The sequence below is a fragment of the Lathyrus oleraceus genome, chromosome 6, assembly GCF_024323335.1.
Source record: "Lathyrus oleraceus cultivar Zhongwan6 chromosome 6, CAAS_Psat_ZW6_1.0, whole genome shotgun sequence".
Lineage (NCBI taxonomy): Eukaryota > Viridiplantae > Streptophyta > Magnoliopsida > Fabales > Fabaceae > Lathyrus > Lathyrus oleraceus.
In genome coordinates this window covers 163,437,414-163,509,502 of record NC_066584.1, presented here as the reverse complement: position 1 = coordinate 163,509,502, position 72,089 = coordinate 163,437,414, and the positions used below count along the sequence as shown (strand labels likewise).

The 72,089-nt window shown below is 37.8% G+C and overlaps 1 protein-coding gene across 2 annotated transcripts; it reads right to left on the bottom strand.

Annotated features, from left to right (window-relative positions):
• Positions 1–47,843: 47,843 nt before the first annotated feature.
• LOC127093248 (uncharacterized) lies at positions 47,844–50,817 on the bottom strand. 2 transcript variants are annotated; one of them, XR_007792491.1, is made up of 4 exons: positions 50,633–50,817; positions 49,292–50,227; positions 48,055–48,436; positions 47,844–47,960 (listed from the first exon to the last, which is right to left on the bottom strand). XR_007792491.1 is itself a non-coding variant. In XM_051032158.1 (3 exons), the coding sequence occupies exons 1-3, from the start codon at positions 50,693–50,695 to the stop codon at positions 48,140–48,142; spliced, it is 1,296 nt and encodes a 431-aa protein (XP_050888115.1). In that variant the 5' UTR covers positions 50,696–50,817; the 3' UTR covers positions 47,990–48,139. The 2 variants fall into 2 exon arrangements, 1 of the variants encoding a protein (XP_050888115.1); XM_051032158.1 differs by lacking the exon at positions 47,844–47,960 and having other exon boundaries at positions 47,990–48,436.
• Between the last annotated feature and the right edge of the window lie 21,272 nt (positions 50,818–72,089).

Below are 72,089 nucleotides of genomic sequence, written 5' to 3'. Positions count from 1 at the left end.
TCCTATGCCTACGTATCTCGTTTGGAACGAGAATCAGAGATGCCGTAGTTCGGCTCACGCACGCCAAACAAGACACACACACCCAAAGGCAAACAGGGAACCCGACAACCACTCGATGGAATTACGTCAGCTTCCGAACCAAACAACACAATCAGGATACGTACAGCCAATCGCTGGGCTTACGTCCATATCCTGACACACAAACAGATAACAAGCAAACACACACAAAAAGAAAAAAAAGTGCCCGGAGAGACCTCGCACGGTCTCCTGCCTACATACCTCGTCTGGAACGAGGATCAGGGCGATGTAGTTCCCCCTAAAGGGAAAGGAAGAACATGCAAACTAGTAGGGAGTCGGGAACTCGAGCCTACAAGTCATCAAGCAAGCCAGAAGAGACGCTGAGACGTCAGAAGAAACTGCACACACAGACTAACAGGGAGTCGGGAACTCGAGCCTGATAGCTGCCAAACAGAACACACGCAAAAAAGAAAAGGGTGCCCGGAGAGACCTCGCACGGTCTCCTGCCTACATACCTCGTCTGGCACGAGGATCAGGGCGATGTAGTTCCCCCGAAAGGGAGAGAAAATCTAGCCAGAAACCAAGGGAAGACACACTACCAGGGAGCTGTACTCGAGCCTAGTGTTGTCATGCATCATTGCCCTACGTTGAGGTTTCTACCTACTTGCACAACTGCAAGCTAATCCTATCCAGGAAGAAAGCAAGCATACAAGCATACAAGCAAACAGAGCAAACAAATATTCACAAAGCACACACTATAACCAGTCAAGTGGGCTCAAACAATGGGTTTGACTGCCTCAGCAAGTCATCTGTACATGGGTATTGTTCGCTCTTAACCTTGCCATTGCGAGGCTAAGGTGAAGCAGATGAAAGGTGAGTGAAGATTAGACTTCACAGCTCTTATCCCTGACCAGGGAGAGCTTCAGACAAAGGAGCGTGGGTCCAGAATGGAGGGACCCTTCTACGTTCAAAGACTCTGACTCGATTGTGCAACAGCACAAGATCTTGGGTTTGTGTCCCAATGCATCAACACACAGCCGTGTGAGCAGAGGGACGACTCAACAGAATAGTGGGGGATAGATTGCATATCCCTTTGATCCACCAATTGCCTTAATCAAGGACTTTACCTGCTTGGGCACAATATTAAACAATCACAAACATCGCCTCTTAAGGAGGACTTCAGACAGTTGCCTGGCCAAGTAACAGGCCAGGTCTTCCAGACTACATGGAGAATAGAAGTCCTACCTCAAGTGGTTAAAAAACCAAGCAGCAGCAAGCAAGTTCTTAAAGAACTGTAAGCGACTAAATGTACCTGAAATCAATCAAGTATCATCAGTACTCAGACAGACAAACAATAAACAGCAAAAGTCAATCTATACAGACAACACAAGTTAATGCACACAAGTGCAAGCTATAAGCTCAAGCTCAAGCATCAATCCCTACAAAATAAAGTCAATTTAGTTTATAAACATCAACCAAACTCAATTCAAATTGCCTTGAAGCAATCTCCTTAAGCATTGTGCATTTCATCCTGAAAATCCACACCAAATGTGAGAAACAAGACCACTAGGCCAAGCCTAGGGTCCAAAGGGGATAAAAAGTTCTAAACAGCAAGTGCAAACCAACCAAAATCATATTCAAACAAATCAAAAGCAAATGCAATTGGTCCCATGCTCATACCATTCACCATTATCAATTCATGTACAATTTAACAATAATCATGCAATTTGCAACTTCAAATGACCAAACAGAACTATCTCACTCAAATCCATATCAAAACAATTCAATTAATTCCACAAAAATTCTCACCTAAACAGGACACATTCAATGTATAGCATGTCAATTTTCAGCTCAATTGGACAAAAGAAGTAGGTCAATGAAAATCAAGAAGTCCAGACACAATTTTACAAGCCAATTCAAGGCATCAACACAAGCATCAAATTCCATAAATCATAAAACAGTGACAACAATCAAGAAATGAATGGGACCAAAACCACAAGGTCCTACAATGTGTCTAGAATGCTCATGTCAAATTTCATCTTCATCCAGTACCATATGAGAATTTCACAAGCAAAATGCCAACATGTGTCACATAAATTCACAAAATGAGCATACAGAGAAGAAAATTATCAATCAATTAGAAAACTCCATCGAAAATTCCAACAAAAATCACATGTAATCTTGACATATCAATGATCATCCACACAAAAAATTGGAGCAATTCAACAATCCTAGGTCATGCAAATAAAATCAGAAAGTTGACCTAGCTTGGTGTGACACAAATTGTCACACCTTACTTCAAAAAATCATATCTCCATCACCAAGTATCCAAAAACCACAAACTCTACATGGAAATCACCATCAACAAGTCCAGAATAAGCACAAAAATTTTCATTCATTTCTTTACAAGCATGAGTATTTCATGTTGAATATGGTGAAGTGTACAAAAATGTGACACATCAAACAATCCCTAAGCATTTTATTTTTCTACACATGCAAAAAATCCACAAAAAATATCATTAAATTCTACACATTCTCATGAGAAAAATGCAAAAAATTGCACTCAAATTGGATAAAAAATGAATCCTATAGGAATTTTCTAAGATCATGTAATTAAATGAAAAAACAAATGAAAAAGAATGAAATAAATTAATTAATTAAAACATGCAATGGCATAATTGTAATTATCTCGCCCAGGATGCAAAACGCATCGTATCACTAATTGAGGTGTCAGCGTTCTATTGGATCAAACAAGCGGTAAACACATTTCAAATTGCCAGGCGAAGGAAACCGGATCAACGCGCTGTTTTTTCCAGAATTCATCATCATTCTTCATCCATTTTCCAGAAAATCTCAAGAACACATGAACATCAAACCTCCATGAAAATTTACAAACAGGTAACCATTGGAAAGGTCTAAGCAAGAGGATTCCAAATATGTAACCAATTTCACCTAACTCTAACTGTATAATCCGGATCGAGCGATCTAGGTTTTGCATTCAAATCTTAAAATCAACATATCTCGTTCTACAGTTCACTAAATCAAAAACTACCTACATCATGATCATCTACATGGAAGGCACTTCAAAACGCATATGGAATTTCAAGGAATTGTGAAGGTCGAATTTATGTACCTTGAATGGAACAGTTGATGTTCTTGGAGCTTTAGCGCGTATTTCCTCAAAACAGATGCAACATGATGATAGGGAAGTTGACTGGAGTGCTTAGGTTAGCTCGAAGTTGCTTCTATTGGAAGAAATTGCAAACTGCCATTGATGAACCAAAGATGAACAGTCACGAATCCAATATCCTCTTGCTCCAAATTACCAAAACAGTTGAAGATTATGATCTATGGAAGAGGAATCAAAAGGAATTTCGTGAAATGATGAAGAATTGATGAAGTTCTAATGAATTTGGTTGATGAAGGTTCTTGATGAATTTGGAAAATTGGAGGGAAAAACAGTTAGAGATTCTTGTGATTTGTGATTGTGATCCAAATTCTGTTACAATTAATGATATATACTTCAGCTTAATCACCTTCTAATCACTAATTAACCAAAAAATGAAATAATTAGCATCATGTGCAATCCCAAGTGCAAGGGCAAAATTGGTATTTCACATAAGGGCTCATGACAGCTGTATGACAGCTCATACATCTCCCAAATATCATTTGTGATGTGCTGGCTTTGATCCCATCTTGATTGGCTTTGTAATTCTCATTTTCCATATGTCATGCCAAATTTTGCATTTTTAAGTGATAGTCCACAAAGGACCTAGCCAAATATTGAACCTTGAACACTTATGACCATTCAAACCATTTCTAATTGGCATATGTGAGGTGTTGCAAAAACTCCCACTCCAAAATTCCAAGTATTTCTCCATTTGGACCATTTTGCCCTTGGATTTTTAATTGTACACTTGAAAATTGACCTTTTGCATTGACCATTTTTGATGAATTTTGGTTATGCACCATGAAAGTACATGTTAAATGGAGTTTGCTCATAAAAAGATCATCCATTTTGGACACTCCATGTGAAAGTTATGCCACTTTGATTATGGGTCTTTTTGAAATTGAATGGACCATAACTTGTCAACCATACATGGGAATTTTAAGTTCTTGGACTTTTTGGAAAGGTGAGAACAAGATCTACAACTTTCATGTTGAACAAATTTTCATTTGAAGCTTTCTTGGACATGTAATTTTGTGGTAAAAAACTTTCCATTTTTGGAAACTTCCATTACAAGTCACTTTCTATTTTTGGCAATTTTTGTTCTGACTTTATTTTCTCCATTCTTGAGCTTTGCCATGTCAAATAACACTTGTTCCAACATGAATGAAGTGTATCCAACTCTCTCCCACCTCCAAATCCAAAAAATCAAGCACAGTTGACCACAGTTGACTTTTTCAACTGATAGATGAATTTGGCAATGCATTGATCAATCTGAGCCCCAATTCTCTGATGAAATGGCTCAAGGATGAAACCCTAGCCTCCATAAGCTCAATAAAACCATGGAATGATCCTCATATCCATCATAGACCCCATCTCCTTGCCATGCCCTGATTGGCCCAATGCAACTGATTAGGGTTGACCAGTGGTCAAAACCCTAATCTCAAGGTATCTCGATCAATCTTCTGAATCTCTTGGATGATATCAAGACCATGATGATGATGATGTATCAATCCAAACAAGATGTAGTTCAATCTCCTTGAGAAACACAAAACCCTAATTTGGACCTCCACATCCTCAGATGATTAATGACCAGTCCAATGAAACCCTAGCTTGCGCATAACCTCTCCATCTTCTGATCAAGACTTGTGAGGATGATTTGCACAATGTGACCACATGATATGCAACATGCAATGCCTAATGTCCTAAAATGATATGCAAATATGTTAAGCCAGTCCCAAGAGAGGAGGGCAAATTTTGAGGTGTTACACTAGCTCCAAGCTATTAATTAGAACCTCTAAAGCTTCTTTCCTAGCCTTAGCCACCCTTATCCAAGTCTCCAATTCCTTACAGGTCTCTTTCAGTTCAGCAATCAGGCCACCTTGAGAGGTTGGCTTCTTCACAGCAGATGTCATGACAATGTCATTGACATGACTGCCTTCAAATAACTTGTAATGAACTACAATGGAGGTTTTCTTCTACTAGGGATATCACTTGTGCTCAAAATACCAGATTGCTAGCTTAGGATTATCCCACAAATTATTAAGGGAAAAGCTATGGGCAGCTTCATTGCATTTATGGAAGCATGTTTGACAATTTGTTCAAACATGAATCTTCCATAATCAAAATTAAGCTTGGTTCCAATAGAAAATATGATTCTTCCAAGAGCATTAGAGATTGTAGAGATGTGATTTGTTGGTACCCAGTTGGCTGACCCTATCTTATGCAAGATAGCATATTTCACAGTTAATTTTCCAGCAGAGAGATTGTAGGTGTTTAATTGGCTGCATTATATGGTAAAACACTAATGTCTTGACTGATGTCATAACATGTATGTGTGACTACATTGTAGTTACTACAGGACTAGCTAACACAGGATTTATTGAATGTCAAACTGGATGTTGTGACACTCATACCTGTTAACAGATACTAAGGAATAGAACAGCAGGAGTTCTGTTAGAACTTAGTATTTATTTGCAGTCTGGTTATCAAGGAAGAACCAGACCTGGCATAAGGCCTACTGACTGAATGTCAAACTGGATGTTATGACATTCATCATTGAAAGCAGCTGCTGAAGATTAGACAGAGTGGTGTTCTGTTATACTTCAGCATGTAACTTAGTTTGTTCTTCAAGAGAATAACAGAACTAACTTAAGGCCAAATGTGTAAATGTTAAGTTGGACACTTTGACATTTATTAATGTAAGTTGTTACTGTAGTATGATCATTTTGATCATGTACAGGTCAGCAAAATTGTACAGTCTGTTTTCTGGAAAAACAGACTCAGCATATGGACCTTGATGTCAAGCTGAATGTCGTGACATTCATTCCTGACAGCATATGCTAAATTGTAGGTTGTTCAGTTTTCTGTTTCAGCTTTTTCTCAGGCTATTCTTCAGGAAGTCAACAGCTTAGAGAAAATCCAGGAAATCAACAACCAAGCTACATTCAATGAACCTAACAAATAGCCTATTTGTTAGTAACCTAAATGTTGAATTTATGGGAACTTGAGTGACCTTAAATTCAGGAGAATACAGGTGCAAAAGCCCAGGTGCTGCAATATAAAAAGGAAGGCGTTCCTTCATTCAGTTTCGGGGATTTTGAGGCGTGAAGATTTAGTGTGTCCATCATACTTCACTGCTGTATTTTTGTGAGTCTAGTATTAGACGTATCTTGTAAGCCAAGCCATTATCAAGTAGATGATTGCTTTGGCATAGGGTGTTCATTGAGTTGTAAGTGTTGTGTCACTCAAAGCTTTTAAGCGTGAGTGCTGTGTATCTTGATTTAAGCTGTGAAGCATAATCAAGAGTTGTTTTTGAAGTGTGACTTCAAAGTGTCTTTAATATCACTGAGGTGATTGAGGGGGAGTGAGTAGGAACTCTGATCTTAGGTTAAGATTGAAATTGCATTGGGTAGGGATTAAGTGATAAGTTGTAAACGGGTGAGTTTAGCTTTGAATTGATACTACTAATAGTGGATTTCCTCCCTGGCTTGGTAGCCCCCAGATGTAGGTCATGTTGGACTGAACTGGGTGAACAATTACTTGTGTTATTTACTGCACTTACTGTTAAGTTCTGTATAATCCCTGTCTGTGCAGAATTGGATGTCATAACAACCAGTGTGACATCCAAAGTCTGATAACTAGAATTTCAATTGGCATCAGAGCAGGCACCCTGCCTGTGAATTTCTGGGTGAGATCTAGGGAAGTTACTTTCTACTACCATGGACAAGGATTTAGGACACTCAAACAGACCACCCATGTTGGATGGATCTAATTATGATGACTGGAAGCCTCGTATGATAGCTTTCTTAAGGTCTCTAGACAGCAAAGTCTGGAGAGCTGTCAACAAAGGATGGGAACATCCAATGAGGACAGGTGAAGATGGAGTCAGTGTGCAGATTCCTGAAGAAGAGTGGGACAAGGAGCAAGAGGCATTAGCTCTTGGAAATTCCAAGGCCTTGAATGCATTGTTCAATGGAATTAGCAAGAACATCTTCAGGCTGGTACACCACTGTGAACTAGCTAAGGAAGTTTGGGATACCCTCAAGGTAACTCATGAAGGTACTTCCAAGGTGAAGATGTCCAAACTTCAGATGCTGACCACCAAGTTTGAAAATCTGAGGATGAAAGAGGATGAGACTATTCATGACTTTCACATGAACATTCTTGAAATTGCAAACACCTCTGGTGGACTAGGTGAGAAAATGGCTGAAGAGAAACTTGTAAGAAAGATTCTCAGGTCCTTGCCTAAGAGATTTGCTATGAAGGTAACAGCCATAGAGGAGGCGCAGGACATCTGCAACATGAAGGTGGATGAGCTCATTGGTTCCCTCCAAACCTTTGAAATGGGCTTGGGTGAGTATGCTTTTGTATCTAATGCTGAAGAGGAGTCAGAAGTAGGATGTACTGGAGGTGATGAAAGTATATCAGAAGCCTTAGCCATGCTTGGGAGACAGTTCAACAAGCTCATAAAGAAATTTGATCAACAGGGTAGAACTAATGTCAAGAACGTCCCGTCTGACATAAAGAAAAGATCAACTTATGAAGAAAAGGCCAACCAAGGCAAGGGAATCCAGTGCCATGGATGTGAAGGATATGGTCATATTAAGGCTGACTGCCCTACCCTTCTCATGAGGCAAAGGAAAGGGCTATCTGTCACCTGGTCAGAAGAAGACACTGAGAGTGAATCTGAAGGAGAATCGGCCAAACATGTCACTGCTCTGACCAGTGTTTGTTCCTCAGAGGATAATTCAAGTGGAGATGAACTCACCTTGGATGAGCTTGCTGTCTCATATAAAGAATTATGTGTTAAAAGTGCAGAAGTTTGCATCCAAGGAGAAAAGCATAAGAAACTCATCAAAGAGCTAGAAGCTGAGAAACTCGAGCAGCTGAAAGTCATAGAGGGTCTGAAGGGTGAGATTTCTTTGCTGATCTCTAAGCTAGACCAAATGACCAAATCCATCAAAATGTTGAATAAGGGATCTGACACCTTGGAAGAAATCCTGAAGACAGGACAGAAGTCTGGAACCACATCTGGTTTAGGCTTTGGGAAAAGATCCTCAGCTGAACGTAAACGCCCAAAGGCTAAAGTTCAGAAATCCAAAGGGAAGTCACATCCAAAGTCACAACATCGAGGAACCAGAATGAACAATCATCAGAAGAAGAAATTCAAGAGATGGAAATGTCATTACTGTGGTAGATTCGGTCACATAAAACCATTCTGCTATAGGCTGCATGGTTACCCAAACCAGACCCCTCAAGGTAGGCCTAAGAAAAAGGTGTCCACGCATAATGTCCCCATTAAGAAACTAACATGGGCGGCTAAGCAGACACCTCAGGTCAATCCTAAGCAGCTGGCATCTAAGATTCACTTCTCGCCTGAGAATCAACAGTGTGTTGCTAACCTTGCTCACACTTCTCCAAGGGGACATATCAGACAAGATTGGTACCTTGATAGTGGTTGCTCAAGGCATATGACTGGGATGAACAACCTAGTGGTGAATCTACATCCCTCTAACACCAAGTCTGTGACATTAGGTGATGGAACTAAAAGAGAAGTCATGGGTGTTGGGAAGCTGGATTGTCCAGAAACTCCAAAATTGAGTGATGTATTGTTAGTAAAAGGACTAACTGTGAACCTCATAAGCATAAGCCAGCTGTGTGACCAAGGATACAAGGTGGAATTTACCAAGGGAGGATGTGTGGTGTTGAATGGGTGCAATCAAGAAGTGATGAGAGGAGATAGATCCAAAGATAATTGCTATCTATGGAAATCTAAAGACTCTATCAACCTTCCCAAGTGTCCTTTGGCCAAGGGAGATCAGGAAGGGAAGCTGGGACATGGAAGACTTGATCCCCTTCAGGTAAAAGGAGTGAAGAAGAGCATTTCCAAGGGAGCTATGAGAAGAGTCTCATATCTGTCTTTAGATAAAAAGACAGACTATGGAAAGTGTCTGCTCAAAAGTAATGAGCCCTTGGTTCCCATTGGTCATCATACAACTGAGATGACAGCAAGGGATAGATAGAGGTGTGTGTTATTGACGTCGGCAGAAACTCAGTACCTAGCTTGTGGTGGCAAGTGGTCATCTCTAGTTTGGAGGAACCTGATGCAGACAGAGTACAATGTCACCCGGAATGTCATGACATTGTACACTACTATGTGTGAAAATAGTAAGGGCAAAAAGGGAATGCGTGCGTCTGAAAAGTTATAGCAACTAATGAAGTTAGTTAGCTACTGTTTAATAAGTCAAATTATTAAACAAATAGTGAGCGCTGAGTGGTCAAAATCTAATAGACCTTACTCTTGCATAAAGCGTTTCACATTCAGTCGTTTCATTCTCCACTCGTGCAAACCCTCGTCCAAAGAAACGATTCATCTTCCCTCTCAGATTTTCAGCATGGCTCGTCAATCCGATACCTCCTCGTACACCACCATGTCTGATTCTCTCAGCACCGAGTCTTACCACCCTACCCGGGAGGATCCAGTTGTTGACGCAGCAACTTCGTCCCATGCAAGAAGACCTAAGGAAACGGTCACCGGGTTTTCATCAGAAATCGCTCTTGATGAACACACAAGGGAAGGGTCAAGGTATGTACATAACTCCATTGCAACTATCGTCACTCAGATACTATCTGGCAATAGAAATGTTCCTGGGGTTTCTGTTCCCTTGAACACAATCATTCCTGATATTGCTGCATGTCAAGATAAAGCTGTAGTGTTGAGAAAAAATGTCACTGACAATGTTGAGCAACCAGATGCTCATGAGGGATCAAAGATTGAAAAACCCTCAGGCAAAGTGAGAGGTGAGAAGGCCAATGTTACTCAAGGTGTTGAGGACAACCCTAGGGCTGAAACGATTAACGTGGAAGAGCTCTCGGACAATGAACTTCTGGCTACCGTTGTCCCTAGGATAGCCAAGAGAGTTAGGTCTAGAAGGGAGAAAAAGGTTGTGGAGCAGAAGTACCCCTCCAAGGAAGTTGGTGAAACAAATCCTCATAGACAACCAGGGACAGAGAGTACTCACAAAAGGAAAGGCTATGGACCTGCCAAATCTTGGAGCAAAGAGGTGCCCAAGAAGTTGAAGACCAAGGAAGTGGTGGTAGAGTCAGAATCTGATGTCCCATGTGATGTCACAACTTCCATGTCCAGGAAGAAGCCCTCTTCAAGCAAGTTGGCTGCTAGTGTCCCAGAAGTCCCGATTGACAATGTGTCCTTCCACTTTCCCTCCAGTGTTAACAGATGGAAGTATGTCTACCACAAGAGGCTGGCCCTGGAGAGAGAACTGGCACAAAATACACTGGACTGTAAGGAGATTGTGGATCTCATCAAAGAGGCAGGATTGATGAGAACTGTGTCTCAACTCCCTAAGTGCTATGAGACCTTAGTGAAAGAGTTCATTGTAAATCTGTCAGAGGAGTGTGCTGATGGTAAATCCACAGAGTTTAGAAAGGTCTATGTGCGTGGGAAGTGTGTGACCTTTTCCCCTTCTGTGATAAATCAGTATCTGGGAAGAGCGGATGAAGAGCAACCAGAGCTTGAAGTGACTGACAATACAGTCTGTCAAGTCATCACAGCCAAGCAAGTCCGAAAATGGCCTCTCAAAGGGAAGCTGGTGGCCAGCCAACTAAGTGTAAAGTATGCAATGCTACACAAAGTGGGAGCAGCAAACTGGGTACCCACTAATCACAAGTCAACTGTGTCTGTGGCGTTAGGGAAGTTCATCTATGCAGTGGGAACCAAGACAAAGGTGGACTATGGTTCTTACATATTTGATCAGACAATGAAACATGCAGGGAGCTTTAGTGTGAAGGGACCCATTGCCTTTCCATCTATCATATGTGGAATTGTGCTGAACCAATTTCCACACATCCTGACAGAACATGACTTCGTGAAAAGAAGAGAGAGTCCATTGGCTTTCAGCTACAAACTGTTCCTGGGCAAGCATGTCCCTGACATTGTCTTGACATCGGGAGAAACATCCAAAGCTGGCAACCAACCAGACAAGGCTGATGTTATTGCAGTTCTCAAAGAGACCTGCAAAGAGCTGGAGGCTAGAAAGCATGCACTGGAAAAGCTCATCTTGCAACTAGAGACTGCTGCTGAAGACACAGATGGACCTGACAGGCAAAGCTCTGAGGAGGAGGAGGAGGCCAACTCTGAAGAGGAGGCTGATGATGAGGCTGAGGATTAAATACTTCTTTTGTGTTTTCTGTCTTTTGTGTAATTCTTATTACTAATTGTGGATCTGTAACTTAAAGTGTTGCTTTGGCAACATTTTTGACAAAAAGGGGGAGTGACAAGTTGATACCCCAGGACAACAGAAGTTTACTTTGTTAAACTTTGTTAAAACAGGTTCTCATTCATGACAGATTGAAGTTTTCCTCTACTGCAGCTGATGTGTGATGAAGTGTGTATTTACCTTCTGTGTGTATGCTGTTGTGTGCCTCTGTATGCATGATGTCATATGTGTGAAGTTTTTATTTAACTTCCCTCCCCTGCAGCAGCTGTGTGTTGAAGTTTATATTTAACTTCTGTTTTTGTGCTGCTGTGTGAAGTTTTTATTTAACTTCCATGTGTGTGAGTGTGCTGCCACTCTGAGTGTATTAGCTAGTATTTTTTCCTGCTAGGTGTGTGATTCCGCTGCTATGAACTCTGTTATGGGGATCTAAGTGTTTTAGCAAAAAATTTGCCAAAGGGGGAGTTTGTAGGTGTTTAATTGGCTGCATTATATGGTAAAACACTAATGTCTTGACTGATGTCATAACATGTATGTGTGACTACATTGTAGTTACTACAGGACTAGCTAACACAGGATTTATTGAATGTCAAACTGGATGTTGTGACACTCATACCTGTTAACAGATACTAAGGAATAGAACAGCAGGAGTTCTGTTAGAACTTAGTATTTATTTGCAGTCTGGTTATCAAGGAAGAACCAGACCTGGCATAAGGCCTACTGACTGAATGTCAAACTGGATGTTATGACATTCATCATTGAAAGCAGCTGCTGAAGATTAGACAGAGTGGTGTTCTGTTATACTTCAGCATGTAACTTAGTTTGTTCTTCAAGAGAATAACAGAACTAACTTAAGGCCAAATGTGTAAATGTTAAGTTGGACACTTTGACATTTATTAATGTAAGCTGTTACTGTAGTATGATCATTTTGATCATGTACAGGTCAGCAAAATTGTACAGTCTGTTTTCTGGAAAAACAGACTCAGCATATGGACCTTGATGTCAAGCTGAATGTCGTGACATTCATTCCTGACAGCATATGCTAAATTGTAGGTTGTTCAGTTTTCTGTTTCAGCTTTTTCTCAGGCTATTCTTCAGGAAGTCAACAGCTTAGAGAAAATCCAGGAAATCAACAACCAAGCTACATTCAATGAACCTAACAAATAGCCTATTTGTTAGTAACCTAAATGTTGAATTTATGGGAACTTGAGTGACCTTAAATTCAGGAGAATACAGGTGCAAAAGCCCAGGTGCTGCAATATAAAAAGGAAGGCGTTCCTTCATTCAGTTTCGGGGATTTTGAGGCGTGAAGATTTAGTGTGTCCATCATACTTCACTGCTGTATTTTTGTGAGTCTAGTATTAGACGTATCTTGTAAGCCAAGCCATTATCAAGTAGATGATTGCTTTGGCATAGGGTGTTCATTGAGTTGTAAGTGTTGTGTCACTCAAAGCTTTTAAGCGTGAGTGCTGTGTATCTTGATTTAAGCTGTGAAGCATAATCAAGAGTTGTTTTTGAAGTGTGACTTCAAAGTGTCTTTAATATCACTGAGGTGATTGAGGGGGAGTGAGTAGGAACTCTGATCTTAGGTTAAGATTGAAATTGCATTGGGTAGGGATTAAGTGATAAGTTGTAAACGGGTGAGTTTAGCTTTGAATTGATACTACTAATAGTGGATTTCCTCCCTGGCTTGGTAGCCCCCAGATGTAGGTCATGTTGGACTGAACTGGGTGAACAATTACTTGTGTTATTTACTGCACTTACTGTTAAGTTCTGTATAATCCCTGTCTGTGCAGAATTGGATGTCATAACAACCAGTGTGACATCCAAAGTCTGATAACTAGAATTTCAGAAATGCTTTTTGCTTGGCCACTCCTTGACCTGCCCAGCAGTTATTTTCCTACAGACTTCATTGTCTGTGGCCTCTAGTTCAACAACACCTTTTGTTCCTCTTCCTAGGAACTTATTGATAACAGTTGGAGAAAACTTCACACACTTTCCTCTAACAAACACCTTACAAAACTCTTTGCAGTTCTTGTCAGCAATGTCCTCAGGGATGTTCACCACAAACTCTTTAACAAGACCTTCAAAACATTAAGGTAACCCACTAACTGTTTTCATTAAACCAACAGAGTTGATCAGGTCCATGACCTCCTTCACCTCTACAACATCCTTTCCCAGTTCTCTTTCCACAACCACTCTCCTTTGGATTACAAATTTCCACTTTACTGCACCATCTTCCAGATGGAAGGAAACTTTATCCAGGTGTACAGCAGCAACCTTAGCAGGGGATTTTCTAACATTTGACCTTTTGATAGGAGAGATGTCAGGGACATCGTCTTCAACATCTTCCTCTGAACCAAAACTTTCTCTTACCTTTCTCTTCTTTACCTCCACTTTACTCCAAGACTTTGAAGGGCTTACAACAGTAGCCTTCTTACCAGTTTTGGCTGTCATCATCTCAACCACAGACCTCCCCTTTCTGGTCTTCATTCTCTTTGCAACACTTGGCTTCAAGTGATGAAGCAAGATGTCATCTTCATCATCTGAGCTTTCTTCTTCCAAGTCAATCACCTTCTTACCAGAGTCATGCTTCTTAGACTGAGAAGCATCTATATATTTCTTACTTGGCAAGGTTTTCCCTAAAGAACACAGTCCTTATGCAGCAATATCTTTCTCAGACCTAGATGAATCATCATCTTTCTCATTGTGAGGTCCAACCTCAGGAGAAAGGTCTCTTCTAGATAGGGGAGTAAACACTCCCTTTACTGAGTGTCCTTCATTTAGGATCCTCGTGACAAGATTTCTAATGACACGATCAGTATGATGCATGTCATCTTTAGAGGTAAGGTTATCAGAACTGTTACCTTGAGTATGTCCTGCAGTGAAGGACGGACCAAGAGCGTCGCCTGGGATGACTGATAGGGGAATCACTTCCAAAATATCCTCATTAAGAAAATCCATGGAGGGTGTTCTAGCTTTATGCGCATGTTTGGTGTTTTTAGAACCAAAAGATGAAGGATGTTGTGACATCTTGTTGAGCTTGTGAAAGAATTTTTGTTGCCCTAGCAGAGAAGGTCGATGAAGTTTGAGGAAGATGGAAATGGTTGAGTTGAGGTTGCGTGTGAAAATGCTATAGATGGTAGTTCCAATACTAGGTAATGATTTACCATAAATGGGGCACTTTCTTTTAAGTGGGCAGACAATATTTTTATTACCTTTTCCACTCTAAATTAATTGCTATAAATTCTCGTGGATACATGTAGCGGGGTATTCGTTACCATTAGAGATATTGACTAAATCTAAGGTAAACCATACAAGTCGAGTCGCCACCTCACTTCTATTTATCCAAAGGAATGGTTAGAAAGCGAATAAAAACCTAAAAGTTTTATCGAATCAAAAACTAGTAAAAATGTCAGAGATCGGGGTAAGGGGGTTGGTTATGCAATGGGAAGGTTTTAAGCACCCAAAATATCCCAGGTACTCCTAGAGAGCCCTTTTCACATTTGTTGTAAGGTTGGTATTTTGTGAAAATTTGTTTGTGCAAACATGATGAAGAGATGAAAAGAGAATGTACAAGTTATTTACATTTTTGTGTTTGGATGGATAAACCCATTGCCTACGTACCATCTTAAAAAAGATTAGGATCAAAACCTCGTAGTTCGGGGTAAAAATCTCAAAATGAGTTGGTGAATTGATTGGTCCAAAAGCTCTAAGGTCTTTTGTTATCCAAGGGAGAAAACTCAACCTAAAACCACAAATCCACCATGTGAGGATAACTTTAACATGCTAGTGAGGGGTTAACCCTATAATAAGCATGGAAGACTCATTGTCCATCACTAAGGATATAGGTGAGTATTACATCTCCCTCAAGGATAACTCAAACCTAATAGCTAAAGGTTATAAAAAAGTTTGACTAAGAGAGTGGCCATTGAAACCACAAAAAGGTATTTGAATGAGTGGTATTTACCAATTAGAATTATTTACAAAATATGGTCAAAGTTGACTTAAAAGTTCAATTCAAAATAAGTGTTATGAAAAGATAGTTTGAAAATCAAAAGCATAAGGCTTAGGTTTCTAATGTTTGAAAACAAGTGTTAAATGTTTGCACAAAAGTTTTGGCTTGGGTTAGAGTGGAGGGAAGAAGAAGAATGGCTAAGTCCTAATCATACAAGAGATGAGGGATAAGAAATAAGACCACAAATGGAGTTCCTCTCTTGAGATCATATTAATGATCCAAGTAACTCCCATCCTTTGGAATATGCAAGCAAAATAATTGTAAGCTCAAGCAATCAACATAATCAATCAAGCTCTTAGAAGATCCCCAATGTCTCTTGTATCTTTCACTTTTGATGAACATGGAAATGGCTCTTCAATTTGAGCTCTCATAGGATCCCCTAACACAAAAGCACACACATCAAAGAGTTTTATGAAGCAAATCAAGAATGGACAAGAGTGAGTTTAGAGATTTGGTCCTTCTAATCCATTTTCAACATTAAGGTCCTTTTTACTCCATTTTTGCATAGGGAAAATCCTAGAAACTAAGTCAATTTGTCCATTTCTTTGCATTTGGTCCACAACAATCAAAACAAAACACAAGCACAATAATATATACACAATTATGTGCTCAAGTGAGAAAAAGGCAAATTGCATTAACATAAACATGTGCTCAAGTGAGCAAAGGATAAAAGCAAATGAATAATATGTACAAGAATGGTAAATTGCATAAAAGTAAAGTGCAAGAATTAAATGTTAATGGTTAATGGTTAGTGTCAATAGTTAGTGTGCCATAAGGAAAATTTAACGCTATGTTAAGCAATCGTAATTGGACTTATGTAGAAGTTACAACTATCTGAGGCCGGTCAATAATAATGTAGGCAATAACACAAGTTAGAGGTCTTGATTAGTGAATCAATCTCCAACAACTTGCCATGCCAAAAAGAAAATGAGAAATGATCTTGTATTGATTTAGGTCCTTTGCATGATTTAGGAAGCAATCTATCCTTAATGCAAAACCATTCACTTGATCCATGATCAAGATGAATTAGATTTGAATCAAGGAAGATTAAACCTCCCTAATCAATGCTAACCATCAATCTTTAACTCATTGATCAAAAAAGAAAAAGAAGAAGAAGAAGAATGAGATGAAGAATTAAAGTGCATTAAATGAAATAGTATGTATTAATCAACAAGCAATGACCAAAGATAGAGAAGATCAAGGTCAAATAATAGAAAACATAAGCAAAATGAGAATTAGAAGTCAAGAAACAAATAAAATATTTTTTGGCATTTTTAATATTAAAATAAAACTTGAATTAAAATGATAAAGAAAGGTCAAACTTCAAACTCACTTCAAATCAACTTTAAAAAGTCCAAGTGAATTATCCCAAGTTCAACAAGGTCAAACAAAGTTTGACAAAAAATTTCAGCATTTTTAAAAGTCAGAAACTATTTTAAATCAATTAAAAATGCATAAAAATAACCTAATTGAACTAAAATCTCAAATAAATCTCAAATCAATTAATAAATAGATGAGAATATTTTTCATAGATCTATCAACATTCAAAGAGGTTTGAAAAATATTTTTGTATTTTTTGAATATCAAAAACTATTTAAAATGAATTAAAAATAACCAGAAAAGAGAAAATTCATGAAAAATATCAAATGATAAGATAAAAAATATTAAAAATCATTTTTAGAAACTAGAAATTAAAAGAGAAATAATGCAATTGGTCTCACATTTTTTGGACCAATAATGAATGAGATATGAATTTTTGAAATGAAATGGAATAAAAGAAATAAAATGGAAATTAATATCAGAAATAAAAAAATCAGGAAAATCCACACGCGTTGGATCCAAGCTCATTAATTGAGCTGGTGCATCAGACGGTTGTGGCATGCGCGCTTATCATGGACCTAAGTCAACTGAGCAACATAAACATTTTAAAAAAGTCATAAGATCCAAGAGCCCTGATTCAATCTGGGAATCATCATCAACAGCCTGGATCAAAACTGGCAAACGGATGGTGGTGTACACCACCGTCTTCTCCGGCGAGACCAGAGATTCCGGCGAGAGTTGGAGGAAATAAACCTTCACCAAATGAGGCGATCTATACAATAATGGAAAGCTGGGGCGATGTACATCACCCCTGTACCATCTATTTTCACTCTAGATCTCCATGGTAAGAGAAATCAGAGGTTGAAAAATATGGTGTTCAACTGAAACTTGATGGATTTGTAAAATTCAAAGTACAATTAAGTTGCCTCTGATGAGAGGACTTCAGCCAACCCAATAAATGCAAGAAACAAGCTATGAATAAAGAGTTTCGAAGAAAATAAGTTCTGATATCCACCTTTGAAATGTGAATTTTGAGAGCACAATTCTCCTCAGCTAATGCTTGCAGTAGGATCTAGTGATGAAGATGAAGCCAGGTCAAGGAATTATAGGTCTGAAAATCAACCAATGTAGTTGAAATTCAGATCTGAATTTTTTGAGAAGAAAGTGGAAATTCCTTTAAGTATGGCTATGGAGGGATCTTTGCAGCATAACAGGCGCCTTCAGGTTGTCAAATTGTGAAGCCAAGCACTCCTATATATAGCAATTGGCAAGGTAGAAGCATGAACAAAGCATGTGCATGGATGAAGAGGGCCTCCATGCATGGGCCTGTACAGGCGCATGGAGGACCCAATTCTGATTGGAATTGCAAGCTGATACCAAATGGAATTAAAATGGACGTGCAGAAGTAATGTAATGAGCTCATGCAATGTGTTTTCAATAAGTTTCTAAAAATGCACTAAAAGTTCCCCTCTTCGAAAATGATACTTCCAAACATAAAACATAGCCTTATGGGTAATGGTTGGAAAGCTTATTGCATAAGGAACAAATGATATGTTGATCAAAACTCCATTTGGACCTTCGAAATTAGTGAAAATTGAACTTGAAATGTAGGGTGCAAAACATGCATATATGAAATTTTCAAAATTGGCCAATGTTCAAGCCCTTCTGTCTCAATGATGCAAGCTCCAAATGACAAAATCTTCAACATGAAAGTTGTATATATTTTCAAGGCAATAAATTTGGACTTAAATGTTGAATCTTTTGGATTTTTTATGAAGAAGTTATGGGCACTTGAAGTTGGACTTTTTCACATTTCGATGCATTTGGTCCAAAGTGACCTATAATGTTTTGCATTATCACATGGATTTATTTTGAGATTTTGCCATTTTGCTCAACATAACATTTGAAGTAGACATACTAAGATTTCCAATTAACTTGGTCTCACCTCAAAATCATGAAAAATGAAGGAGTTATGTCCTTGGGAAGTTGACCCAAAATTAGGGTTTCAGTCAAAATGACCTATGATGTTTTGGAATGGATGATGACCTCCCAAGCTTCAAATAAATTTTTTATGAACATGAAAGTTGTTCATATGGTCCTTAAGAACATTTTTCTCTTGGTGTCGTCTCCTTTTGACCAACACATAAAAAGTTAGGTCTCAGTGTATTTCAAAATAGTCAGATGAATTGACTGATCAACTTCTCAAGTCCATACCTCAAATCTTGATGAATTGATGATTGAGGACACTCAAATAAGTTCAAATATGCATGAAATGATAAATTAAAGAACTTCCCTTGATTGTATATTACCATGGGTTGAGGTTGCTTCATGAGCAAGGCACAATTGATGAACAGATGAATTAGGGTTTCCTTGGGAAACAAGTCTCAAGCCCCTTTGATTTGCTTTGGTCAAAATGATGAATTGAGATACTTGGGAGGCATATTTGATGGATGAGAGCTTTGAGAACCATAGCCATGCTTGCTTTCATCTTCAATTATCCCTATCAATGCACATAGGATCTCCTATAAGCTTTAGACCTTGTGACTGCTCAAGCTACAAACAAAAGATATTAGTGACATATTTTTGTGCTTTTGGTTAGTGAATAAAATGATAAAAGCAATGATATACAATTCAAGCATGCTTGGTGATCTCAGACCAAACACAAGAGGTCCCAACCCAAGGCAAAGGGAACCAAGATGCTTATGATCCTTGAGGCTATACAAATGCAATGTTATGATGCCATGAGGGATCTTAGGGTCAAAACTAGGGTCTTACAATATAAATCCCTAATTTCCCTCTTAAACGTTCAAATTGATTAGCATCCAAAGCCTTTGTAAATATGTCAGCTAATTGCATTTCAGTAGTAACATGCTACAGGGCTATGATTTTCTCTTCCACTAATTCTCTAATAAAATGATGACGAATATCAATGTGTTTTGTCCTGCTGTGCTGAATAGGATTCTTAGAAATATTTATAGCACTCAGGTTATCATAGTACAATGTTATGACATCTTGTGTGACATTGTATTCAGTCAACATTTGTTTCATCCAAACCAGTTGAGAACAACTACTCCCAGCTGCTATGTATTCAGCTTCAGCAGTGGACAGGGACACACAATTTTGTTTCTTACTAAACCATGATATTAAGTTGTTCCCTAATAAGAAATATCATCCTGATGTGCTTTTCCTATCATCAGCACTTCCAGCCCAGTCAACATCACAATATCCAGTAAGTATAGATCTAGATCCATGAGTGTACAACATCCCATAGTCATTGGTGCCATTGACATATTTCAGTATCCTTTTCACTTGGTTTATGTGACTGACTTTTGGTTCAGCTTGATATCTAGCACAAACACCTACAACAAAAGCAATGTCAAGTCTGCTTGCTGTGAGATATAACATACTTCCTATCATGCTTCTGTAGAGGCTTTGGTCTACACTAACACCATTTTCATCTTTGGAGACTTTCAAATGTGTAGGAGCAGGTGTCCTTTTATGACTTGCATTCTCCATGCCAAACTTCTTAACAATGTTTTTGGAATATTTGCTTTGAGATAGAAAGATAGAATCTTCCATCTTCTTGACTTGTAGCCCAAGAAAATAGGTCAGCTCTCCAACAAGGCTCATTTCAAATTCAGACTGCATTTGTCTAACAAAATGTTCGACCATCTGATCTGACATCCCACCAAACACAATATTCACATATATTTGAGCTACCATGAGTTTTCCTCCTTCATTCTTAACAAATAGGGTCTTGTCAATACCTCCCTTCCCGTATCCATTTTTAGTGAGGAACACTGTGAGTCTATCATACCAAGCCCTAGGAGCTTGTTTCAAACCATAGAGGGCTTTCCTCAACTTGTACACATGTTTTGGAAGATTTGGACCTGTGAATCCTTTAGGTTGTTCAACATATACTTCCTCCTTTAAGTAGCCATTCAAAAAGGCACTTTTTACATCCATTTGGAACAGTTTGAACTTCAGAATACATGCCACTCCAAGCAATAGTCTAATGGACTCAAGGCGATCTACAGGGGAAAATGTTTCATCAAAGTCAACTCCTTCAACTTGAGTGTATCCCTGTGCTACTAATCTTGCTATATTTTTAGTAACCACCCCTTGTTCATCAGATTTATTCTTGTACACCTACTTTGTTCCAATGACATTTATTCCTTCAGGTCTTGGAACCAGTTCCCATACTTCATTCCTCTTGAATTGGCCTAACTCTTCCTGCATGGCATTGATCCAAAACTCATCAGTCAAGGCTTCCTTGACATTCCTAGGCTCAATCTTGGACACAAAACATCCATGTGAGATCACTTCCCTTGATCTAGTTGTGACCCCTTTATTTGGGTCTCCTATAATGAGATCTTTAGGATGATCCTTCTGAATTCTGATAGAGGGTCCCTTATTAATTTTTTCAGCTTCAGGTTCATCTTGAGTGAGTTCACTCTCATTACTTTTGTATGGGGAATCATTTAGGGATGTCTCAACATCGTCTGTGACATCAGTCTGATGATCATCAACCACAACATTGATAGATTCCATCATTACTTTTGTTCTGGAATTGAAGACTCTAAATGCTCTATTGTTTGTTGAGTAGCCCAGAAATATTCCTTCATCACTCTTGGGATCCATCTTCCTTCTTTGTTCACGATCAGTCAAGATATAACATTTACTACCAAACACATGGAAGTATTTGACTGTAGGTCTTCTCCCTTTCCAGACTTCATATAAAGTAGTAGGAGTCTCTTTCTTCAAGGTTACTCTGTTGTGAACATAGCAGACTGTGTTCATAGCTTCAGCCCAGAAGTGGTAGGGCAATTTCTTGGCATGAATCATAGCTCTGGCTGATTCTTGGAGAGTTCTATTTTTCCTTTCTACCACACCATTTTGCTGGGGAGTAATGGGAGATGAGAACTCATGACTAATTCCTTCTGATGCACAGAATCCAGCAAATTTGTTGTTCTCAAATTCCTTCCCATGATCACTTCTGATTTTGATAACTTGACTTTCTTTTTCTCTTTGAAGTCTTAGACAAAGATCTTTGAAGACTTCAAATACATCAGATTTTTCTCTTATAAAATTGACAAGGGTGTATCTGGAGAAGTCATCCACCACTACATAAGCATACTTCTTCCCACCAAGACTTTCCACCTGCATGGGTCCCATCAAATCCATATGGAGAAGTTCCAGCACTCTGGAGGTGGTGTCATGTCTGAGCTTCTGATGTGACATCTTTGTCTGTTTTCCAATCTGACATTCCCCACAAACTCTTCCTTCATCAATCTTCAAGTTGGGAATTCCTCTAACAACTTCAATAGATATAATCATCTTCATTCCTTTAAGATGCAAATGGCCAAATCTTTAATGCCATATCTTCACTTCTTCTTCTTTGGATAGAGTACACATTGATGAATAACCAGTTTCTTGAGAACTCCACATGTAGCAGTTGTCCTTAGACCTGACTCCTTTCATGATCACTTCATTTTATTTATTAGTAATCAGACATTCAGTTTTTATGAAGTTTACAGTTAGACCTTAGTCACACAGTTGACTGATGCTTATTAGGTTTGCAGTCAATCCCTTAACAAGTAGGACATTGTCAAGGTTAGGGACTCCAGGGAAGTTAAGCTTACCAATCCCCTTGATTTCACCCTTTGCTCCATCACCAAAGGTTACATAGCTGGTGGCATGAGGATGAAGGCCAGTTAGCAGGTTTTTGTTTCCATTCATGTGTCTGGAGCACCCACTGTCAAAATACCAATCTTCTTTGGCTGAAACTCTGAAGGAAGTGTGAGCTATCAGGTTTGTAACACCAGTCCTAGGAACCCATTGTTTTCTGTTGACAGGTATGTGATGTTTGGGTCTAGGTTGATGATGAGAAGGACTAGGATAGCCATATAACTTGTAGCAGAATGGTTTTATGTGGCCAAATTTTCCACAGTAATGACATCTCCATCTTTGATGTTTCCCTTTCTGCTGTCTTCCTTTATGATGTTGTGACATATGATGTGACATCTTTGGTTTGCTACTAGTGTGACTGCATTCAGGTTTAGATTTTGGTTTGCTACCAGTGTGACTGCACTCAGGTTTGGATTCATTGAACCCAATACCAGACTTGTCTCCTGTGATTTGTCCAGTCTGGAGAATTTTGTCTAAGGTGTCAGATCCATTATTTAGCATTCTGACATACTTCGTCATCTCATCCAGTTTGGAATTCAAGAACACTGTTTCAGTCTTTAACTTAGAGATGGTTTCCAAGTGTTCTACCTTCTCATTCTCCAGTTGTGTTATCACTTTCTTCTGACTTTCAACTTGTTGACACACTTCTTCACTTCTGTGACACAACTTTTTGTAGGTAGTGGATAACTCATCAAAGGTTACTTCATCATCACTTGAGTCTTCATCAGAACCCCATCTTCCAGTCAATGCAGTCACAAGATTTGCAGACTCTTCTGTTTCACTTTCATCAGACCAAGTAGCAGCAAGAATCTTCTTCTGTTTATTGAGGTAGGTTCCACATTCAGCTCTAATATGTCCATACCCATCACATTCATGGCACTGAACTCCTTTTCCTTCTTTGTTCTTTTCATCAGATATTGTTATTCTTCCAGCATTATTGGACTTTGATGTCAAATGCGATGTTCTTGACATTAGACTTAGACCTTACATCCATATTTTTCATAAGTCTGTTGAACTGTCTTCCCAGTAGTGCTACATCATTTGCCAGATCTTCATCAGTATCTTGACTACTTTCTTCCTCTTTCTCTTCAGTGTTTGACATGAAGGCTATGCTTTTGACTTTCTTTTCAGATCCATCACACATTCCCATCTCAAATGTTTGGAGGGATCCAATTAGCTCATCAACTCTCATATTGGAAATGTCTTGAGACTCTTCTATGGCTATCACTTTCATGGCAAATCTCTTAGGAAGTGACCTGAGTATTTTCCTCACTAGTTTTTCATCTGTCATCTTCTCATCCAGGGCTCCAGAGGCATTAGCAATTTCAAGGATATTCATATGAAATTCATGAATATTTTCATCTTCCTTCATCCTTAAATTTTCAAACTTGGTAGTGAGAAGCTGCAGTCTAGACATCTTCACTCTAGAGGTGCCTTCATGAGTGGTTTTGAGAATGTTCCAAGCATGTTTAGCCACCTCACAATTGTTTACCAATCTGAAGATATTCTTATCTACTCCATTGAATATAGCATTAAATGCTTTAGAGTTCCCAAGGGCAAGATCCTCCTCCTCCTTGGTCCATTGTTCCTCAACCTTCTTATCAATTGTAGCTTCTCCATCCTTAGTAATAACTGGATGTTCCCAGCCTGTTAAAACAGCCTTCCAAGCCTTATTATCCAAAGATTTTAGAAAGGCTACCATTCGAGGTTTCCAGTAGTCATAGTTGGATCCATCCAGAATAGGTGGTCTATGAACAGATCCTCCGTCTCTATCCATAGTACCAGAAAGTAACGTCCCTAGATCTCACCCAGAACCAGAGCAGGATGCCTGCTCTGATACCAATTGAATTTCTGGTATCATATATGAGATGTCGAAGGTAATGTCACAACACTAATATCTGAACAATACAAACAAGATCAAAGATAAAGAACAGTAATGCAAGAGACACAAGCAATTGTTAACCCAGTTCGGTGCAAACTCACCTACGTCTGGGGGCTACCAAGCCAGGAAGGAAATCCACTAAACAAAATCAGATCAAAGACTCTCAGTAAACAACTTCAAGTTACAGTCTTTTCACCTAATCTCTATCCGTGTGACTTCTACCTAAGAACTCTTAGATATGAGATCCTACTCACTCCCCCTCAATCACAGCAATAATATAAAATAAGAATTACAATGAAAAGAAGACACTCTTCAAAGACACATACTTGATCTTACTTAAAAGCTCCAATCAAGTAAACACACACTCATGCTTCAAAGCTTAGAGTGGACAAATTACAACTCAAAAATCAATCCAATTCAATCATTTATGGATGAATGAATGACTTACAATATACACGACCACGCAAGACTTAAACCCTCATTCTCTCTCAATATTTCGTTCAATATTTCTTGTGTATAAAACTAGGTTTTCCATGTCCTTTTTATAGAAGCATTTGGCTGGGCTTGGACATCATAAAACCCTAAAACTATTTTCCATTCATATCTTCTCATGACAGTTGATTATATCTCTTTGGAAAATAAGTCAATCTAGTTGTAATTACTGATTGATAGCGCGTTCAATCATCTCATCAATCATACATATATTAGAATTAAAAACGCAATCACATAATACATAACATTCAGACTAAATGTTCTGTATACAGATGTCATGACATCGGGTTTGACATCTCTATAAAATCCTGCATAATCACACTTTAAACATCCTGCAGGTACATGATATCTTATGTCAAGACAACATATGTGACAACTTGTGAACACTCTAGGTTTTACCAAAATTGTTGCCAACACATAGAACTAATATTTACCATATTTCACACTTTTCACTCATAACCCAAACAAACCCTCTTTGCTCAAGTTTCTCTGTAACTTCATCAATCCTCATCCTCATTAACAATCTTCATCTTCTACAACGTCAAATGGATACTCAACAACAACAAGTTTATGAATATTCCCAGCAAATGGATGTTGGTGAACAACGTGTTGAAACTCCCCACTAGGCTGCTAATCAAACTGCTACAACTTTACACAACCACAACACTTCCCGTATTTGAGGCCCTACTTTTCAATGAACCCATTTCACTTCCCTCATCTCCTCCATACTATGACCTTTCTTCTGACTCTGATCAGCCAGAAATTCCTGACGCTTCCTCTCCTACCTTGGTACAACTCCAAGCCACAACACACTATGAACAGACTTCGTTTGTCCCAAAAACCTCTGAACCTACACCATCTCTCTCCGCACCTTCTTCAGCATCCTCAATAACTCTACCATATTATGAACCCCCCACTGAACCCTATGAAACCACTCAAATTCTCTCTGACCTTATTAATCCAACCTCTGAACCTGAACCAACCTTTCCAACCCTGGAAGAGGTATATGCTATATTCTCATAAAGCTCAGCTGCGAGGCTCAGACAACTATTTGAAGAATCCAGAATAAGTGATAATCCTTATGAAGTAAGGATTCACTGGAATGGATTTCTCAGGTGGATGACATCTGAGGTCTTTAAGCTGAAAGGACTCTCTGAATAAGTCATAAATGACTACATCAGATGAGCTGAGGAAAGACTAGAGGCGCGTCTGGCGCAGGAAGCTGAAGAGAAGGACAGGAAGGAAGTTGAGGAAAAAGTTGCCGCTGAAGCTGCTGCTGCAGAAGCTGAAGCTAAATCTAAAGTTGACGTTGAAGAAGCAGCACACATAGCTGCAAAGACTATTGAAGTTGCTCTGACTCGAGGTGAGTCCTCGACATCTGATCTTGCTCAGAAGGAACAACAACTTGTGAGAGCCGACCAGAAAGACTCATTAAACTCCAGCATTTAGAACCTTTTTGCCCAGCTACTTCAAAGGATGCCTCCTCCTTCAAAACCTTAGGTACTCTAGGATTTTTTTTCTTTGTATTTTTTTCCTAGTCTAAGTGTTTTTTTCCTCTGAGGCTCTCTTCTTCTCTGTACTTCTCTCAACCTATTTAATGAAATTTTGATTTGCTCTATATGTTTGTTTCTTTATTTTATTTGTTCTTTTTGAGCATGACATAAAATGGGGAGAAATAAATAAACAGTCTTCTGATGAAATAAATATCTAAATCTCATAATGCACTGCTCACATTCTAACATTTTTTAATAAATTGTGAAGTCTAAGTGTTCCTACAAGATGCATCTAAACAAAGAAAACTGAATCACTATATGAGAAACAAGCTAAGCAACATAAGAGGCTATGGTAAAAAACTCTAAAACATCAGATTCCGGGGGAGCTTTCCAATCTCATGGGGAGTCATATTATACCCGACTCTAATTCATTTTCCTCTCCATCTTGTGAAGTATCATTGTTTCATCAATGGTCTGAAGTTTTTGTCATCACCAAAAAGGGGAAGATTGTTAGAATAAGATTTTGGTTCTGCAATTTATCTCTAAGTTTTTATGATAAAAAAGAATGAAACAATTTGGTACCCTAATAAATTCTTTGTGTGCAGGACTCTAAGCTGAACTGAATCTGATTAAACAATATATGAAGTTAAACAAAGTCCAAGACAGCTGATCCAGAAATGAAGAAATCATATCTAACTCCGAACATAAAGGATTCTAATAGAATAACCTACAAAATTTGTCATTGAAGTTCATCTGAAGACTCTGAAGACTTCACATCAGAAGACACTCTATCTGAAGATCAATCAAGCTGACTCTGAAGACTACTCACAAACAACTATCTGAAGAATACAAACACCTCTTAAAGACTCTGATCTACGCTCACTCTAATTCACGCCCAACAGATCATTTGACTATTAGAAACTTAACAAAGAAGTATTCTAAGTATGGTATGAATCTCTATATGGATAGTATTGACTACACCCAAGACTGTTATGGAAAGGACAAGAAAATCAATGTCATGAAGTCCCATTATTGGCAAGATATCACCATAAATATTCTCTCCAACGGTATCATGTCCAAGCACTATAGTAAGGCCTCACTATCATCATACCAAAACATGAAGCTATCATACAAGAATTATACTATCCACCTTGAATCATATACTAAATTCTTGTCATTGTATAATTTAGTTATCACACACGAGTTGTTGCTCATAGCGTGATCATTGGTCATCTATCTTAGTTGTGTTCATCTTGTTTATCTAGAAGTACCAAACACACTCTTGTAACTCTCAATAGTTGTTGTGATTCCTCAAGTGACTTGTGAAGTCTGTAGACTTGAGAGGGCTAAGAGATTGTTGAACTCTTAGACGTTTGCTGTAATCTTTCTAGATTATTGGATTAAGTCCTTATTGAAGGCGAAATCACCTTGGCCGAGTGGACTGGAGTAGATTTTATTTTCAAGTGAACCAGGATAAACTTCTGTTTGTTTGTTATTACCTTTGTGTGTGTAGCGTTGCTAAAAGTTATTATTTTCAGTGAAAACAATTCAAACCCCCCTTTCTTATTTTTCTCTACCTTCACTAAATTGGGATTTTATGCCATTTTGATTAAGGTCGAATTTAAAGGTTTTTTTTTACTATGAGTTCTTGTGATTCTCTTAGAGATACTTATATTTTAGAATGGATAATGAATAATTTTTGAATTTTTAATGGTGAATTAAGTATTGGTGTATTTTGTATCAAGGTAATGAAAAAAGGAAATGGATAAAAGTTCTAGATAAGAGAGGCGCCACTATTCTAATGCTAGAAGAAGATAGGCCTTATGGAAGGATAATCACCAAAAGAATTATGAATTATTGATAAGATCAATGTTGGTTCAATCCAAAATCAAAGATGAGCTTAACCTAATATTCTCAAAGAGAAATCTTTTACTAAAATTCAACTTACTTTATTTTCTAAACTTATGTCATATATATGGACTTTTACATAGAATCCTTGTGTTACTTTACATGTAGAAAGTCAACAAGTACAAGAAAAAAACGAAAATTATAAAGGAAGATGGTGCAAGCATCAAATGTAAACGTAATCACTACATAGGTTACAAACCAATGGAATAAAAGAAACATTGATTTAGAGGGTGGTTGATTATTGTAGATTTGAATGGTGGGATTTACTTGTTGGAGACAACAAATTCAAGGAGTAGATAATGCATTAAATGGAATTTTCTCATTTGCTAACTCTTCTTTGACTTGCTGAATTTTTTCCCTTTTTCTTACTATCTTCATTCTTTTAGCCTTGTAACTTTATTTACTTCATTTAAAAAAATGAAATTTAAATAATTTCTATGTCACTTGCCTCATTTATATGAAGGCTTGTGATTGGCTTTCAAAATAAAATGCATGTATGCATCGTTTGTTCCTTATTAACATAAACTCTTTATTTTTAATTCATTAATAAATAGAACTAAGTTAGATGGGCAGCACGATATGCGCCTAATCCATCTCCCAATGGACTAATGGAAGTGGTCATTTTCCCCTCAAAGTATTCTAATTTTGGCCTTGCTTCTATAATGGTTGTCACTATTTGTTTTAAGGCCTCCTTAGATTTCTTGGAACGTGCCTGTCATACGGTGAACTGACTTTGTGTGTTTTTGCTTTGGAAAGCAAATGTCGCGGATAGCAAGAGTCGCCACCGACTTTTCTTTTATCCAATAAGGAAAGGTAGAAAAGAACAGGAAAGACCTTAATTAGATTTTGGGTTCGGGAGGTACATTATACAAAGGGAAGGTGTTAGCACCCTTTGTATCCATGGTTATCCATGGGCTCTTAATTGCTGGATCACTTATGTTTTTCTTGTCTGAAAAAGTGTTTGTGAATTACTTAGAAAATGTTTTGGAAAGAGAGTTTAACTTTGTAATGATTCTTGTACGAATGTATACAAAGTGTTTATCTCGTTTAATTTCTGAAAGCTGTTTAGAAAACTGTTTAGAAAAATATAACTTGGCAATGATTCTAGTACGAATGTATACCAAGTGGTGATTTTCTAGTAGATGTTTTGCAAAGTGTGAGGTGTGAAAAGTATTTTGAGTTGTGATTCAACATTTAAGAGTTATACCTATCCAAGGTCTTTATGGGCATTTCCTATCCTTGGGAGGGTAAAACTGTCCTTACTATTGAGAAGTAAGTAGTTTTATCCTTTGGATGTAAAAGGGACATCGTAGGGTCATCGATTGGTCATTGAAGGCAACATTTGTAAGGATACTTTAGCATTCGAAGGGACGATCATCATTTAACCGTAGGCTACAACGACGGGTCATCGAGGGACAAAATCATATATTCGCAGGCAACATCTGAGGGACTATGATTTATCTTATAGGGACATGATGATTTAATCGAAGGGTCTTTGCTAAGTGTATCCCCACATTCGCGGGACATGACCGTAATACCGTAATACCGTAAGGCAACAAAGAGAGGTCCAAAATCACATATTCAAAGGCAATAATTTATAATCAGTTAAGTAATTAGGATGAATATCCAAAACATTTATAATCAATTAGGTAATTAGGATGAATCTCCACGAGGGTATCCCACAAATAAAGTGGAATACCTAGCACGCTACCTTTTCCGGGAGTATGTGAACCCTTACAAAATTCAACAAATAGGTCAGAATACCAAATCAGGGTGCAATCGAGAATTGCACCAAACAAAAGGAATCACAACAGTAATAGGGTCAGGTAAACAATGCATGGCTTATGATAAAACATGTCAGATGAGCAAAGATCAGAACAGTAAAAAGCAGCGTCTGTCATGTTCGCTGCTGCCTCGCCTAGCGAAGGCTTAGCGAGTACTCGCTACATGTTCGCTTAGCGATGTGCTAGCGAACGACTGCGGGTTTTGAATTTTAAAACAGTACGATCTCAGCAAGCTTCACACCCTATGGCTTCCATTATAGAAATTATATGGTTAAACATTCAAGATATTCAAATGTGTTTATCCACAGGCAAAACCTCAAATATATTTATGAATTCAATTATGATATCACATGTAAATTAAGAATATAAAGCGGTAATAGTAATGCAAACCTGTTTGCAATTGAATTGCAACCTTGAATTGGCAAGTCACTCTTGGGGTTGGCGCCGGATTGAATTGGGCGGAGGTAACCTTTGTGCAGATGAGTTTCCTTCAGGGTTTCCTTTAGGGTTGCTCTGAATTCTCTGGGTTAGCCTCCAGGGTTTGCTGTCTGTGGGTGTTTGCCTTTCTTCTCCGTTTTCGTCCCCTTTTTGACTGACTGAAGTACTGGTATTTATAATGCTTTTTTGTGACCTAATGGGCTCAGAATGAAGCCAAAATTTTTGGTATTCGCAAGCTTCGCTAGGCGAAGGATTTGCTCGCCTAGCGAGCAAGCCAGTTTAGGCCATTTTCTGGATTTGGCCACCTGTATGCTGGGCCTTTGTTCCCTTAAGATCAATGTCTTGAAAAATAAGTCGGAGTGCCTTGAAAAATGCCTTGTAATATTAACGGGCAAATTTTGGGGTATGACAGCTGCCCCTGTTCAATATTCTTGAACCGAGAGAGTTAGAATGGTACGTACGCCATTCGTGGTCTGGAGGTGGAAGATTATTGAACACTTAGAATGCCCCAAAAATTTGCACTTGTCAATTAGTCTTGACGGAGATGGGCTTAAAGATGCTATCCAGGAGGTTTGATGAGGAGAGCTTCAGAGTGCGTCGTACATTAGACGATATCTGAAGACATGGGTGTCGTACTGGGTCATACGCTAGACTGTATAGCGAGTCATCCATTAGGCTGTCGACTTCGCTGGGGAATCAGAATGTGTCATACGCTGTTGTGGATAACAGGTCAGAATGGATCATACGCTAGATCGTATCTGAGTTGCAGAATGAGTTGTCCATTAGGCAGGTGACTTCACTGAGTATGAATGATCAGAATGGATCGTACGCTAGATCGTATCCGAGTTGCAGAATGAGCCGTCCATTAGGCTGTATCTCGCTGGGGATGAAAGATCAGAATGGATCGTACGCTAGATCGTATCTGAGTTGCAGAATGAGCCGTCCATTAGGCTGTATCTCCACTGGGGATGTACGCTAGATCGTATCTGAGTTGCAGAATGAGCCGTCCATTAGGCTGTATCTGAGGATGAAAGGGTAGTCGTATGCTAGACCACGTTTCAGAATGTACCGTACGCTAGGTAGTATCGGAGGAATAAAGATCAGAATGGATCGTACGCTAGATCGTATCTGAGGGGATGAACATCCAAATGGGTCGTACGATAGACCGTATCGGAACAGTTGGATGAACCATACATTAGGCTGAATCAGAATGAAGCGTACGTTAGGCTATATCTGACAAAATTTGTATATGTTGTATTTGCAGTAAATGTCTGGGATGGGCTTAAAGATGCCACCATTAGGAGGATATCAAAATATTCATGTGGATTATATCTGACAGATGTAAATGTAATCGATAAAGATGTCCGTCTGAATGGATCTTTATTTTGACCGTATCCGGAGGATAATTAACCTGAAAAATAAAGTTAGCTTCATGCCATGTCATGATGCATGAGGTGTTTTATGCTTTCGAAAATAAATGCGAACAATGTATGCATGCGTATGCTGTGAAATGATGTAATGAATGAATTATGCGTCTGAAAAGTTCTTCCAGGGGAAAATAAATCCCAATATTCTGGTTGGAGATACTTGTATTGATGACCCTTTCTTAGCTGGGGATACTTGATTTCTGTCTGATGGTAGAAATATTCAACAGAGCCTGGTTGGGGGTGGCAGAGATGACCAGTCTGTCTGATGATGCCCTTTTCCTCTGGGGAATAACTGGTTTTTACCGGGGAATAGAATTAGTAACCGGATCCATTGGAAAGCATGGTTAGACCTTCTCCTCGATCCTGAAGTCTTTTAGTAACTGCTATTGCTATTTTATGCATGTATTTTCGGTAAACATCAATCATATTCAAATGCATATATTAATTCGAATTAAATCAATGGACGTTTATGCAAACAAAACAGAGAAAGTAAAACAAAAGCATCTTTTTGGAAATAAAATTGTATTGATTTTGAAAGGGGCCTATAAACAGGCAATTTGTGTACAAGGAGACAGAAATCCTAGTAAGAGGAAATCGTCAAGAAAACAAAGAGAAAGCTATGCAGAAAAAGTCCTATTGATTTTAATTCCACTACTGTCATTATGTCTTTAAGCCTCTCATCTCCTGCGGTCGAATAAAAGTGATTAGCTTGTTCAGTCCTTTGAACTTGGGTGAAGCTGACTGAGAACGGGACCTAGTCATACGCTTTAATCCCTAATTTTTGCCTGGACCGCCTTTTCAGGTTTTCAATCCACCAGGATACCCTTTTTTGCCCAAGCCGCCTTTTCAGGTTTTCGACTTGCCGGGTGTACATTTTTATCTGTTTATCCCTAATTTTTGCCCGAACCTTTTTGGTTCGCCGGGATGCCCTTACTTTTGCCTAGGTACGTCGACCTAGCGGGTCTCTTTTATGCGTAGTATTTTTTAACTATGTCCGCGTTCACGGGATGTGGGAAGTCTTCGCCATCCATTGTAGCAAGTATCATGGCTCCACCAGAGAATACCTTCTTAACTACAAATGGCCCTTCGTATGTGGGAGTCCATTTGCCTCGGGGATCACCTTGTGGTAGAATGATACGCTTCATCACCAAGTCGCCAATTTGATACACTTGTCTCTTAGCTTTTTTATTAAATGCCTGGGTCATGCGCTTCTGATATATCTGCCCATGACAAACAGCCGCAAGTCTCTTCTCATCAATCAAATTTATCTGACTGAGTCGAGTCTGAATCCATTCATCCTCGTCTAAACCTGCCTCTCTCATGATTCTTAGAGAGGGAATCTGAACTTCCACTGGTAAGACGGCTTCCATTCCGTAGACTAAAGAGAAAGGAGTTGCCCCTGTCGAAGTTCGTACTGAAGTGTGATAACCATGAAGAGCAAAGGGTAACATCTCATGCCAGTCTTTGTATGTTACTGTCATCTTTTGTATGATCTTCTTAATATTCTTATTAGCAGCTTCTACGGCGCCATTCATCTTTGGCCGGTACGGAGAAGAGTTATGGTGTTTTATTTTGAATTGCGTGCAGAGTTCAGTAATCATCTTGTTGTTCAAATTGGTGCCATTGTCCGTGATAACTCTTTCAGGGATGCCATATCGACAAATAAGACTATTCTTGATGAACCGTGCCACCACATTCTTGGTAACAGAAGCAAATGAGGCTGCTTCTACCCACTTTGTAAAGTAATCAATAGCAACAAGAATGAAACGATGTCCGTTAGAAGCAGTAGGTTTAATCTCTCCAATCATATCAATGCCCCACATTGCAAAGGGCCAAGGGGCTGTCAACATGTTTAACGGAGCAGGAGGCACATGTACTTTATCCGCATAGATCTGGCACTTGTGACAGGTTCTGGAGTGATGGTGGCAATCATCTTCCATGGTAGACCAATAATACCCTGATCTCAGAATCTTCTTGGCCGAAAGGATCAGTATTCTCATCTTCTGAATCTGTCCCCTCTTCTTGATCCTTCGGAATTCTAATCTTGACTCCTGCAGCCTGTCCTTTAAGCCTTCTTCCCGGGTTAATGTAACTCACAGGTTTCTTGTCTTTTTTCTTCTCGAGCAAGAGAGCCTTCAGCTCCTCCTGCCCCTTGGATAAGTTCAAGATCATCTCCTGGAATTGAGCATTTTGAGCCTGGAGATCTTTGACAGTTTGTTCGAGGTCCATTTTTCTGTTTGCAATAGGAAGACCGCGAGAACATTGATCCTTTAGAATACCTGTTATGCAATGTTATGTTATGCTATGCAATGTATGAAATGTTTTCAATGTTTAAAGCCCTTGAAATGGTTAGTACAATGCCACGATGTTATGATGTTATGTAAATAACAATCACAAGCAAGTCACACCGCAATCATTCCTAGGTTTTAAGGCTTGCATGAGTTCCAAAGGTAAGTACCCTCCCCACTGAAGTCTGGTTGGTTCAACCTGTCCTAGAATAGTAACCGGGTTCTAAAAGGATCTCCAATCATTGACCTTCCTTTAAGTCCACTTCAGTGCAACACCAAGTGGTTGACCAAAGCTTCCCTAAAGTCCAATCTCAAAGAGTGTAGTATCGAGTCTCAACCAACCCCAGTCGGAACCGAAGTCAGTTATCTCACTACTTTCTAATGGTCAGGATGAGTCAATTAGGGTTCTAAAGGTCTGGTTAATGCTTTGATGACACCACGCAGACGCCAAATTTCTCCTCAAGTAAACATGAGGAACATCAGGACATCCAAAGTGTCACATTAACCGTAGCCATCATTTTAACCATTCCAGTATACGCCGGATAGTCGCGATGATCTATTGCTACTTACCTAAGGTACACTAGATCCGGGTGTAGGATCTTTCACTCAAGCATAGAATACCCAAGCAATCCCTTAAAAGTAAATCAGACAATTTAAATAAGTGATCTTGTTTTTAAGGTAACCTCTCTTTCATCCCCAGCAGAGTCGTCAGTTCTGTCATACGGTGAACTGACTTTGTGTGTTTTTGCTTTGGAAAACAAATGTCACGGATAGCAAGAGTCGCCACCGACTTTTCTTTTATCCAATAAGGAAAGGTAGAAAAGAACAGGAAAGACCTTAATTAGATTTTGGGTTCGGGAGGTACATTATACAAAGGGAAGGTGTTAGCACCCTTTGTATCCATGGTTATCCATGGGCTCTTAATTGCTGGATCACTTATGTTTTTCTTGTCTGAAAAAGTGTTTGTGAATTGCTTAGAAAATGTTTTGGAAAGAGAGTTTAACTTTGTAATGATTCTTGTACGAATGTATACAAAGTGTTTATCTCGTTTAATTTTGAAAGCTGTTTAGAAAACTGTTTAGAAAAATATAACTTGGCAATGATTCTAGTACGAATGTATACCAAGTGGTGATTTTCTAGTAGATGTTTTGCAAAGTGTGAGGTGTGAAAAGTATTTTGAGTTGTGATTCAGCATTTAGGAGTTATACCTATCCAAGGTCTTTATGGGCATTTCCTATCCTTGGGAGGGTAAAACTGTCCTTACTATTAAGAAGTAAGTAGTTTTATCCTTTGGATGTAAAAGGCACATCGTAGGGTCATCGATTGGTCATTGAAGGCAACATTTGTAAGGATACTTTAGCATTCGAAGGGACGATCATCATTTAACCGTAGGCTACAACGACGGGTCATCGAGGGACAAAATCATATATTCGCAGGCAACATCTGAGGGACTATGATTTATCTTATAGGGACATGATGATTTAATCGAAGGGTCTTTGCTAAGTGTATCCCCACATTCGCGGGACATGACCGTAATACCGTAATACCGTAAGGCAACAAAGAGAGGTCCAAAATCACATATTCAAAGGCAATAATTTATAATCAGTTAAGTAATTAGGATGAATCTCCAAAACATTTGTAATCAATTAGGTAATTAGGATGAATCTCCACGAGGGTATCCCACAAATAAAGTGGAATACCTAGCACGCTACCTTTTCCGGGAGTATGTGAACCCTTACAAAATTCAACAAACAGGTCAGAATACCAAATCAGGGTGCAATCGAGAATTGCACCAAACAAAAGGAATCACAACAGTAATAGGGTCAGGTAAACAATGCATGGCTTATGATAAAACATGTCAGATGAGCAAAGATCAGAACAGCAAAAAGCAGCGTCTGTCATGTTCGCTGCTGCCTCACCTAGCGAAGGCTTAGCGAGTACTCGCTACATGTTCGCTTAGCGATGTGCTAGCGAACGGCTGCGGGTTTTGAATTTTAAAACAGTACGATCTCAGCAAGCTTCACACCCTATGGCTTCCATTACAGAAATTATATGGTTAAACATTCAAGATATTCAGATGTGTTTATCCATAGGCAAAACCTCAAATATATTTATGAATTCAATTATGATATCACATGTAAATTAAGAATATAAAGCGGTAATAGTAATGCAAACCTGTTTGCAATTGAATTGCAACCTTGAATTGGCAAGTCACTCTTGGGGTTGGCGCCGAATTGAATTGGGCGGAGGTAACCTTTGTGCAGATGAGTTTCCTTCAGGGTTTCCTTTAGGGTTGCTCTGAATTCTCTGGGTTAGCCTCCAGGGTTTGCTGTCTGTGGGTGTTTGCCTTTCTTCTCCGTTTTCGTCCCCTTTTTGACTGACTGAAGTGCTGGTATTTATAATGCTTTTTTTGTGACCTAATGGGCTCAGAATGAAGCCCAAAATTTCTGGTATTCGCAAGCTTCGCTAGGCGAAGGATTTGCTCGCCTAGCGAGCAAGCCAGTTTAGGCCATTTTCTGGATTTGGCCACCTGTATGCTGGGCCTTTGTTCCCTTAAGATCAATGTCTTGAAAAATAAGTCGGAGTGCCTTGAAAAATGCCTTGTAATATTAACGGGCAAATTTTGGGGTATGACAGTGCCCTTGTCATTGGTCCTTCTAGTCCTTGAATTGCTTCCTTAGAATCCTTGATAATTATGTCCTCATCATCCCTTCTTCAATTTATCCTTCCAATTTGGTGAGTTGAAAGTAGTGTTTCTCCTTAGTTGGCCCTTTCTCTTGAGTTATTGTTCTACTTTGATGGCTTGATGAACTAAGTCCTCAATAGCCATATAGTGATGTAGTTCCATTATGTCACTAATGTCATAGTTTAGGCTATGAAGGAACCTAGCCATGGTTGATTCACCATCTTCCTCCATGTTGGCTCTAATCTTTACAACTTCCATATCCTTGTAGTATTCTTCAACATTCTTAGAACCTAAAGTAAGCTTTTGTAATTTTGTATGCAATCCAATATGGTAATATGATGGAACAAACCGCTTCCTCATGATTCTCTTCATTTCTTCCCAAGTTTCTACAGTCGGATCTTCATATCTTCTTCTTTCTTTTAATAATGGGTCCCACCACTTCAAGGCATATTTTGTAAATTCAAGGCCACAAACTGCACTTTTTGAACATTAGTGAAAGGATTACAAGTAAAAATTTGTTCAATTTTCGTCCCCCACTCTATGTATGCCTCTGGATCATTCCTTCCTTGAAAAGGTGGAACTTTGATTTTTATGCCCGTCAATCTATCTTATTTAGGTCTCTCTTCACACATTCTCCTCCTCATTTCCTCCTCATCCCCACTACTTCTTTCTAGTTGATCAATTCTTTCATGTAAAGTTTCAGTTTCTTCTCTCAACATGGTTCTAAATTATGTTGTGGGAGCTTCAATTAGTAATCTATTTGGATAATTACCATCATTTTCAGCCATGATCACTCAAATTTAGTCCTCACAACTGTTTACACTCACACTCAAAGCTCTTCTTTTAGTTTTTTAAAGAAATCAACCAATCAACACAAGAAAACAATTTTTCAAGTGATAATCAACAACCAAGACTTACAATAAACAAGACAACAACAAGAAGAAGAAGAAGAAAAAGAAAATGAAATAGGATGGAAATTAAGTTAGGTATTCAAAAGTAAGGAGGAAAAAAACAATATTTTTTTACATTTATTTTTGGATTTTTTTTCGTTATGTATTCAAATGGAAATGATAATGAAGAGTACAAACAAGAAGAAAACTGCAAATTTACCAAAGTGTGGCTCTTTTCAAGAACCTTGATCTTATTACCACTTGATGACTCCTAAATTGGAATTTTATGCCATTTTAATTAAGGTCGAATTTAAGGCTTTTTTTTACTATGAGTTCTTGTGATTCTCTTAGAGGTACTTATATTTTAGAATGAATAATGAATGATTTTCTATTTTTTAATGGTGAATTGAAGTATTGATGAATTTTGTATCAAGTTAATGAAAAGAGGAAATGGATGAAAGTTTTAGATAAGAGAGGTGTTACTCTTCTAATCCTAGAAGAAGATAAGCCTTATGGAAGGATGATCACCACAAGAATTGTGAATTCTTGATAAGATCAATGTTGGTTCAACCAAAAACCAAAGATGAGCTTAACTTAATATTCTCAAAGAGAAATATTTTACTAAAATTCAACTTACATTATTTTATGAATTTATGCCATATATATGGACTTGTACATATAATTATTGTCTTGCTTTACATGTAGACAGTCAGCAAGTACATGAAAAAAAATGAAAATTGTAAAGGCAAAGGGCACAAGCATCCAATGCAAACTTAATCACTACATATGTTATAAAATAAAGGAATAAAAGAAATGATTATTGTAGATTTGAATGGTGCGAGTTACTTATTGGATACAACAAATTCAAGGAGGAGACAATGCATTGAATGATATTTTCTCCTTTGCTCCCTCTTCTTTGACTTGCTGAATCTTTTCCTTTTTTCTTGTTATCTTCATTATCTTAGTATTGTAACTTTATTTACTTAATTTAAAAAAAAATGAAATTTAAATACTTTCAATGTCACTTGCCTCATTTAGATGAAAGCTTGTGATAGGCTTACAAAATAAAACACACTTATGCATGGTTTGTGCCTTATTAACACAAACTTTTTATTTTTAGTTCATAAATAAAAAGAACTAAGTTAGATGGGCAAGATGGTATGCTCCCAATCCGTCTCCCAGTGGACTAATGGAAATGACCATTTTTCCCTCAAATTATTCTACATTTGTCTTTGCTTCTATAATGGCTGTCACTATTTGTTTTAAGGCCTCCTTAGCTTTCTTAGCACATGCCCTTGTTATTGGTCTACCTATTCCTTGAATTGTTTCACTAGAATTCTTGATAAAGATGTCCTCATCAAAACGTCTAACCAAATGTTTCTTCTTGTTTATGCTTTCTCCATTCTATAGCTTTTGTAATAGAGGACATTATAGTTTAAACTAAACATTTAACAAATGTGTCTTAGTTAAAATCTATACAATACATATAACTTGACCATCTGTATTTTTTTGATGTTAACTTTTTATAGAGAAAAAGAACTTTATCAATCTTCCTTATGTAGTTGCTTCAAGATGACCCATGTAATCTTCTTACAAAAAGTAAACTTTTTAATGATTTTTTGACGAACAAGAGTCCAATTCTCCTCACCCTTACTAACTAAAGTTGAAACAATGTGAAATCTGCAAATAGAATCATCGTAAACATCTACAATTTTTTCAATATTTTTGTGCATTAAAACATACATTTCCTCAATGTATTTTATTTTTGGTAAATATGGAGGATACAGTGGTTTGCTAATGCAAGAAATTATGCGAGAATACTATTTAGACTATGAAAGTGGAGTATCTGAATAAAATGAGTCGATGTGCTCCTAAAATGATGGTGCCCACTTTGTTGAACTACAATTAGAATTTGGTTTAACCTTAATTGTTGCACCTTTTGTTTTTAATGGCTCCGTATATAGTGTCATAACAGCGGTTTCTGGATAGACCATCTTATGCATCTTCTCTTTAATGTGCAATTCATATAATAATTAACTTTTGCACATCTTTCATGAATCACCTCCCACTTTTCCATAATGTATATTTTCTATCTTACCATCTTTGATCACACCATCATCATCAAATCGAAGCCTTTTCAAAAGTGTGTTTACCTCATCCATACATATAGGTCTGTTAAGCTTCATATTTTTTGAAATGATATAAGGGAATTTCTTAAGGAATCCTAATGATTGCTGCCACACCATCGTGAAAAACCCAAAATACCTCTAGATTCCAGAGATGCATCTTTGGATGCACCCTAAACATATCTAACCCTGCTGATTTTGAGTCACACCCCAATTATGTGACTGAATTTACTCAGGAAATGCATCTCCGTAAACCTTACGGAGGTGTATTTCTAGACCATATTGAACCAGAAACAATCACCGAAACAGAAAGATGCAGAAGGAAAAATAAAATTAACATTGATAACATAAAATCGAAACATTACATAGGTAATCGTTAACATATATCAAACATTACATTTTAACATCCAAGTGGAAGTTCCAACATCTTCATAATATATTTGATTGAACTTGCAATTGTCGCATCCAGCTCGATCATAACTTTTGTTTCGTAACAAAAAAAAGTATTATGCATAACCCTTAAATTTGGACCCATCTTCAGCTAAAAGTTGTTGAACTCAATCTTCCTGTCATCGTCAATCCAGAGTGAACGGTACTTGAGCTTCACAATTTTTCAATTTTCAAAGTATGTTAGGAGATTTATCAGTATGTATTTCAAATCTGCAATAGGGTTGTACTCTTTGAACTTAAATTTAATTTAGGGCTTCACACTATTTAAGTAGACATATGCAACATGTCAATTGGTGTTCATTCTGGTGTAATGTAATTTGGTAAGAACTATGAGATGAGATCCTTATAAATTTTATCTTGTACCAGGGGATGTCCTATAGATTCATTTCTGGTACCACCCTATTCTGTTATTCCGAAGATGTATTTCCGGAACCACTCAGCATTAAATAAAATTCAGAAACAGACAAAAACAGAACCTGTATTGAAATGGATAAATTTTCTGGAAAATTTAACATGTATTGAAATCTTTGAAAATGTATATATTATACATCATTAATATTAATACAAGATTACATACAAAACATGTCTAACCACATAAATACATTGTTGAATAAAAACTAAAATGAATCGAGACATGTGTCACCGGCTAAATCTATACCTATGTGTGGTACCGCCTTTGAATTTTATATATTTGATTCTCTTTCGATCTTGCTCAGTTTAGTGAACTCTTGCATCTTTTCAAAAAAAAAAAGAATTCGGCCAATTCTTGACTCTCTTTGATGAATGAGTTATCCACTCTGATGATGTTAGTGAAAAATAAACTGCAGTCCTACTCGAGATATGTTGTCGACCAACTGAGAATATAGATTGTTGCCTTTGAATATGTATTATAACACTGTAATGCTGCAACCAAATGATGTATGTATCTTATTATGTTGATTTTGGATCATTTGGTTCACATCGTCCCAATTTCTACACAAACTCACTTACTATTTCCAACAAATTCTCCAGTGTAGCATGGGCATATTGAACTCAGTTAGTTATTTTATTTTTGGTCAAACCACAAACAATTTTCTCCTTTACTTGGTCCAGAATTAAACTTTCAACATATTTCAACAAGTCTGGATATTTCTCTCAAACCTTATGGAAATGTATAATAGCATCGACATATAATTATTTTGTAAAATAATTTATTATAACATTTCGTTCATCCATTATTCTTTTCACTATCGCGCTAGCTTTAAAAATTAATTTGTCTCCGCCCTTAATTTATTTTGTCCCTACGACGGGTTTAACCTGACTTCTCACATTCTTTTTTATGTGATACCTACAAAGTAATGTGTAAGAAGTAGTAAATACATTTACATCCGAATTCATCAAAGTGGTATTGCGGTCGGTGACAATTACTTTCAATGTGTCTTCTCTATCCTTCAACATTGCATGGAATACTTCTAAAGCCCAAGTAACATTTTCCGCTTTTTTGCTCTCCAGAAATGCAAACCCGGCAGAATAAGTCTTCCTAGTAGAGGTAACACCAACAATTTCAAATAGTGGAAGTCTTTACTTGTTGGTCTTATACATTGAATAAATTATTAGCGCAATAGAAAACATGTTGAACAACTTTATGGAATCAGGATGAGTCCAAAATATATCTCAAACGGTTACTCCATGTTTACACGTTTGGTACCTAGATACATAACTGTTATCATCCAAAAGTTTCTACAGTTGTTGCATTTTAGTTCTATCCCCCCTCAACAACTTGTTGTTAATGACACGAATATTGTACACTTGCTTGATATTTGAGATATTTTCGGGTCTTTTATGTTTCAAAGTTGCAACTATGTTTTTGGGTTGCGTCATATTCAATGTCATGTCTGAAACAATTTCCTTCTCTTTCGGCATGAGACGACATGTGATTGGATGCATGGCTAACTTTTCACACATGTCATGGTTATGTAAATATATCACATTAAATCTCCATTTTTTATTTTAAAAAAGATAGCCACACAACTTAAAGGGACACTCACATTTTCTTGAACCAGAGTCATCTCGTTTGAATTTTCAGAGAGGAGCTATATACTTCCCCACTTCTTTTGTTTCTCATTGTCACAAATGTAACTCTTCTATCTAAACCACTATCGGACCTTTCGATTACAACACCAAACCTCAATTTGGATGCCTCCATACAAATCCATTGAAGCAAATGATCAGGAAATTCACACTCTTGTCCATTTGTAAATTGGTTGCCAATATCTACCTCTTTCACATCAACATGTTTGGAATTTGAAGACACAATATGTTTGGGAAAAACACAAGGGTGCACCATATATAATGCAAATAATAACATAAAATATTCAAATACATTTTGAAAATGAAAATAGACAGACTCCGAGAATGCACTTTCGGAGGAATTCATATAGAATTCAGAAATGCATTTTCGGACACAACATAACTTTTCCAGCTATAAAACAAGATCAATGTGAGTAATGAGGAATGAAATAAACTATCTTTACCTTGAATTCCAACTTCTTTCTTTTCCTTTTAATGTGATGAAACACAAGATTGAAATTTTGGAGTGCAAATCTTGATTGAGAATGGAAGGATTTTTTGTAAGGGTTTTGGGGGGGGGGAATGGTTATGGAGTTTGATCATGCAGGGTGTTGTGCTATTAAAAATGGAGTTTGATATTTCAGGAAATGAATATCCGGAAATGTATAACATGCAAAGGTGACAGGTTTTCGAGTTTTCGCTTCACAATTTCGGAAAAGTCTGTGAGTTGTTAAATTATGAATAAATTGATATGGTTAGTCATCTTCTGAATAAATTTTAGGAAAATTTTGGGTGAGTATCAGTTGAGGCGTGTTTCAATGAGGCAAATGGTGCGTCCGAAGATGCATTTCTGAAATCCGATAGGCACTTTCAGATTTTCATAAGGTCCTTTTCCACCTTTTAGGGTAGGATTAGAAATTCCATGATATAATATGCATTTAATTTATCAAAAAGGTCAAATGGCCTTTTATCAAGAAGATATGTTTGTTTATAATAATAAGGAAATGCTTTTTCCACCCTTAAGGGTGCATCCCACACCTCTGGAAACCCCAAAATGCCCTTTATGCGTCTCCGGACGCACCCAAAATTACACAAGTCTTTGTCTTTCTCTGATCCATCCTATTTGAACAAAATATGGTCCAGAGATACGTCTCCATATATTATTTGGGTGTACCCTGAGATGCATCTCTGAAATACCCTCATGTACTCATTTATGGTGTTTTTATTCATTGAGATGGTCTAATTAACAACTCAATGATATTTCTGGAGATGAATATCCAAAAATGTCAAACGGAAAATTAGATAAAACACCGCCTTTCAAGATCTTCTTATTCATGTTGAAGTATCTCTCTCAAACTCAAAACCCTTAAAAAATTATTCCATTATCAATCAACTTTTCAACACCAAAACATCAACTATTTGATTTTATCACATCAAAAGAAGTTGGAATTGCAGGTAAAGTTCATTCATTCCATCCCTCATTCCTTGCATTGATATGTTGTTTGAACTGAAAAAATGAATGTTGTGTTCGGATATGCATCTCCGGATAAAGTTTGGTGTGGTCCGGATATGCATATTCGGATTTACCTGATACTTTGAATTATAAATCAGTTTTTCTGTTACTTGTGATATTAGATATGGTGCACCCGAATATGTTTTCCAGAGCTATTGTGAGGATGGATGTTACATCGGATGAAGTGAAGCATGATGTTAAACTGGATGAAGTGAATGATGATGTTAAATCAGATGATGGTAAATCGGGTGATCGACTGATTGTTGTCGAGGTAGATGTTAATGCTCAATTTACAAATAAACAAGAGTTTATGGTTTGTGAAAAAATGCTACAATGGTCCCAATGGAGGTTGGGAAATTGGGGTTTGGCATTATAATCAAAAGGTCTGACAATGGTTCAGATAGAAGATAAGAATTGGTAATAATGAGATGCGAAAAAAGTGGCACGTACCAACTAGAGATTAGGAAGTTGAAACGAGATGACACTGGATCGATACAATGTGAGTGTCTCTTTAAATTGCACGAATACTGTGTGGCGGATAACACGTGGAAATTTAATGTGATTTTTGGGATACATAATCATGCCTTGAGTGGCAAGTTAGTCGGTCATCCCATTATATGTCACCTTATTCTGGAGTAGAGGGAACTTGTTTCAGACATGACATTAAACATGGTGGCACCGAAAAACGCACTTGCATCTTTGAGACGAAAAAGACCTCTGAATGTTTTAAAATATCAAGAAAATATACAATGTGTGTGATCGAAACAGCAAGGCAGTAAGAGGACCAAGATCTGAGATGCAACAACTGTTGAAGCTTTTGGAAGATGACCAATATGTTTCTAGGCATAGAGTTTATGAGGATAAAGTCACTGTTTGAGATATATTTTAGACTCATCTCGTTTCCATCAAGTTATTCAACATATTTTCCACCGTGCTCATAATTAACTCAACATATAAAACAAACAAGTATAGGCTTCCACTCCTGGAAATTGTTGGTCGCCTATGAAGATGACTTTTTCTTTTCAGTCGGTTTTGCACTTTTGGAATCCAAAAAAGAGGACAGTGTTACATGCTTTTGGAAATATGCAAGACTATGTTGAAGGACCAAGAAAACATGTTGCAAGTGATAGTCACCGATCGCGGAACCACACTGATGAATTTGGTTGCAATGATATTTCCTACATCATATGCATTACTTTGTAAGTATCACATAACCAAAAAGTGAGAAGTTTAGTAAAACCTACAGTTGGCACCAAAGAAATCAAAGGTGAGGATGGAAAAATGGTCAAACCTGATGTGGTGGTGGAAAAGGCAATGAATGCATGGAATGGTATAATAAATTCTTCCATGAAAGAATTATATGTCGAATTTGTAACAAATTTCAGGAATTTGTGTGCTAGATATCCAGATTTTCATAAATATGTCGAGGGCACAATTTTGGATCAGGTTAAAGAGAAGATTGTTTGTGTCTGGACCGATCATGTTAGACACTTTGGCAATATAACAACTAATAAAGTTGAATCTGCACATGCTACATTGAAGAATCAATTGGGAAATAGTAAAGGTGATTTTTGTCGAGATTGGGACACCGTGAACCAAATGCTCTGAAACCAAAATAATGAGTTGCAAACATATTTATGTCTGAGAAATATTGTGTTGGAATACCGATTCAAAAATAACATCGTTTATTCACAATTGATTGACAACATATCTCGGGCGGTGAATTTTATTTTTCACGAAGTCAAGCGAGCAGATAAAACAGGTTTGGATAGCTCAAAGTGTGGTTGTACACTTAGGAAGACGTACGGTCTTCCATATGCTTGTTTTTAATTTCAAAGAAGATGAATCTTGATACACCAATACATATGGATGGAGTTTACACTCAATGAGCAAGGCTCCGATTTGATGACGATGGTTTGATGAATGATGATAAATCAAGTATAACTATTATGACTGAATGGAAAGTGATCCAAGAGAGATTTTTGAAAGCGGATGACATCATGAAATTGCACATCAAAGGGAAGCTTAGAAAGATTGTCTATCCATAAACAACAAATTTGAGACTACCTTTGAAACTGGTTAAAACAAAGGATGCCCCTAAAAAAGGTCAAACCGACACATATTGACAACACTACGAGACGACCTCCTTCATACTTTGAACATTTTGACTCATATTTTCTAGATTCTCCAACTCCAAAATTTCAAAAAAGTATTTTTCAAGGGTGCTCGAATTAGCAAACAATCTCCCCCACCGTTATAAAAATCATCTTCATGGAAGATATGCCACTTTTTATGCACAGATACATTGAGCAGATTGTAAATGTGAAAGGTGACGACAATTTTGATTTTCGAACTGTTTCGGGTTTTCTCGGTAAAAGAGAGGAGGATCACCAATTTGTTTGTCATCACCTTATACAAGAGATGACAATGTATAGATAATTATACACAAAGCTATATGGGAAAAACAAAATTACGATGCAATTCTCAATGCTCTTGTTCCTTGTGTTACTAGTCCGATAATGTTTGACAAATGAACACGCTTCCTGAAAATGAGACATCTTATAACAAATGCTTATGATATGATGTGTATTGATTTGACAAGATCCAGTTTTTCAGAAACATTTTTTCAAACACACAACATTTCGTTCAAGTTTATTTGAAACTAGAATGTCATATATCAAAGACATCACCAGAGTGGGCAACACATTTCACCCAAGATGTTGAAACTTGGTCGGATCACTTTATGGAAAGGATAGAAGAGCTCACCAAGTTGAGCAACGTTGAAAGAGAATCAAATAAGAAAAGGTCAAAGAATGAACTACCAATATATTTAGGTAGTGACACATGTTTTGATACATTTTAATTTTAATCTAACAATATAACTCGTTTTTTGTATGTAATGTTGTCAATGATGTAATCTCGACATCATTTGCAATATACATAATGTTTATTCTACTTTAATATTTTAGAAGTTGGGGGTAAAATTTGGACAATGTCCCAATTTTTCTGTTTCTGTGAGTTTTTACTAGTTTTGCGTCAGTTCTGGTTCTGTAATGGACGGGTCTGGATATGCATCTTCAGACACACTCAATATTAATTAAAAAATAAACAAGGGCTTTTACGAATGTACAACTCCGGACACACCTTTATTTTGAAAAAGGATATGGTCTTTATGGTCCATCTTGATCTACAACTTGTATAAATAGGGACTCATCTTCCATTTTCTTTACAATAACCAGAATGAATACATATCCCCAACTCGCCTTTGTGTATTTCAATGGCGTAAATCTTTCAGTTCAATTTAGGATCTCCGATGACATATTTCTCGTCGATCTGAAAACCAAACTTAATACTTTCTTGCGATATTCAAAAAACCGGAGGGTTGTCAAGCTCGAGTGTCGTTCACACTAGATTGACAACGAAGGAAATATACATTTCACCGTGCTTGAACTGAATGTGGATAATGATTTGAAGGTTATGTGGAGTACATTTTACTATTACTCAACAAATGGTCCGATTGAAGTGGATGAAAATGTTACAAGATCGACCGAAGATATTCTAAGAATGTTGCAATGTCCTGAACCACCAATTTATAATTAAATGTAATGCTAAATTTATGTTAACGTTAACGATTATCTATAAAATGTTTATTTTAATGATAATTTAGGTTACTTTTCCATTATGCTACCATTGTTCTTGGTTGTTTATGGTTTGAACTAGCCGAACATATTTCGGAAATGCATTTTTGGAATATTAAAGGTTGATACAAAATGCATCTCCGGATAAATCAAATATGCAAAATAGGGTGCCTCATCAATTTACGTTGAGAATTTTGTAAAAAATATCCATCCGGAGATGCATCTTCAGACTAGGGACAAGTGTGACTTTTTTAAGGTGGTGGAGGGGTAGTGGAGGAGCACCCTTAAGGGTGGAAAGAGTAATATCCTAACAATAATAATACACCATCGAGTGAGCAAGTTCATTATTTAGTTAGTATGAAAATAATGTATGATTAGCTAATCAACAAAAGAAAGATCATGATGTTATCCAGTTTCACACAAGCTTCTCTTCAAAACCTTAAGAAAAACTGCATAGAAAAGAAGGAAGAGAACAAAATGAATGATGCAAAGCAAATAAGAAAAAATCAACATATCTCACCAAGATTAAGAAACTGAACATACCACAAAACTTCTCAACTAAAAATTTGTATGTCATCCTACAAGTGTTATCATTTCTAATATTATTGTTCCTCGTTCATTCTCCCCATTACCCTTTTTTTCCATTTTCCTTATGCTCACTATCTTCATTATTCACTGCATTCTCTGCGCCATTCTTATTCAGTGTAGCATTCACCTCAACTTTATCTGATGAAGTTGAAGCTTGTGCACCACCCTTAGTTTTGGTGCCAATGTCTTCGCTATTTTCATTCTTTGCAATTGTTTCTGCACTAGTTTTCTCTATGGCACTGACTTCCAAAGGCCCTAGCTTAGCTTCAAGATCTCTTACAATAACTTTTAGCGATCTTATATCGCGAGCCTCTGCTAACCTATTGTTTGACGATGCCTAACATAAGACAAAAAATTGAATATTGATTATGACAAGAAAATTCAGGTATCTTACAAAATAATATGCGAAGATAAATGGAAACTACTGCTAAAGTTCTCAAACTAATTCAAAATTCAAATCATACATCAAATGACAAAAAAAAAGTCTTTGATTATACAGAGTTGACATAAACAATGGTTCAGTTGGCAACACTAAGTTTAGGTATTCATCATAATAAATTGGGATTCAAGATGGTATTCATGTCCAAATAGATACACACTAGAGATTCTTACTGTTTCAACTCCAATTAGTATCGAATCGAGATACGACTCACATGTATTATAAGACACTGATAACCACGTAGTAAATCATGTCCTGAATGGTTATAATAAGTTTTACTAAATTAAGAAAATACTTCACACGTCAGCTCTAGCTCCTTGTTGATGCTTATCCAATATCGGTAATTATTTTAAGATTGCTAACATTTTATAAAGCCACGATAAGCTAGATCTATGTTCATGACTCAAAACTGCCCAAAAATTTGACTGCACCAAAAATAAAAGTTTGTCAAATACAATCTTTTGACATTACTGATGTTATGGCATTAGCTTATACGGCTGTTGAAGTAGCCACAACCAATATAAAACAAACTAGCATATATTTAACCCACATGGATAAAGCATCTATGGTAAATAAATATCAAAAGAATCTTACAATAATTATAAGATTTTCAGTTTTAAACAATAGATCCTCATATAAGTTGAATTTAGCTTCTATGTCACACATTTTTATCTGCTCTCTCATTTAATGAAAGTCTATAAGCTCGTAAGAACTTTTATGTAAGAATCATAACCATGGTTATCATTGACTAACCTGTACAATTCGCTCTACTCGTCGATTAAGATCTCCGCCGGATGCATCCTTGTGGATCCCTTTAAGCAAGTGCAATAAGTGCGAATGAAGATCATCTGAGCAATGTTTTCCAACCATACATTGTGCAATAGCCGATCGACAACCGAGTGCATAGAAAGGACAATTCACAAGCTTCATCGGACAAACAGTTATGCAGTGCCTATCCATCTCACGTCTCATAATGTTATCCGTACACTTCTGCTCACATGGAATTATCTTAAAAGGACATTCTGAATCATGCTCCTTCAAATAAACAGCGCTAAACCTCGCATTGCATCCCTCGTTACGGCAGATCACAGGTTTGAAATTGCAATTATCAACATGGTTAGCAAGATCTTCCGCGTTAATAAAACTCATGCTACAATGAAACGAGTTCTTGAAATCAACATTCCTAAGCAAATTTTCAGCAACTTTTTCTCTTCTATCTAACAACCAAAAACCCTTAGTCTCCATCTCCTGAACAAAATCATCTATGTTATCTTCTCTCTTATCGCTCAGCAGCCATCCCGAAACCTGACTCAACAAATTCCTCTTTGAATTAACAAAGTCATCCACAAAACAAGAAATAATATCGAAAGGATGATCCGAGACTTCACCATCCGCACCATCATCAAAGATAACAGTCTCAGCAACAAACGATTCACTTCTCTGTGTAAGATAATCAATCATTTCTTTCCTCAAATCATCTGCAACTGAACCAGCAGTGTTAAAGGGATCCCCAGTTGTGTTATCAACACAAGCAGAGGCTAAACCTGGCAAGAACATTTGAGCAAGCTTGTGAACTATTTCTGTATCATGTAAATCACAATGGAACATTGGACCTCCCTCTTTTTCATTTTCAATCTTCTCCGGCGAAAGGCCCACTTCAGCAGTAGGCGCCTCCATGCTTGATAAAACCTTCCACAAATTTACAAAGAAAATCATCATCATTAATTGTTTTATTTCTTGTGGAGCGACGACACCTTTGAAAAAAAAGACTAATCCAATTTTCAGCATCCTCATTCTTTATTAGAAAGAATTTGTCAACAGAAACACAATGAATTCCTAAAAACACCAAATAATTTCCAAAAACCTAATTTTTTTCCACTTCTTGTGATTGATTTCAAATTAGTCTAATCCAATAAACCAAACACAAAATTTTGCGATGAATATATAACTGCAATGCACGATCCAAACGGAATACACAAGCACATCAAAAGATAATGCAATGATAAAAAAAATTGAAATTTTACAAGAAATGACAATTGCTTTCAATAATAATATCATAATTGCGGAAAAAAGGAAAGAGTGAAAAAAACTAACCGACATGGATTGTGATGTGAGATCTAAGGGATCATTGTGGATATGATAGAGAGCGTGGCTCATTGTGATGATGCAGAAGAAAGCGTGGCTAAATTTAGGAGAGGAATCAGAGTTGAGGATGCAGCTCCATAACCATAACCATTATGTCTGTTTTCTAATTTTCTTTTACTTTTTTGCCAAAAAGATGTGCGTAGTTATTAAAATAGTAACAAATAAATAAAATATTTATAATTAAAATGATATTAAAAATTATTTTATTTTAAGAGATTATTGTCAATGTATATTTATTCAACCATTTTGAGAAATTATTAATTTTACTAGAAAAATGGGTAGGAATATGTTTGCTTCGAGATAGCTTATGTCAAGTTTAAGTTTGTTTTGTTAAAAAAAATCAAAGTTTCAATTTGGTTTGTGGTCATTCATATGTAATTCATAAGTAAGTGAGTCACACCTTCATTTTGTAATAAAACTAATACAGAGATGCATCTGTCTAATAACTTACAAAAATATACCTCCAGATAGGATTTGAGTCAAATACGCGTCAGACCTTCCCTCTTCTTTATTTTCAGCAAAATCAGTTACAATCACTTCTCAAGCTTCTCTATTCAAGCGTATTTTCTACTTCATTCCACCCAAGTGATTTTTCTACTTCATTCCCTCTTCCTTATTTTCAGCAAAATCAGTCACAATCACTTCTCAAGCTTCTCTATTCAACCGTATTTTCTACTTCATTCCATCCAAATGATTTTTCTACTTCATTCAATTCAAGTGGTTCATCAATTACTTCTCAACATCCATTCAATCCTAGTAATTCAACTTCAACTACATATTTGGTAATTTTTTCAATCCAATTTTTTTCTTTGCATGCATTACGATATAGAAACATTAGATTGTGTAAGAAACATTATTATTTAGTTAGTTACACTCATTGTTAAGTAGTTTAGTGAGCGATTTGGTTTGTCCCATTTTTTTCTGTGTTTCTGCCATGTTTGCGTTTTCTAAGCTGCAGGAAACAACAAAAGTGCATTTCCATTTTTTTCTTTAGAATTTGATTTTCCAGGAATAAGAAAGTGGACTTTCGTATTATGTATGTTTGCATCATTTTATTTGATTTTGAATGTCTTTCGTCTACGTTTCATTTTTTTTTTGCTTTGTATGGTTTAATATAGGTGTTATACTGGAATCAAAATGGAGTGAGAATCAGTTTAATTATAGTGCAAACAAATCTTTTTATTTTTTATCAACAAACAACTTTCTTACCGCCACAATGCAATCAAATCCTTTTTATTTAAAACCAACCAACGCACAAGATTTTTCTACCAAGAACTACGTAGTTTTAGATACTCCGTCGCACCGGGAGATACGTAGGATCAAGAGTAAAATCTTGTCAAGCACCATAACAAAAAACTTTTTCCCTTTCTTGTAAATATATCGTAATAATTATGAGGAATCAAATGCATTAGAGTTAACATTATCTTTTTTGCAAAATTAATTAGAGGTAACTGTTATTTAAAATGGATGTCGTAGGATTATAACACCTTCCCTATGCATAATCGAATCCTGAACCTAAATTTGGCTGCGATGACCATATTTTCGTTCAATTAGTGTTTTATCAATGTTTTTCCTTTAAAAATAAACTTTGATGGCGACTTCATCACTTTCCGAGTGTTTTCCGCGCTCGGGTATTTTTTGTTCTGCGACAACTGACGACTTCACTGGTGACTTCTTAGAGAGTCAAGCCTAGCCTAGTAAATTTTGGAAAAGTGTTAACCTTGTCTATCTTTCTCCTTAGGTCTTTTTTTGTTTTCTTATTTTATTGTCTTGTTTAGTAGTTGTATGTTTGTTTACGTCTATTATATGTTGGGATATTTTATCATTTGGGTTTTCTATTTTGGCCTTCACATTACACACACTTTTGAGAGAGACTCTATACCCGAGTCTAGAAAAGCTTAAGCTTGGTTTAGAGATTGCATAACGTTCACTCTCGAGACGTATGTCTCGCTTAGTTGCCATGAAGATCTCACATAGAGTAGATCTTTTTGAGGATGTTATCGTCTAATAGTTAATCCATTATTTATGGAAATATTCTCAAATAAGGTCCATGACTCTAGAAACCTTGTTTAGAACTAAAAAGCCTTTATTAAGTTTAGAGGTTGTGTAGTGTTGGCCTTCGAGACGTATATCTCGCTTGGTTTGCATGAAGACCTCTCTTAGAGTATATCCTTTTGAGGGTATTATCGTTTAATCGTCTAAAATAGGGTACATGACTCTAGGAACCTTCTTAAAAACTCTAGATCCATCCCTTGTGAGATTCCCTAATTATAAGGCATCTAGAACCCTCCCATCATAAGGAAATATCGTATAGGTTGTTTAAAACCCCACCACTCATACCTTCATAACCTCTAAAATTCACACATAACATTACATTGCGTCCATTCTCATAAAAAAACATTTTGTTGCATCACATTGATACCTAATGCATATTAATTTATCATCCAAAGATAAACTCAAAACCACGTTATCTTTCGCTCTCGTATTGAACTCATTCTCAAGTTGTGGGAGAATTTGCGTTAAGTCAAGAAGCTTTGAAATACGAAGTCTGAAAACTAAAAGATAAAATAGGTAAGTTTTTGATAGCCTTGCAATATTTGGTGGAAGAGAGAGAAAATCAGGAACCCTTGGTTGCAAAGGTATGGCACCATAACACTATTCCTCAACCACAAGATATTAATTTCCCTCCTTTTTATCATCCTCAAGGGGAAATGGTACCTCAAATCATGTATCCGATAAAGTGTGTGTAATCGCCAATCACTAACCCCCAAGACACTCAATTAAGAGCAAGACTTCGTAATTTTGAAGAATGACTAAGGACAATTAAAGAGAGTGATAATTGTAACCTGAATGCATTCGATTTATGTTTGGTTTCTAATGTTGTGGTTCCTCCGAAATTCAAAGTACATGACTTCAAAAAGTACAACAGGGTCCATTGTCCAAAGAAATATTTGATCATGTTATCATACCCCTAAATTTGTCCTACCTATTTGATCATGTTGCAATATTTGATGGATAAAACTAACAACCAACTAACTACCATGACTAACTAACCCTAGCCAAGTGTTAACATATCACTATTAACCTACACTCCAAGATAGTTACAAGCTAACTGACCACTAAGCCAACATAACTAACAAATCCATAACTGTAATAGCTATTTAACCAATTCCAAATTGTCTAACCCTAGACCAATCCAACAATTACTCTAATTGTCAAGCCACTAATCAATTTGCATCTAATTAACTTTAACTACTTAGATCAATTTCCAAACTAACTAAACAATAATTCTAACCATGTTATTGGCCAAAAACTCCAACTAATTCCCTTTTTCAACTAGATCATTGACCTTAACATAAATATTACTAACCGTGTAAGCTACTAACCTAATTCCTATTTACATTTTCAGTAGCTTATTTTAGCATTATTAATTAGTTAATTAACAACCAATTGGTAATTTGTTCTAACAACTAACAAGTGATTCTAACAGCCAACCCTATTAACTAACAGTTAAGCTAACTTCTAACTGATTCTCTAATAGTTAATCTAACTTCTAACTGTCAAATTACTAACTAAACAAGCACTCACACTAACCCTGTCAATTCTAACTGCGCTACTAACCGATTCCAACTAACTATAACTACCATTCAATATCCCAAACTAGCAGTGCTCTAACGATTAACTAAATGTTGTCCTTTGCCCTAAGCTACCCGAAGTTGATTACACAAATTTCCCTCCAATTCTTCTTTAACTTCTCATATTTAAGCACCTTTTCCTCTTCAATCATGATCAACACATAATTCCCTTAATATGCCAAGTTCTCTACAATTCTCTCAATTCACTCCCTAACCACCATTAAAGCTCCTTCAAAATACTCCTCATAGCTTCACATTGAAACTCTAAAAGAGTAGAGCTAGGCCTAATCCCTTTCCATCTCTTAATTCATTACTTCAGTCCCTATTTTACTCCTCTTTACAACAACAACAAACAGCTACAGGATAATCTTCCCATCTCAGAATTTCAAAGAAGAAGAAGAAGAAGAGGAAAAGAAGAAGGAATTACCAAGAGCTAGGGTTAGAGGTTCATACCTGATTGTGTATTCTCTGGATTTCTTGGTTTCGTTCTTCATCTCCAAACGCTTCAACAACCACCAGAGCAATCCTCCGCTCTGTAGATAGGACATACTTGAATCACCTTTCTTCATGCTTTTCTTATTACCATGGCGTAGCGTAAGTGATGAGGAATCAAATCCCTAATGTATCTATATGAGATTTTGATGGTAGGGAATTTAATTTTAGTTTCAGTTTCTAGGGTTCTTGTTTCTTTGGCTTTGAAGCAAAGTTTACAGTGGTTGATGTTGTGTTTGAGGTCAGGAAAGAGAAAGAGGGTATAGAGACGAGAAAGGTGGTGTTATTTTCACGGTGATTGGTGGTTCCCCACCGTCGGAAGCGATTTCCAGCACGGCGGGGCGATTTCCATAGAGAGGTGAGGGAACATGTATGAGAGGAAAAAAAGAATGAAGTGGAAGTGAATCCTTCCATCCCATTTCCCTCACTATGATGGGCTTCAAATTCAGCTGAATATCCATTACTGCATGCACCCTGCATCTTGCTAGCACATCTCCCTAGCTCTGGTTCCAAATAAAAATAATAACATGGGGTTGATCCCCGTAGCTGGGACCAGTGCCCCTTTTTCCATCCATACACCTTTTCTCACTTCATACCCCTCGACAGAGGATATTTATTCATTTGTTTATCTTATTCCTTTCTTTTAACAATTTTCTTTTAAATAATTTTCTAGCATATTAAACAAAAGGACATTTTAATAGCAATTAGGTTAGTATAATTAAGGTTTATTAATTCTAGACTAAGATTAATTTTAGGTTAGAATTAAGATCCATGATTAATAAGAAATTAGAATTAATGTATAATCAATATTACATGTTAGCACTGATTTTGATCCTTAGTTCATTTGACTTTGCCTTCACAATGTTTTGGTCTTTTGATATTGGTAGCTTGACCTAATACCTAGCATGTTCCCCTTATTGATTTGATTGGTTAATCAAACATACTTTGATCAGCTAATTCGATTAATAGCTTTAAGTTCTCTTAATTTGACTTTCAAAATAAATTGCATGTTTCCTTAGATTGTTATTCAATTAAATGATCACAAGTCCCCTGATCACTTGACTTGAATTAGATCTCAAGACTGACACCTACACTTGATCATTAAGTCAAATCTTATATCTATTCATCTTCAAAACCCTATAAATAGGTAACGAACAAGACATAATCAAACTAAGCTTCATCCCGTTCTTTCAAACATATCATTTCTCATCCATTTAAAACAAAAACTCCTCTTTCCTTAAACAAATTCAAAACACTTGCTAATTGTGATGTGAATTATGCGCCACAAGCCTTAAGAAATGGAGAAGGAATAAGAGAGAGTATTCATATCCTTATTCTGAATATCTTTAGATATGAGACGTTTGACCCAGTTATTTAAAGTATTCACCTCCACTCATAGACTTTAGTGCAATTCAAATTAAAACAATTTTTAACATTCATCCTCAGACCAAAATCCACAACAATCAATATCAAACACACCATGCTCTTTGGACCCAACACAAAACATCTTGGTTTTGATCCCCATACTCTCTTGGAGGTTAATTACCACCTCTTGGTTAAAACACCTCCCTTTGGGTTAATCACCATCCCTTGGTTAAAACACCCATCTCTAGATCATACTCTCTTTGAGGTTAATCGTCATTTCTTGGTTAAAATACCTCTCCTTAGGTTAATCACCAATTCTTGGTTAAAATACCTATCTTTGGATTAATCACCATTTCTTGGTTAAAACACCCATACTCTTGCATGTTTGCCTTGTTAATCCCCTGGTTTAGACAAACCCCTTTTGTAGGCCTTGATCCTCGAGTCTAGGAAAACCCCTACAAAACTACATTAATTAATCACCATTCCTTGGCTAAAATACACTATTCTTAGTTTAGATACCTCATGGTTGTTAATCACCAATTATTGGTTAAAACACCCCTCTTTCATGTTTAATCACCATTTAATGGTTAAAATACCTCACTCTTTGTTCAGACACCACTGTATGGGTTCAAACATTACACTCTTAGTCAAAACAACACCTTCACCACATTCAGAAAACTTTTCAATTCGGCTCCTTTTCATAAAAGAACTGTTATAATCCACTCCTTAGTAGTCAGACTAAAAGCTTAGAGCATCAGAATAAGGATTAAATGGTTAACGTCAAAATACTTCTAGGGTACAATTATAACATCATTCCCTAAAATCAACCAACAAATACTTATTTTTTACCCACAAACTACGGAACTCTGATCTTCTCATTGCACCATGAGACTACGTAGGCACAAGGTTCTAAAACTTGGTGAGCACATTAGTTAAAAACTTATTTTCCCTTAATTAAAACCAATAGCTAGTAACTTTTATATAATAACACCCATATATGCAAAGAACAATCAAAATGGTTCTCGTTGAGTAGAACGGGTGTGAGGGATGCTAATACATTCCCCTTGCATAACCGACTTCCTTTCCCTTTTCACTTCCCTTTGGGTTTTAATGATATTTTTCATTTCTCTTAGAATAAATAAAATTCAATGGCAACTCTGTTGTATTTCGAGCGTGTGATGTTCTCAAGTATTTTTCGCGGCGCGACAGCTGGTGACTATGTTGTGGACACCTAAGTAAGTCAAGCCTAATTTTGTTTGTTTTCTTTGTATGTTTGGGTGTTTATCTTGATTTCTTTACTTAATTTATTTTATTTCATTGCATCTTTACTTCTTTATATATTATTCATCATATTCTGGTTATCTGTTATATTCTATATTGTATGTTGGGCTTCGTGATGTTATTTGAGAGAAAAGCTCTAGATCGGAGTTTGAGTATACACACAGGATATAATCGCAGATAGTCGTGTTGACCTGCGTTTCGCACATTGGGTTGGCACGAGACCACACCCAGACTAGATCCACTTGGGAGTACATTTATCCTACAAGCATTTGCTATGGAAATGTATTCTCATTTGGATCCATGACTCTGGGAGGCCTTTTAGGGGCCACCTTTTTAAACACTAGAAACTAATTGTGATGAGATATGGGTTTTTGCAGGAAACTTAAAACTCTACATACCTTGAAAATAGGGGTGGCAAAACAGGCTCGGCCCACGGGGCATGCCCGTTTTGCCCGGACTTTTGTGCGGGGCGGGCCAAGGATTTAAGCCCTCACCCTCAAATGTGTCCGCCCCGCCCCGCCCCGTTTTTTTCGCGGGCTTTTGCGGGCACGTGTATTTATATAAATTTTTGCATTTTTAGGCTTAAATAATGTAGTACCCGCGGGCTTTCCCCGCCCCGCCCTCACTTTTTTACGGGGCGGGTCTAAGTTTTAGGCCCACATCCTCAACTATGACCGCCCCGCCCCGCCCCGTTTTTTTGCGGGCTTTTGCGGGACGGACCTAAATGGGGCGGGCATGCCCGTTTTCCACCCCTACTTGAAAATCATGAATACGTCGAACCTTTGAACCTGCATTGAGAAGTATATACATATTATCCAGAATATGACGAACCTTTGAGCCCGTGTTATTGCATCTCATTACATCATATAAAAAAACTAATTTTAGCATGTGCATTTCTAGGGAATCCAAAAGCTTAGTCTTTGTTGATCATTCAAAAGTAAAATGAGTACTGGTAGAAAAATCATCTACAGCTACAAGTTCGTAGAACCTCAGTTGAAGGCTTTAAGAGGATTGGGGACCCGTCTGATTCTTTATAACATAGATGATTTCAGAAGAGCTATGGAAACTTTCTAAGCATCCTCAACACTGAAGTCAATGTGATGGCTATCCAAACTCTTGTGCACTTCTATGATCCTCCGTTGAGATGTTTCACCTTCCAAGATTAGCAGTTGGCTCCCACATTGAAGGAGTACTCATATATATTAGGGGTTAAAATTAAGGACCAAGTTTCATTCAGTAGCTCAAAGGAACTTCCTAAATTTTACCGAATAGCTAAAGCACTTTACTTGGAAAAGAAGGAGGTAGAAATCAATCATAAGCTTAAGGGTGGAAGTCATGGTTTTACCATAAAGTTTTTGATGGATAAAGCCATGACCTTTGTTGATTCTGGAAGCTAGGATGCTTTCAATGCCATTCTTGATCTCCTTGTATACGGGGGTTAGTCTTATTCCCTAAGCTTAAAGACTTTATGGACTTGGCTTTTATTCACATCTTCATGACTAAGAACCATGTTCCTACTCTGCTCGCTAATACCTACTACTCAATTCACTTGAAGCTATTGTATGATGTGTACCCTATGTTGTACAAATGGTTTATGTCTCACTTGCCCAACAAAGGCCCTTTCGTTGAAAATAAGAGCAATCTCAAATGGTCCCAGAGAATCATGTCCCTAACTGCTGATGATATTTCGTGGTATTCGTGAGACTACGACAAGATCAAGATCATCCTCAACTGTGGAAACTTCCCTAATGTATCTCTCATAGGAACCAAATGAGGAATCAACTACAATCCAAGTATGGCTTTGCGCAAATTGGACTACCCAATGCTTGATAAGCCTAACAGCAAGCAGTTAGAAGAGTTTGTCTTACATGAAGAGGTTGACAATCCAAATTTGCTGAAGAGGATTAGCAGAGCCTAGGGCGAGATTCACCATTAAGGAAAGGCCGAACTGGGTAAGAAAATTTGTATAGCAAAAGATCCATACACACAATGGGTTAAGGAAAGAGCAAAATAAGTCCTTATACCTTTTCCTTTTGAACCTTCTATGAATGCACAACCTGCTGAAACAACTCATGTTCCTATCGAGAAGTTACGACTAAGCCTTAACTAAGTCATCTGTCAAAAGGATGACATGGAGATTGACGTTGATCAAAGGGCAGAGCAACTCAACAAGAGAGCCGAGATGATTCAAATTGATAACAAGAAACGACAACAAATTGGATATGATTTGAGGGACGTTGGCAGTATCCTCAATACTAAGAATTAAGAGTTGGAGGAAGCATATCGTTAGATTCATAAGTTGGATAAGTGGTGGAAATAAGTCACAAAAGCCAATAAGGAAATGAGGGAAGAGTTTGAAGCTCAAGTGAAGATTCTCCATACTAAACTCAAAGACACTCAAGACGATTTGAAGAGTAAACAATACACAAAGGAACAATTTAAAAACCTACTCGACAGACGTCAACACGAGTTGGATAATTCCTACAAGGATATTAGTAAACTCAGGGATCAATACCATCATAATAGGGTTGCTTCTTTGATTACAGTGACCTTAGGTTGTCATTCCCTATTAAGACACCTAAAAACTTTATTAGTAGCAATATCATTGGAAATCGGCTTACCTAGAGCATTCAAACAATTTATAAGATGTGTGAACCTCTTTTGCATGTCGGTAATGGTTTCACCATGCTTCATGCGGAATAGTTCAAACTATGGATTTAAGGTATCGATCCTTGCTTGTTTGACTTCATTAGTTCCCTCATGGGTAACTTAGAATGCATACCATATAGATTTGGTGGTTTCACAATGGGAAACACGATAATATTCATCAATACCATGTACGGATATGAGAATATTTTGTGCCTTCCAATCATGTGACCACAATTTCCTATCATTATCATTCCATTGTGCTTCCAGTTTAGGTACAACGACAACTTCACCATTGGTCATTGTAATTTGATTTGGACCATTGGTGATGACGTCCCAAACATGCTTATCAACCGAGTTAATATGTATACGCATACAAGCTTTCCAATAGTAATAGTTTTCACCAGTAAAGATGGGTGTTCTATTGTACGCACCTTTAGGATCGATTGACATTTTCTAATAAGCGAATATTGAAGTATAAAATTAACCAGAGCTCGTGATACCACTTATTAGACGAAGGAGAATTATCTAGAGGGGGTGAATAGATCCCAAATTAAAAAACTTTGCAAAAACTATTTTGAAAAATGTAACGGCTAGCGGAATTGACTCGGATCGAATCGTCTAAACCAAACCGCTATCGAAAAGCCAGGATATGCGTTTATAGAGTCAAGTTATGATAATGAGAATTAGGTAATGTTGTGGTTCTCCCAATGTTGCAGGAGGATTCTGCAATTGGTTTATGTGATCATTGCCTTCATGTTGACCTTGCCTTATGTCATACTGTTCATTGCAGGTTGTTATACTTGCCATGTGTCATACCCCAATTTTGTCTGGGCATATTTAGATTTTTGTAAAATTGATTTCATTTTTAATTTGCATCATATGCACAACATGACATGCATTTCATCATAAATAATACCTAAAATATCAGTCAGGATAAATTTATTGAAAATACAGACAAATCGGTTGAATCATTTCTCAAGAACATGCAAAATCAGCGGGTAAAAAGTTTCAAAATTAAAATTGCAGACGTCAGTATTATTAATCTACGGTTCACGTAGTTTAACCTGGTGTGCTCGTCATTTTTTTCAGTGACTGTTTCGGTTGCGCTCTGACTCGCCAGAACCTTTTAACCGATGCAAATTTATTTCAGAATTTGAAGAAATGCTGTATTTTTTCAATAAGTATATTTTGTGCTTATCATTTTAGTGTGTCTGATTTAATTTTTCGAGAAAATTTTCATCCGACTTCTATTTATAATCAGTCCTTTTACTTTTTTGTTCAAGTACCCAAATTAGAGATTGTTTTATTATTATTATTATTCATATTGAAATATTAGTTAGGATTTTTTTAATAAAAGTTTTCTTTAACAATAGATAGTAATAATTATTGTCGAATAAAATATATTAGCATTGGATCCCTTTTCTCAAGGGCCAGCTGTCATACCCCAAAATTTGCCCGTTAATCTTTCAAGACATTCTTCAAGACACTCCAACTCATTGTTCAAGGCATTGATCTTAAAAGAACAAGGACCTAGCACACAGGTGGCCCAATCCAGAAAAGGACTTAAACTGGCATGCTCGCTAGGCGAGCAAATCCTTCGCCTAGCGAACCCTTCGCTGCACCACTCGCCTAGCGAAGCTTGCGAATACCAGAAATTTTGGGCTTCATTCTGAGCCCATTAGGTCACAAAAAATCATTATAAATACCACAACTTCAGTCAGAAAAAGGGGGGAATCAGTCAGATCAAGGAGACAGACAGAGGCAGACGGACAGAAACCCTGGAGGCTAACCCAGAGAATTCAGAGCAACCCTCAAGGAAACCCTGAAGGAAACTCATCTGCACCAAGGTTACCTCCGCCCAACTCAATCCGGCGCCAACCCTAAGAGCGACTTGCCAATTCAAGGTTGCAATTCAGTTGCAAACAGGTTTGCATTCCTATTACCGCTTTATGTTCTTAACTTGCATGTGGCATTATGATTGAATCTATAAAAATATCTTAAGTTTTTGCATGTGAATTTAAGTATGTATGAATATCTTGAACGTTTAACCATGTAATTTCTGTAATGGATGCCATAGGGTTTGGAGCTTTCTGGAATTGTATTGTTACCAAAACCAGAACCCGCAGTCGCTCGCTAGCACATCGCTAAGCGAGCATGTAGCGAGTATTCGCTAAGCCTTCGCTAGGCGAGGCAGGGGCGAACGTGACAGTCGCTGATTTTTCTGTTCTGTTCTATGCTTATCTGATCTGTTTTATTCTAACCATGCGTTATTTTGCCTGACATTCCTACCGCTGTGTTTCTTTTGTGGTGTAATTCTCGATTGCACCCTGATTTGGTATTCTGACCTGTTTGCTGAATTTTGTAAGGGTTCACATACTCCCGGAGAAGGTAGCTTGCTAGGTATTCCACTTTATTTGTGGGATACCCTTGTGGAGATTCACCCTAATTACCTAATTGATTATAATGTGGACCTAATTACCTAATTGATTACAACTACCTAATTGATTGTAAAATATTGCCTTTGAATATGTGATCTTGGACCTCTCTTTGTTGCCTTACGGTATTACGGTATTATGGTCATGTCCCACGAATGTGGGGATACATTTAGCAAAGACCCTTCGATTAAATCATCATGTCCCTATAAAATAAATCATCGTCCCTCGGATGTTGCCTACGAATATATGATTTTATCCCTCGATGACCCGTCGTTGTAGCCTACGGTTAAATGATGATTGTCCCTTCGAATGCTAAAGTATCCTTACAAATGTTGCCTTCAATGACCAATCGATGATCCTACGATGTCCCTTTTACATCCAAAGGATAAAACTACTTACTTCTCAATAGTAAGGACAGTTTTACCCTCATAAGGATAGGAAATACCCATAAAGACCTTGGGTAGGTATAACTCTTAATTGCTGAATCACAACTCAAAATACTTTTCACACCTCACACTTTGCAAAACATCTACTAGAAAATCATCACTTGGTATACATTCGTACTAGAATCATTGCCAAGTTATATTTTTCTAAACAGTTTTCTAAACAGCTTTCAAAATTAAACGAGATAAACATTTTGTATACATTCGTACAAGAATCATTACAAAGTTAAACTCTCTTTTCCAAAACATTTTCTAAGCAATTCACAAACACTTTTTCAGACAAGAAAAACATAAGTGATCCAGCAATTAAGAGCCCATGGATAACCATGGATACAAAGGGTGCTAACACCTTCCCTTTGTATAATATACCTCCCGAACCCAAAATCTAATTTAGGTCTTTCCTGTTCTTTTCCGCCTTTCCTTATTGGATAAAAGAAAAGTTGGTGGCGACTCTTGCTATCCGCGACATTGCGATTCAAAACAAAACACAAAAGTCCAGTTCACCGTATGACAGAACTGGCGACTCTGCTGGGGACTATTAAAGAGAGGTTACCTTAAAAACAAGATCACTTATTTAAATTGTCTGATTTACTTTTAAGGGATTGCTTGGGTATTTTATGCTTGAGTGAAAAATCCTACACCCGGATCTAGTGTACCTTAGGTAAGTAGCAAAAGATCATCGCGACTATCCAGCGTATACTGGAATGGTCAAAATGATGGCTACGGTTAATGTGACACTTTGGATGTCCTGATGTTCCTCATGTTTACTTGAGGAGAAATTTGGCGTCTGCGTGGTGTCATCAAAGCATTAACCAGACCTTTAGAACCCTAATTGACTCATCCTGGCCATTAGAAAGTAGTGAGATAACTGACTTCGGTTCCGACTGGGGTTGGTTGAGACTCGATACTACACTCTTTGAGATTGGACTTTAGGGAAGCTTTGGTCAACCACTTGGTGTTGCACTGAAGTGGACTTAAAGGAAGGTCAATGATTGGAGATCCTTTTAGAACCCGGTTACTATTCTAGGACAGGTTGAACCAACCAAACTTCAGTGGGGAGGGTACTTACCTATGGAACTCATACAAACCTTAAAAACTTAGGAATGATGGTTGTGTGACTTGCTTGTGCTTGTTATTTACATAACATCATAACATCTTAACATCATAACATCATAACATCATAACATCATAACATCATAACATCATGACATCGTGGCATTGTACTAACCATTTCAAGGGCTTTAAACATTGAAAACATTTCATACATTTCATAACATAACATAACATTGCATAACAGGTATTCTAAAGGATCAATGTTCTCACGGTCTTCCTATTGCAAACAGAAAAATGGCCCTCGAACAAACTGTCAAAGATCTCCAGGCTCAAAATGCTCAATTCCAGGAGATGATCTTGAACTTATCCAAGGGGCAGGAGGAGCTGAAGGCTCTCTTGCTCGAGAAGAAAAAAGACAAGAAACCTGTGAGTTACATTAACCCGGGAAGAAGGCTTAAAGGACAGGCTGCAGGAGTCAAGATTAGAATTCCGAAGGATCAAGAAGAGGGGACAGATTCAGAAGATGAGAATGCTGATCCTTTCAGCCAGGAGGATGAAGATGAAGATTTTGAGAATGAACAGTACTCTCCAAGAGATGATAAGTACAAGTTGCTGGAAGAACGTATGCTAGCTATGGAAGGTCAGAAGGCGCCCGGTCTGGACTTCGAAAGCTTGGGTCTAGTCTCTGATGTGGTCATTCCCCGCAAATTCAAGGTCCCCGCTTTCACTAAATATGATGGGGCATCTTATCCTCAGATGCATCTGAGAGCTTATGTGAGAAAGATTCAGTCGTATACCACTGATAGGAAACTATGGATCCATTTCTTCCAAGAGAGTCTGTCTGGCACACAGTTGGAGTGGTATTATCAGCTCGAGAGCTCTAACATCCACACCTGGACTGATTTAGCGACAACTTTCTACAAGCATTACCAGTATAATTCTGAATTAGCGCCTACTCGGCTACAGTTGAAGAATATGACTATGGGATCTAAAGAAAGCTTCAAAGAATATGCTCAAAAATGGAGAGATTTGGCTGGCAGAGTCAAACCCCCCATGACTGATCGAGAATTAGTGGACATGTTCATGAGCACACTGACTAGCCCATTCTACAGCCATCTATTGAGAAGTTCCTCATCGGGTTTCACTGAACTTATATTGACAGGTAAACATGTTGAAAGCGGCATTCGAAGTGGAAAGATACAGGCGGCTACCTCTGATCCTCCGGAGACTCCTAAGGTCATCACTGCTCCTCTGCCTAATCATGACAAGACTGTCAATGCTGTAGAAGATGCTGATAACGATTGTGACTTGGATAGCTGGATTTTCCCAACAATTGGTGACGGACTCGATAATTGAAAGGCTGAAGACACTATCCTGATTTCCTTTAGTCAGGAGTAATTGTTATTGCTTATTTTAATGTATTAAATTTTGTTAAAGGCTTTGTCATTTTCATAAGCATATTCACATTCAATAAATCAATGGACCTTTTTGCATTCAAATATTGCGCTCTTTATCTTTCCTGTCATCTTTCAAATAAGCTATGTTTTCTTGCACACACTCACGTAACAATTTGCCGATCCATATCCACTCCGGATCCTGTGGATAATAATTCTGCTACTGTTCATTATGACTTTGAAAATCCGATTTACCAAGCCGAGGATGGAGGTGAGGAAGATTGTGAAGTCCCTGGAGAACTTGCCAGACTGTTACTACAAGAAGAAAAGACTATACAGCCGCATGAGGAATCAATTGAGGTTGTAAATCTGGGTACTGAAGTAGACAAGAAAGAAGTCAAAATAGGAGCAGGCTTGGAAAACAGTGTCAAAGAAAGATTGAGTCGGATGTTACGTGACTATGTAGAGGTTTTCGCTGGAAAAATCAAGAGATGATATGGAATGATGAATGTCAAGAAGCTTTTGACAAAATCAAGCAGTATCTCCAAGAACCTATAAATCTGATGCCACCAGTTGAAGGAAGACCTCTAATCATGTATTTGACCGTGTTAGAAAATTCAATAGGGTGTGTGTTGGGGCAACATGACGAGTCTGGTCGAAAAGAGCATGCAATATACTACCTTAGAAAAAGGTACCGACTGTGAAACAAGATACTCACAGCTCGAGAAAGCTTGCTATGCTTTGGCTTAGGCTGCTCGCCGACTAAGACAGTATATGTTGAATCATACCAATTTATTGATTTCTAAGATGGATCTTATCAAATATACATCTGAGAAACCTGCACTCTCTGGAAGAACAACAAGATGATTGCTGAACTCTGCACGCAGTTCAAAATAAAACACCATAACTCTTCTCCGTACCGGCCAAAGATGAATGGCGCCGTGGAGGCTGCTAATAAGAATATTAAGAAGATCATACAAAAGATGACAGTAACATACAAAGACTGGCATGATATGTTACCATTTGCTCTTCATGGTTATCGCACTTCAGTGTGCACTTCGACAGGGGGCAACTCCTTTCTCTTTGGTCTACGGAATGGAAGCTATTTTACCAGTGGAAGCTCAGATTCCCTCTCTAAGAATTATGAAAGATGCAGGCTTAGATGAAGATGAATGGATGCAGACTTGACTCGATCAGATAAATTTGATTGATGAAAAGAGACTTGCGGCTGTTTGTCATGGGCAGATATATCAGAAGCGCATGACCCTGGCATTTAACAAAAAGGTCAAGAGACATGTGTATCAAATTGGCGACTTGGTGATCAAACGTATCATTCTACCGCAAGGTGATCCCAGAGGCAAATGGACTCCCACATACGAAGGGTCATTTGTGGTTAAGAAGGTATTCTCGGGTGGAGCCATGATACTTGCTACAATGGAAGGCGAAGACTTCCCGCATCCCGTGAACGCGGACATAGTTAAAAAATACTACGCATAAAAGAGACCCGCTAGGTCGACGTATCTAGGCAAAAGTAAGGGCATCCCGGCGAACCAAAAGGGTTCGGGCAAAAATTAGGGATAAACATATAAAAATGTACACCCGGCAAGTCGAAAACCTGAAAAGGCGGCTTGGGCAAAAAAGGGTATCCTGGTGGACTGAAAACCTGAAAAGGTGGTCCAGGCAAAAATTAGGGATTAAAGCGTATGACTATGTCTCGTTCTCTGACAGCTTCATCCAAGTTCAAGGGACTGAACAAACCAATCACTCCTATCCGACAGTAAGGGATGAGATGCTTGAATACATAATGACAGTAGTAGAATTAAAGTCAACAGGGCTTTTCCTTCATGGCTTTTTCTTTAGGTTCTCGACAATTTCCTCTTACTAGGATTTCTGTCTCCTTGTATTCAAATTGCCTGTTTATAGGCCCCCTTTCAAAATCAATATAACTTTACTTCCAAAAAGATGCTTTTGTTTTACTTTCTCTGTTTTGTTTGCATAAACATCCATTGATTTAATTTGAATTAATATATGCATTTGAATATGATCGATGTTTATCAAAAATACATACATAAAACGGAAATAGCAATTACTAAAAGACTTCAGGATCGAGGAGAAGGTCTATCCATGTTTTCCAATGAATCCGGTTGCTAATTCTATTCCCCAGCAAAAACCAGTCATTCCCCAGAAGAAATTAGCATCGGTAGATAGACTGATCATCTCTTCCATCACCAGCCAGGCTCTGTTGAATATTTCTACGATCAGACAGAAATCAAGTATCCCCAGCTAAGAAAGGGTCATCAATACAAATATCTCCAACCAGAATATTGGGATTTATTTTCCCCACGCATAATTCATTCATTACATCATTTCACAGCATACGCATGCATACAATGTTCGCATTTATTTTCGAAAGCATAAAACATCTCATGCATCATGACATGGAATGAGGCTAACCTTATTTTTCAGGTTAATTATCCTCCTGATACAGTCAAAATAAAGATCCATTCAGACGGACATCTTTATCGATTACATTCAAGATTCAAATACATCTTTCAGATATAATTCATATGAACATCCATTCTGACAAGCACTCGGATATCTTCCTAATGGTGGCATCTTTAAGCCCACCCCAGATATTTATTGCAAATACAACATATACAAGTATTATCAGATATAGCCTAACGTACGGTTCATTCTGATTCAGCTCAACACATGATTCCTTCAACTATTCAGATACGGTCTAACGTACGATCCATTCTGATCTTCAAATCCTCAGATACTACCTAGCGTACGGTACATTCCGGGGTGTAGTCTAGCGTACGACTACTTTCTTCTTTAGATACAGCCTAACGTACGGCTCATTCTGCAACTCAGATACGATCTAACGTACGATCCATTCTGACCTTCAACAACTCCAATACGGTCTAGCGTACGACCCATTTGGATCAAATCCTCAGATACTACCTAGCGTACGGTACATTCTGGGGTGTAGCCTAGCGTACGAATACTTTCTTCTTCAGATACAGCCTAACGTACGGCTCATTCTGCAACTCAGATACGATCTAACGTACGATCCATTCTGACCTTCAACAACTCCAATACGTTCTAGCGTACGACCCATTTGGATCAAATCCTCAGATACTACCTAGCATACGGTACATTCCGGGATGTAGTCTAGCGTACGACTACTTTCTTCTTCAGATACAGCCTAACGTACGGCTCATTCTGCAACTCAGATACGATCTAACGTACGGTCCATTCTGAGCTTCAACAACTCCAATACGGTCTAGCGTACGACCCATTTGGATCAAATCCTCATATACTACCTAGCGTACGGAACATTCCGGGGTGTAGTCTAGCGTACGACTACTTTCTTCTTCAGATACAGCCTAACGTACGGCTCATTCTGCAACTCATATACGATCTAACGTACGATCCATTCTGATCTTCAAATCCTCATATACTGCCTAGCGTACGGTACATTCCGGGGTGTAGTCTAGCGTACGACTACATTCTTCTTCAGATACAACCTAACGTACGGCTCATTCTGCAACTCATATATGATCTAGCGTATGATCCATTCTGATCCTTTATCCCCATGAAGTCGACGGCCTAGTGGATGACCCACTATACGGTCTAGCGTACGACCCGGTGTGCCATCCATGTCTTCAAATGGGTCTGACGTACGACGCAATCTGAAGCTCTCATCATCAAACTTCCTGGATGGCATCTTTAAGCCCATCTCCGTCAAGGCTAACAAGCGCAAATTTTTGGGGCATTCTCAGTGTTCAATAATCTTCCACCTCCAGACCACGAATGGCATACATACCATTCTAACTCTCTCGGTTCAAGAATATTGAACAGGGGCAGCTGTCATACCCCAAAATTTGCCCGTTAATCTTTCAAGACATTCTTCAAGACACTCCAACTCATTGTTCAAGGCATTGATCTTAAAAGAACAAGGACCTAGCACACAGGTGGCCCAATCCAGAAAAGGACTTAAACTAGCATGCTCGCTAGGCGAGCAAATCCTTCGCCTAGCGAACCCTTCGCTGCACCACTCGCCTAGCGAAGCTTGCGAATACCAGAAATTTTGGGCTTCATTCTGAGCCCATTAGGTCACAAAAAATCATTATAAATACCACAACTTCAGTCAGAAAAAGGGGGGAATCAGTCAGATCAAGGAGACAGACAGAGGCAGACGGACAGAAACCCTGGAGGCTAACCCAGAGAATTCAGAGCAACCCTCAAGGAAACCCTGAAGGAAACTCATCTGCACCAAGGTTACCTCCGCCCAACTCAATCCGGCGCCAACCCTAAGAGCGACTTGCCAATTCAAGGTTGCAATTCAGTTGCAAACAGGTTTGCATTCCTATTACCGCTTTATGTTCTTAACTTGCATGTGGCATTATGATTGAATCTATAAAAATATCTTAAGTTTTTGCATGTGAATTTAAGTATGTATGAATATCTTGAACGTTTAACCATGTAATTTCTGTAATGGATGCCATAGGGTTTGGAGCTTTCTGGAATTGTACTGTTATCAAAACCAGAACCCGCAGCCGCTCGCTAGCACATCGCTAAGCGAGCATGTAGCGAGTATTCGCTAAGCCTTCGCTAGGCGAGGCAGGGGCGAACGTGACAGTCGCTGATTTTTCTGTTCTGTTCTATGCTTATCTGATCTGTTTTATTCTAACCATGCGTTATTTTGCCTGACATTCCTACCGCTGTGTTTCTTTTGTGGTGTAATTCTCGATTGCACCCTGATTTGGTATTCTGACCTGTTTGCTGAATTTTGTAAGGGTTCACATACTCCCGGAGAAGGTAGCTTGCTAGGTATTCCACTTTATTTGTGGGATACCCTTGTGGAGATTCACCCTAATTACCTAATTGATTATAATGTGGACCTAATTACCTAATTGATTACAACTACCTAATTGATTGTAAAATATTGCCTTTGAATATGTGATCTTGGACCTCTCTTTGTTGCCTTACGGTATTACGGTATTATGGTCATGTCCCACGAATGTGGGGATACATTTAGCAAAGACCCTTCGATTAAATCATCATGTCCCTATAAAATAAATCATCGTCCCTCGGATGTTGCCTACGAATATATGATTTTATCCCTCGATGACCCGTCGTTGTAGCCTACGGTTAAATGATGATTGTCCCTTCGAATGCTAAAGTATCCTTACAAATGTTGCCTTCAATGACCAATCGATGACCCTACGATGTCCCTTTTACATCCAAAGGATAAAACTACTTACTTCTCAATAGTAAGGACAGTTTTACCCTCATAAGGATAGGAAATACCCATAAAGACCTTGGGTAGGTATAACTCTTAATTGCTGAATCACAACTCAAAATACTTTTCACACCTCACACTTTGCAAAACATCTACTAGAAAATCACCACTTGGTATACATTCGTACTAGAATCATTGCCAAGTTATATTTTTCTAAACAGTTTTCTAAACAACTTTCAAAATTAAACGAGATAAACACTTTGTATACATTCGTACAAGAATCATTACAAAGTTAAACTCTCTTTTCCAAAACATTTTCTAAGCAATTCACAAACACTTTTTCAGACAAGAAAAATATAAGTGATCCAGCAATTAAGAGCCCATGGATAACCATGGATACAAAGGGTGCTAACACCTTCCCTTTGTATAATATACCTCCCGAACCCAAAATCTAATCTAGGTCTTTCCTGTTCTTTTCAGCCTTTCCTTATTGGATAAAAGAAAAGTCGGTGGCGACTCTTGCTATCCGCGACATTGCGATTCAAAACAAAACACAAAAGTCCAGTTCACCGTATGACACCAGCTAGCATTCAAGATTTGGAAAGATCTTTTTTTTGGACAGTTGACAACACCTCACACGCATCCGTCTCCTCACCAACTCACGTTCTCTCACCTTTCCTCTCTCCTCTATCCTAACCAATGGTAACAAGAGTAAGCAGGGAAAGAATAAGAAATAAATGGAGACACTCATTACACACAAGAGAGGACACACGTCACCACACACGTCTCTCCTTCCTCTCTCCACCATCTCTCTGCTGAAAAAGAAAACAGAAAAAGAAATAAAAAGATTATTGTTCCTACTTCTTCATTTCCCATCTCCACCCCCTTTCACACGCAATTCCATCTTCTTCCTTCGAAACCTCTCAACATTCATCATCGTCATTCACCGTGCAACCTCAACAACCCAAATCAACCAACGAACCACCACCACAAATCTTTCTATTCACCTTTCGCCACCATCCAAACCATCCATCCTCCGAAAATCGCCTTCATAGCCACATCTAATGCCACGAAACAAACGACGACACTACTGTTAACCCACGCTCCTTTATTTTTTTTACCGCCCGCCATAACCGCGCCACCCTTCCCCTCTTTCAAACCTTTCGCCGGCGAAAGATCACATGCCGCCGACCACCGCGAATAACCCTCTTGGCCGGTGATGCACCACCATCCTTTCGTTGAGCTACCCTTCATCGTCTGAACCTCAACTCGCCGCCAGAACAACCAAAAACTGAAGGAGAATTGCGGTCCAAAACGCAGCGGAAATTAAAATTTTCTCCTTTAGAGATCCTTACGAATGGTCATGATCAGTGATAGAATATTTACCTCTTGTGACGATTGAAACCTTTGA

Coding starts and splice junctions, on each gene's coding strand:
- LOC127093248 (XM_051032158.1), bottom strand. CDS start 50,695: ATGAGCCACGCTCTCTATCATATCCACAATGATCCCTTAGATCTCACA. Junction 50,228..50,632: donor TCACATCACAATCCATGTCG/GTTAGTTTTTTT, acceptor AATTTGTGGAAG/GTTTTATCAAGCATGGAGGC. Junction 48,437..49,291: donor GAGTAGAGCGAATTGTACAG/GTTAGTCAATGA, acceptor GTCTTATGTTAG/GCATCGTCAAACAATAGGTT.